Genomic DNA, 72,089 nt, shown 5'->3' with positions numbered 1-72,089 from the left:
AAAATGAAACATAACCTAAGTGCTTACGGCCCATCATGACCCGTTTAGGTAGCTTATGCTACCATAACGCGTCGTTCGCGTAGAATGCGTTTGGAACGCCTAACATCGTGACCACAAGGCATAACCTCGGAAGGTTAGAGCTATGGTCACCTAATGTGTTTGGTCGGATCCTAATGACCGACCAAATGGGTCGGGTTTGAAAGTATAAGCGATGGTTTAGATCGCTTAACTTACGACCCTATATAAGCATTATACTCAAAGTGACGAGCTAAGCATGTTAGAACATGCTTAACTAAGTTTAGAAAACAGGTTTGGCATCAAAACAAACGGATTTGATGCCCACGAGTAGTTTGGTTACAAAATACGCAAGAATGCGCATTTTGGCCGAAACTACGACTCGTCACTGAGCCTAGATAACGTGGTAATCAGTAGGTATAGTCACTACGGACTATAACCATCGTGATCACGCTCACGTTATGAAGTTCCATGAACTTCGTGTTGACCATAGGCTGGTCAATGCAGAAAGTCAACAAAACGTTGACTTTCGGACTCGAAAAGCGAATAAAAGAACGAAAGAACACTTACGGAGGGTCCCCGAATGCTAATCTAGATCAAAATAGCTCAGGTATGAAACAAAGGTTCCAACTTAGAGCTTAGATCAGATTCTTGTGGGTTTTAACCAAAAAGGGGGGGGTATTTATAGGAAAAGCAAAGCCGTTAGGACCGTTTCTTGAAAAACGTGATCGAATCTCGTGCGTACACTTGTCGCAAACTTGTGGTTACTGATAATGCCCCTTAGTGAGCTGAAAGGGCAACTGAAAACATGTGGACGAGGTTTAATCAGCTGAGATTCGCTGACTAATCGATCTTATCTGATCTGCTAGTCTGACGCGCCCCGCGTAAGGATTTGGGCAATCCTTACGCGCCCCGCCTGGCCCTGTCTGATCTGCACCACTTGCAGAATTTACAGTTTTGGTCCCTGTCGCGTATTTAAGCCATTTCCGACACTTCTAAGGCCCGTAAAGCCAACTTTAAGGCCCTAAAATGATGCCTAAACATTGTGGACATGAAACATGCCCAAAAATATGTCGGATGTTGGTTCGTTTGGCCGTACGATCGCGATGTTCGCTTAATTACGACGGAATGTGCATAAGCGCGAAAGATGATCCAAATGACGCGACGAATGGATTTTTCTCATGCCAAATACTAAGGCATAATATTAGGATGCTTACATAAATTTTTGGATGTCCGGATATATTCAGAATGTAAGTTATGCGCGAAAGTGCAAACTTGTGCACTTTTTGACACTTTTAGTCCCTGAATGACCCAAAAGTTTATTTTAGCATACCAAACCCCTCAAAGCCTATTTCTAAGCTATGTAAAGGATGTTTATGGTATGTTTAACTTATGGACATGTTCCGGAATGTTCGTTACAGTTCAAATTGGCATACTTTCGCAGTTTGTCAACTTTAGTCCCTGTAAGCGATTTAACTTGATTTTGCCATACCAAAGCCTTCAAAACTTATTTCTAAGTTATGTAAAGGTTATTTAAGGTATGTTGAGTATATGTTGATGTTCCGGAGTATTTGTCGCATTCAACTGAGTACGTTTACGCACCAGTTTGCGTATAATTCCAAAGTTGATATGTGCAAACGATACACATATTTATACAAGTCCAAAGTATGAAATACAATATTTCATTGGTTTGGCATTTGTTTGACGGTTGAAGTGACACAGGTGTCACAGTCTCCCCTACTTTAGGAAATTTCGTCCCGAAATTTAGTTTTAGAGGAAACTTGTGAAGACAGTTGTGACGGTTTCGCTTTCAGACAAATCCATTGAACCCTTAGGTAAAACTCTGGGCCATGTTAGGATTCTTAGCGAATTTGTTAACCCTCAAAGTGAATTCCCTGTAATAGTAAAACATGGAATTTTGAACTACAGACAGAAGAACGTTTCTTATGAAGACTTATCATAGGAAACTTGGTGTGTGATTGAGATCAGAATTGGGGGAGCGTGAGAATAAATGACATTGGTCGAGGTCCGAGACTTCTCCCGTATCATTATTCTTGTCACTAGGTCTTAACACATGATGAAGCTTCCTGTGGCTCCTGTGCACTAAATTCCATAATTATGTAGGCCTCCATAATTATGTAATTCCTTGCACAGTCCGCACAGTCCATTTCATAATGCGTAGGAAAAATTACTTGAATAAACATGAAGCAATTCGACTAGACCACAAAAGAATCCTATTAATTAGATCAAGGAACGATTTTTTTAACTAGATCAACACATGATCTTCTTAACTAGACCGTCGTACGATCTCTTTAAATAGACCCCTTAAGGGATCATTTTTTTTTTGTTATATCATCACATGATATTTTTAATCAGATTTTCAAAATCAATTTGTTTAACCAGACCAATTCAAGAGGTCCAATTATAGAATAATACTTTATAACCCGGGGGACTTAACTACAATGTTGAAGTCCGTTAAGGGTTTAAGATAGTATCTTTGGATATCCTATTATGAATCTCTCGTATGAGATATGAAAGATTCTATGAGGATTTGGTTGGATCACATATAACCACAAAACATGTAAGAAAGCACATGAGCACAAATTTAGTTAACTTGATTCTTTATTTTGTTATCTTTAGGTATGGATATTTAAAGCACACTAGGAATCCAATCCATGGATTTCAATTGGTACTTTAATGATTTTTAAGGATCTATCTATAAAGATAGAGGGATTCTCAATAAGAATTTGACTTTGTTTCTTAAAATAAATGAGAGTTTAAGGTTCTTGGGGAGATCACAAGTGATCATAATATGACAGAACCATACGAGTAGTTTGTCTTTGGGTTGACATCATAAGGTTTCATCAAGCATTTATACAAACGCATAAATTTTGCAGAAATAAAAACAACAAATCTTTATTTATGTAACAACGGAATTGTTTTGAAGTGTCAAAAGATAACAACCAAGGAAACACAAAACACTAATTGTTCACTGCTGCATCATTGTTCATATTTGCCTCATTGATGTTGAACACTCGTCCACGCGCTGGAGGTATGTTAACAAGCCTTGGGCAATTGTTCCTGTAGTGGGTAAGGTCACCACAGTTATAACATGACCCTGGAGGGAACCGTGCTAGAACAGCAGCAGGGTTTGCAGCAGCTTGATTTGCATAACGACAAACATTGATCAAATGTCCCAACCGCCCACAGTGGGTACATTTGTGACACTGCTCTTGCTCTAGATGATGACGGTTGCATTTGTTGCACAAAGGTGCGGTACCAACATAGTTTTGTCTTTTACGAGGTTGTGCTGGCTGGTTTGGTGCAACTTGTTTGTCTTGAGCGGTTACAGCGTAGCTTTGAGAGGCTTTGCGCTTCTTCTTCTTGGACACCTCAGCATTTTCTTCCTTTGGTTCCACATGAGCAGTCTTGTCAGATGGTCTTAAGTCGCCCTTCCGAAACAGCTTGCGCTTCCTGATATGGGATTCAGTCAGAGTGGCAGCCAATTCGATGGCTTGTCTGACAGTAGCAGGGTTGCTGCCAGTAACGATATCCTGAACTACGTCAGGAAGCCCATCAATGTATTTCTCAATCGCCTTATCAAGAGGCGTAACCATAGTAGGGCATAACAAGCTCAATTCCTCATAGCGGTCAGTATAGGCTCCATGTTCCCCACTGTCTTGCTTTAAATCATCAAATTCCCTTTCTAGAGCCCTAAGCTCATGACGAGGACAGAATTCCTTCATCATAAGAGCCCTAAGCTCGGCCCAAGTATGTGCTAATGCAACCTCAGCACCGCGGTCTCTCATAACCCCGTTCCACCACGTAAGAGCCCTCTTCTGAAACACACTCGAAGAAAACTCGACCTTGCGATTTTCAGGACATTGAACGTGACAGAAAGTATTCTCAATGCTCTCGAACCATTGAAGAAGCCCAGTTGCTCCCTCAGAACCACTAAACTTGAGTGGTTTAGCCGAGTTAAAAATCTTGAAATTGCATGGAGCATTGTTGTTGTTGATGGCTTGAGTTATTTGAGCATAAAGATTTGGGAAGGCAGTAGCCATTTGCTGCGCGATAATTTCCGCCAGTTCGGCATTCGCCATCTGATTGTCGCGTCGAGGAGGCATTCTAAAAGAGGAAACATGAGAGGAAACGAGTGAGAGTATTAGACGAAAAGAATGAGATGAAACAAATCTGATGAAAGCAAGGATAGTGGTCATTTGTTTGTTACTACAAAGCAACAAACGACCTCGGTGATTAGTCAAAGTAAATAGGTCAAAAATAATGTATCGCAAAGACATGCTCGCCTATAAGTGGACACTCACCCCAAGAGTTCCCAGGTAAGAGTGACTGGTCCGATTATGTGGATTTGTACGAACACTCTAGCCTTAGACAGAAAACTCAAGGTACAGGCATCCACTCTTCCAGATTGCACGTGTTCACATTATTTAGACCAACTTTGACGGGATTTTGAAAACTTAAAGGGTTCAAAACCATATAATAAATCATCCTAAAACAGATGATTAGTTTTCAAAGCGGGATAGAAATTTATGTTATTATTGTGGTTGTCACCTAAGAATAAGTGACGGTATTGTTTCAAAACTAGACACAAGAAAACTTGTGTTAGGGTCCTAGGAAGGTTATAGTCTAGGTCAAAGCATTGCTAGTAACCTAATTCCCTATAACCATGAGCTCTGATACCAACTTTTCTGTCACACCCCGACCACGTGGAACAACAAAACGTGGCGGAAACGTCGGGGAGTGTTGTAACAGAATCATTGTTTCATAACACATGGAAATTTAAATATTGTTTTATTGATTAAATGAACTCATTGTTCTATTACAATCACATAAGTACAACTATGATCTTCCAAGTTTTAAAGTTGCTAAGGCACGAGTCCATCCTAAATGTAGCATGTATCAACAATCATCTCAAGACAGCACCTGAAACATGTGTAAAAATAGGTACGTCAGCATAAAAATGCCTGTGAGATACATAGGTTTTGTGAAAATGGGATTCATGACTTGAGTTTAAAGAAAACGTTTAATAACAGTCAGTCATGAACCTTGTAATTTGCTTTGTCTTGTAAATCATTTGAAAAATGGTAAAATCAGATGATATGTAAAGATAAGAGAACACTGTGTGGTTAAATGGATAACCATGTAAAATGAGTTTGTATAAGATAAGTCGTTTGTAAATCATTGTCTTGTGAAAGGTGTGTTATTCGTATAAAATGTTATATGACCTAAATTGAAATGATTCAAATAACGCTACGATATGTAATGCCATACAAACACTTATATATAGGAAGTACCAGCGGCGTATCCACCATGCTTGTATCATATTACACACGCCTCGTTACTTAAGTCACTTACGCAAACCAAACCACCAATATAGAATGTTCATGTTTAAACCAATAGTCCAAGGTTATTGTATAACTCAAGTTAAATGTAAACCATGTAATGTACAAACAAAAGTTATGTATGGTAAGTGAAATGAGATTTCTTAAACCACAAGTAAAAATGTACAAAACAAGGTGTTTGAATAAATCAAAAGTTATGCTTTGTAAAATAATGTAAGGTTAATCGAATAACCTTATAGCAGCATATTAACAGTATACTTTGGATTTGTAAATAACATATTAAAAATATGTTTTGGTTTATTGATAAAATGCTTATGTTGGTTCTGTACAATACCACACATGAGAGTATATCAAACTATACTTTTTGGGAGTATATCAAAATATACTTTAAAGGTGCGATTTAAGAATTCATTCAGACCTAGTGCATCAAACTACACCTTTGAGACTATAAGGATACCACAAAGGAAATCCCTATTTGGATGGAGAAACAAATTGGTTTCAGACATTCCATGACAACAGGAATGGGGTGTCTAGTCCTATAGCGCTATATCATACTACCAATCGGTCTGGTGAACAAAATAAGTACTATTCCAACAATTACTTTTGTGATCTTTGAGAAATCAGTGTTTAAACCATAGACAGTCATTTAGTTTGTCAAAAGATAAATACTAACATGCATAATCAATTATACTTTGAAATCATGAAAATAACAGATAGGTACACATGCTTCACCCCAAAACAGTTGAAAACAGTAAAAGAGGGGAACTATGTACTCACCTGAGATTGCTTAGTAGTCCTTGAGTAACAACCAAACAATGCTAGAGATCACGAATATCAAACGACACCTAATAGGTAGCTATATTAATATACCTGACCAAAATCGGAAGGATCGGATAGTATGCGGGTTCGTAAACCAAACGAGTATGGAGACTCGTGTAATATGGTTTAACAAAGCCTACATACTAAAATGAAACATAACCTAAGTGCTTACGGCCCATCATGACCCGTTTAGGTAGCTTATGCTACCATAACGCGTCGTTCGCGTAGAATGCGTTTGGAACGCCTAACATCGTGACCACAAGGCATAACCTCGGAAGGTTATAGCTATGGTCACCTAATGTGTTTGGTCGGATCCTAATGACCGACCAAATGGGTCGGGTTTGAAAGTATAAGCGATGGTTTAGATCGCTTAACTTACGACCCTATATAAGCACTATACTCAAAGTGACGAGCTAAGCATGTTAGAACATGCTTAACTAAGTTTAGAAAACAGGTTTGGCATCAAAACAAACGGATTTGATGCCCACGAGTAGTTTGGTTACAAAATACGCAAGAATGCGCATTTTGGCCGAAACTACGACTCGTCACTGAGCCTAGATAACGTGGTAATCAGTAGGTATAGTCACTACGGACTATAACCATCGTGATCACGCTCACGTTATGATGTTCCATGAACTTCGTGTTGACCATAGGCTGGTCAATGCAGAAAGTCAACAAAACGTTGACTTTCAGACTCGAAAAGCGAATAAAAGAACGAAAGAACACTTACGGAGGGTCCCCGAATGCTAATCTAGATCAAAATAGCTCAGGTATGAAACAAAGGTTCCAACTTAGAGCTTAGATCAGATTCTTGTGGGTTTTAACCAAAAGGGGGGGGGTATTTATAGGAAAAGCAAAGCCGTTAGGACCGTTTCTTGAAAAACGTGATCGAATCTCGTGCGTACACTTGTCGCAAACTTGTGGTTACTGATAATGCCCCTTAGTGAGCTGAAAGGGCAACTGAAAACATGTGGACGAGGTTTAATCAGCTGAGATTCACTGACTAATCGATCTTATCTGATCTGCTAGTCTGACGCGCCCCGCGTAAGGATTTGGGCAATCCTTACGCGCCCCGCCTGGCCCTGTCTGATCTGCACCACTTGCAGAATTCCCCAGAAAGCGATGTAGAGCTTGAAATCGAACAAGAGTTGATATGTACAAACGATACACATATTTATACAAGTCCAAAGTATGAAATACAATATTTCATTGGTTTGGCATTTGTTTGACGGTTGAAGTGACACAGGTGTCACAGTCTCCCCTACTTTAGGAAATTTCGTCCCGAAATTTAGTTTTAGAGGAAACTTGTGAAGACAACTGTGACGGTTTCGCTTTTAGACAAATCCATTGAACCCTTAGGTAAAACTCTGGGCCATGTTAGGATTCTTAGCGAATTTGTTAACCCTCAAAGTGAATTCCCTGTAATAGTAAAACATGGAATTTTGAACTACGGACAGAAGAACGTTTCTTATGAAAACTTATCATAGGAAACTTGGTGTGTGATTGAGATCAGAATTGGGGGAGCGTGAGAATAAATGACATTGGTCGAGGTCCGAGACTTCTCCCGTATCATTATTCTTGTCACTAGGTCTTAACACATGATGAAGCTTCCTGTGGCTCCTGTGCACTGAATTCCATAATTATGTAGGCCTCCATAATTACGTAATTCCTTGCACAGTCCGCATAGTCCATTTCATAATGCGTAGGAAAAATTACTTGAATAAACATGAAGCGATTCGACTAGACCACAAAAGAATCCTTTTAATTAGATCAACGAACGATTTTTTTAACTAGATCAACACATGAGTATATGTTGATGTTCCGGAGTATTTGTCGCATTAAACTGAGTACGTTTACGCACAAGTTTGCGTATAATTCCGGAGAAAGCGATGTAGAGCTTGAAATCGAACAAGAGTTGATATGTGCAAACGATACACATATTTATACAAGTCCAAAGTATGAAATACAATATTTCATTGGTTTGGCGTTTGTTTGACGGTTGAAGTGACACAGGTGTCACACCACTGATGTACTATCATTTCCTCTTTTATACAACAAAACTCATTTTTTTGAATTTATCATGTTTTTTGCTTTTTCAAATTTTCTAATGTTTTTGGATTTTCTGTGAAAAATTTTTACTCTCCCTAAAATGCAAACACATTTTAGGAAATTTGAAAATAAACTGTACAAACAAATTGACAACTGATATCAAATCACTTCAAATCGCCATCCACTCGGCATAAACAATTAGAACTCCCCCTCACAACAAACTATTTTCCCATTGTGATTTCAAAACACTTAAGTTTGTTTTAAGCAAATGGTTTTTCCGGAAAATTAGTTTTGTTGATTTTCAAACCACTTGTAGGTTAGGGGATAAACTCATCATTTGTTCTCCAAAATACCACTTGTAAGTATGGTCCAATCAAGTTCAACTTAATGGCCTTGATTAACCACTTGTTAATGAAAACCTCTTTCAACCACTTACAGGTTCACTCACCAACCATAATCACTTGTAAATCAAAATATAACAATTTAAAGATATCACCTGTAGATTTACCAAACAAACATTTCAAGAATGATGCCGATTCCTGCTCCACTCTTACCAACCTGGGAGCTCCGGCAAGTCAGGTGTTTAATCAAACATAATGTCCACCCAAGCCTGACCAGCCTTGGGTGATTTTGGAACACATCTATCCCACCAACATTTTGATTTGTAAAATTCTTTGGCACCTTTTACCTTCCTGTCAACCATCTTACCGAAAATATGTTTGACTTTCCCATTGAAAGCCTTCTCAACATCAAATTCTCCCTTATCAGCGAAGAATTGATTTGAGATCTCTACCTTTCCCATTTTCGACATCAGATTTTCCTTTCACAATTGAGGAAAATTCTCATCGTTCACTTCTAGAACGGAATTCACAATCTTTTTCTCAACCAATGACTCCTCTGATTTTATGGAATCAGATTCATTGTCAGAACAGTTATCTGTTTTAACAACCCACTTTTGTTTACTCAAATCACCTCTTCTTTTGTAAAACCTTTTTGAACTTTCTCCTTCCTCAGAAGTAAAATTTTCAAACTTTTTAACATTTTTCACAGGTTGTTCTTTCTTATCAACACATGTAGGATCGTATCGCGACCCGAACGAGTCGTTCAGAGGCTTTCTCCTTGGTTTCAGGTGCGGAATAACAAGAAACTAAGGTAGAAATAGCACGCAGATCACTTTAACTACTTGTTTTATTGATTTAACACTGATTACACTTCAAATTTCGCACCGGCAGCACTTTGGCACGATTTCTCCAACTGTTACAACTGAAATCGCTCATAGGTATTTATAGAATTCTAGAACCGCTTATTGGACAGGCCCAATAAGCGATCCATATACTTGACATATGAGCGGTCCAAGATTATGTCGCTCGAGCGGTTCAGGTCTTGGCCATTCGAGCGGTTCAGCCTAGTTGCTGTTCGAGCGGACCAGCATACTTGCCGTTCGAGCGGTCCAGCATATGACCGTTCGAGCGGTCCAAACCCTAATTGTCCACATGAGCGATCCAACATCCTAAATCTATACAATTTAACTATTTCTCGTATTTCGTGCATTATACAATCAATTCCTATTCTAAGACTCGAACGAAGATGTAGTCGACAGACAACTGCACCAACAGACTCCCCCTTGAATGTTGACGGAATCTTCAGTGAGAGTCTTCAACATGACATTCTCGGATATTGCTCGATCTTCTTAAGGAATTCTGCCTGGATCTTTCTTTGGCTATATCTTTCATCAGACTTCCCCTATCACCCTGCTAGGATTGTCTGGGAGTTGTTACCACCATTGAAATCATTTCCTGGCTTTTCTCTGTTCAGCTCATCATCTGCATACATCTCAAACACTCTATCACAAACAAATAAAGTTGTGATTCAACTTAATGAATCAACTAGATATTTGAGAATTATCACATTTTAAAACTTAACAAAATTTGAAACATTCCAATTTCTAATTCAAATTAATGAATTATCTTAAACATTTTAAACCATTAACCAACCTGTCTGTTCATCATGTTTAGCCTTTGAGATTTTGAATATCAGCTCTCCAACATCAGTTGTCGAAAATATTTTTGAATTTTTCAAAATTTTATGCTAAAACACACTAAATCTTTTTGGATTTTTTCAAAATAAGAAACATAAATGTAAAGACAGAAATTAAATGCAGAAATGAAATATGTACAAACATATTTTTGTGAGTTTGTGCAAGAGGATCATATCAGTTTTTGAGACACATCACAAGCACCGTTAAGCTTCTAATCGTTTTAAGTTCTAAACGATTCACGTAGATTGACGATATAATTGTCCTCTTAAATTTTTATACAATTTTCAATCTATTCAGGATACTATATAGGTGTTTTATGAACTTAGTTCAATTCATGTGTCCCACCTCTTGAATATACTCCCGTATCCAGAATCCCAATATTCAGTCTTACAGGTATGAATACTACAATGATGTCTGTACATAAATTAGGGGAAAGATGCGAGAACTGAGGGATCTCAGGTCCGAACTTCCGTTCAGCAGAGAGATATCAGCTTCGACTTAGCAGTGTGTCCCCTTTAGAGGATCTTTTCAGCTACAACAGATGATTATCAATTTTATTGTCTAATCAGCTGAGGGCTTTATGCTATGTTTCAAGCATTTTGCGGAAAGTATTAGCCAAGGACTAGGTCAGAACTACCGTTCAGCAGAAGTCCCGGAATAATACCCTAGACATCATAGAGTATAAACACCTAGTATATCAGAATACGAGACCTTTCAAACGAGATTTCAGGGCTTACCTATATATCCAAGTAGTGTTCCCCACGAATTTCACAAGTTTGAAATTTTAGGTTTATATCCCGAATAAATCTACTAAATGTACAAAAACCTATCGTCACATCATCAGTGAGACCGTTTATTACATTTGACATTACATTTCTTTAGCGTGCTGTGATAGTCCACTGATTTACAATCATTTCCTCTTTTTCACAAAAAAACTCGTTTTTAAATTTTTCAATGTTTTTGGCTTTTTCAAATTTTCTGATTTTTTTAAAAATTTTTCTCCCCCTAAAATCAAAATATGTTTCAATTTTGATTTTCTGGGAAATTTGATAATACGATTTTAAGAGAGGTTGTTATATTGATAATAATGGAAATCCTCTTGATTTCGTTAAAATGTTCTGTGCAGGTACATTCATAGCAAAGGAAGAAGAAAGCACAAAAGCTGAAGAATCGGTGAAGAATGAAACAGTGTGCTCTAAGTGTGACAACTTTAAGACTGACAATGACAAACTCGTGAGAGACGTGGAAAGATTGACATCAGAAGTCAAGAAGCTGAAAGATGAAAAGCAAATTGATGAAAAACAGATTCTTATGGTTCAGGGTATTTGTGAGAAACTGAAAGTTGAAAATGACAAACTATTAAATGATTTTAACAATTTGACATTGAAAAATAAAGATTTTGAAAAGCAAATGAAAATTCTTGAAGATGGGAGAAATGTATTTAGTAAAAACAACATTGAAAAATAGAAAATGATAAATTCCCATCTTCAGAAAATTGTCAAACTTGAAAAAGAAGGTGAGTATGCTCAAATGAAAATCAAAGAGTTGGAAAAAAAGCTTGAACGCAAACAGAAATCATCAGAAGATGAAGATTTCTGGATCAAGTTGGAAAACAAGAATTTGAAAGCGAATGAATCAAAATTTCAAGAACAGATAAAAGTTCTGGAAAATAAAACATCTGTTCTTGAAAATTTGAAGATTGAGAATGAAAATTCTATCAAGTCTCATCTTGAGAGAATATCTCAGCTTGAGGAAGAAGCTAAGAATTCCAGGATCAAGATAGATGAACTTGAGAAGAAATTGATCAGTTTTGCGATTAAATCTGACAAGTTGAATATTCCTTGTCCAAAACCGATCAATTCAGTTCCAATAAGTGACAATGTCACAAACTTGACAAAGTCAAAGTTAAAAATTGTGGTGAAAAATCTGATGATAAAAAGGAAAAGTTTCAGAAAACTGTTCTGCAATCAACTGAAAAGGGTGAATGCTCGAAGCAAAAACCTTTGAAGAAGAAAGCGGAACAGAAACAAAAAATTAAAAATGAGAAAATTGTTCAAAACGATAATAAAAGCTCAACAGATCGATCATCCAATCAAAATGAAAAATTACAAAAAATAAAAAACGAAAACTCAAAAATTGTTGGTAATAAGTGGTGCAGGTTTGACCACAGTGCTCAAAAGACAAATCCAACAATCAAGAAGAGGAAAGAGTATCACCAAGCCAAACAGTGCTTTGATCTGAGCGTTTGGTATGAAAATGGTGATTGGTACGATAACAGAGTGTGTTACAGATGCGGCTATCAAGGACACATTTCTGTTAACTGCCAGAATTGGAGCTATGAGACAAGAAGATGCTATAATTGCCAAATCAAAGGTCACATTGCAAGAGATTGCCCAAGGAAATCAAGTGAAAGATTGAGGGTTAATTCTCAGAAATTGGCAAAGAAACCAGTCACTGTCAAGCCCAAGGAACTGAAAGTTTCAGAACAGAATGTCAAAGAACAGAAGGTCCAAGAACCTATAGTTCAAGAAACGAAAGTGAAGCTTTCTAAAGGGCAAAAAGACAAACTGCGAAAAAAGAGGAAGAAGGCCAGAGAATATCTGGAGAAGATTTTGTCCTCGGATAAAACTGGAAAAACAGATAAAAGTTCTGATAAATCGGCTTACTTTCCAAAGGATGACAATTCAAGCAAAACGAATTCATCAGATGCAAATCTGAGGACAGAATGGAGTGTGAAGAAAGGAAATGTTCCTGGCGATGAATTTGTTTTTTCGGAAACAAAGGAGCCATGTTCTGGCGATGATTCTGCTTCGTCAAAACCAGAAGAGCCAGTTATTGATGTAAAATCTGAGAATTCAGGTTTAACAATGGATGATACAAACTTTCCACCATTGCTAAACAAGAATTCAAAATCACCCAAGGACAGTCAGGCTTGGGTGAAACTATTCAAATAGAAAAAACCTGACTTGCCGGAGTTCCCAGGTTGGTAAACGTGGAACATGAATCGGCACATTTCTTGAGAATTTCACTCTGGTGATTTTTCGCCTTTCAAAAGATAAATCAGGGACATTAAGTTGTACTTGATTCATCTTTCCTACAAATGTTAATTTGAAAAACAAAGTGATGAAACCCCTAGTTTATGAATTGTCACACAAAACTAATTTTCCGGAAAAACCATTTTGATTAAAACAAACTTAAGTGTTTTGAAATCATAATGGGAAAATAGTTTGTTGTGAGAGGGAGTTCTGATTGTGTATGCCAAGTGGATGGAGAATTGAAGTGATTCTCATCAAGTTGTCAAGTTTGTACAGTTTGTTTCAAATTTTCTCAGAAAATCAAAATTGAAACATATTTTGATTTTAGGGGGAGAAAAATTTTAAAAAAATTAGAAAATTTGAAAATGTCAAAAACATTAAAAATTTAAAAATGAGTTTTGTTGTGAAAAAGAGGAAATGATTGTAAATCAGTGGACTATCACAGCACGCTAAAGAAATGTAATGTCAAATGTAATAAACGGTCTCACTGATGATGTGACGGTGTTTTTGTACATTTAGTAGATTTATTCGGGATATAAACCTAAAATTTCAAACTTGTGAAATTTGTGGGGAACACTACTTGGATATATAGGTAACCCGTGAAATCTCGTTTGAAAGGTCTCGTATTCTGATATACTAGGTGTTTATACTCTATGATGTCTGGGGTATTATTCCGGGACTTCTGCTGAACGGTAGTTCTGACCTAGTCCTTGGCTAATACTTTCCGCAAAATGCTTGAAACGTAGCATAAAGCCTTCAGCTGATTAGACAATAAAATTGATAATCATCTGTTGTAGCTGAAAAGATCCTCTAAAGGGGACACACTGCTAAGTCGAAGCTGATATCTCTCTGCTGAACGGAAGTTCTGACCTGAGATCCCTCAGTTCTCGCATTTAACCCCTAATTTATGTACAGATATCATTGTAGTATTCTTGCCTGTAAGACTGAATATTGGGATTCTGGATACGGGAGTATATTCAAGAGGTGGGACACATGAATCGAACTAAGTTCATAAAACACTTAAATAGTATCCTGAATAGATTGAAAGTTGTATGAAAATTTAAGAGGACAACTATATCGTCAATCAACGTGAATCGTTTAGAACTTAAAATGTCTAAAAGCTTAACGGTGCGTGTGATGTGTCTCAAAAACTGATATGATCCTCTTACACAAACTCACAAAAATATGTTTGTACATATTTCATTTCTGCATTTAATTTCTGTCTTTGCATTTATGTTTCTTATTTTCAAAAATTCAAAAAGATTTTCGACAACTGATGTTGGAGAGCTGATTTTCAAAATCTCAAAGGCTAAACATGATGAACAGACAGGTTGGTTAATGGTTTGAAATGTTTAAGATGATTCATTAATTTGAATCAGAAATTGGAATGTGTAAAATTTGTGATAAGTTTTAAAATGTGATAATTCTCAAATGTTTAGTTGATTCATTAAGTTGAATCACAACTTTATTGGTTTGTAATAGAGAGATTGAGATGTGCAGGTTTCGAATTTTTGTTGTTACGAAAAGCCAGACTACGATCCCGACAGCTGAGACTAAGGGGGGGTCTGAAGACGAGCTTAACGCAAAAGGAGCTTGTATTCGGAAAGCAAGCTGTCGATCCCGAAAGCACGGAAGCTTGACGAAAGGGGGAGCCTGAAGAGTCTGAAGAAAGAGAGCAACGGAAGCTGAAGACAGATCCACCGGGATTCTGTTCAAGCAAGAGGAACTCAAGAGAGAGAGAAAGACAAGTCGCTACGAGTTTCACTACGAGATTGACTACGGAAATATCCAAGGGGGAGATTGTTGATGCATTTATTGTCTTTCGCCTCCGTCAATCCGAGTCGTAGTGAAAAGCCGGGAGGAATCAAGCGCATAATGTCATATTTAGTTAGAAATGGCAAGGTGGCAAACTTGTAATTAATGTGAACTTTCATTAAATAGCCTTGACCATATAAATAGGGGATTATGTCACTAGTTTAGTTAGTTCTTGAAAGAGTTTAGGAGAAGACTTGGAGAGAAGACTTTCTAGAGAGAGAAAGTAGAGAGAGAAAGTATTGTATTTGTGATTCTTGTACCGTACACGTCAAATTTAGCAATGGAATCACATTAGTAGTACGTTATCGTGTGTTCGGTCACGTTCGTTCACGGATTCCGCACGTGAAACGTTCGTTACGCAATCGAACGGCGTAAAAACCGGTCCTACAACACAAGTCTTTCTCAAAACAGAGTTAGAAGAAACTCCCTGTTTTTGATAGTTGGTCTTGGGGAAATTCCAAGCTATGTGTCTAACTTCCTGGCATTTGAAACAGGTTCTTCTGTCAACTCTTTGAGCAAACTTCCTCACATTCTTCTTCACTTCAGCAAGAAACTCCTGGTTTGACTGCTTCCAAAACGGTTTCTTCTGTTCATCCTCTGAACTTCCTCCTGAAACAAATTTTGTTTTTGGTTTATAAGTTTTCTGATTTTTATAATTTTCTGATGAAATGGAACCAAGACCTTTCCTTTTGAGATTACCATTATGGTTTGATTTCTTTTGGAAATTATAACCACAACCGTAACCCATTTTCTTGTTTACTCTTTGTTTAATCCTTGAAGTGTAAGGTTTAGGTTTTGCAAAAAGATTTAAATCTTTTATTTCAGAAATATTAATTTCTGTTAATTTGAAAACCTTTTTGGTCATTTCAGTTTTAACACTTCTTATTGGGAATTCATTATCAGAATATAGTTTGTCTGAATCATTCAAAATATAACCCAAATTGATTGATTCATCATTCAAATTAGATTTTGATAATAAAAATTCCTTGTTGTAAACCCTCTTAACCAGTGAACTCGGACTCTTCTCAGGCGAACTCGAACTATCTGACTTAGACTATGACTTTGACTCTTCATCCATATCCAACACCTGATCGACAACTCTCTTAACTAACTCAGACTCATGATCAGTGTCAGACGCTGTGAATGTAACATCAATATTGTCTGGTAATTCATCAATGATTTCAGACTTTAACTTGATGTTTAGAGCCTTGTCTACTCGTTCCTCATTTGGTTTCCTAGGAGAATAACTCTCAAAGATAGGAGGCGGACATTTATTATACTTGACACTTGGTTTCTTACCAGTATCAGTATCTTCAGTCTTTACCTTCTTAAAAGCCTCAAGACCTGCAACAGTAGGATAAACACGATCAATCAGATAATCACAAGTAGTATAACTCAACAGTAATCGTTTAATCCTTTCACTCTCAATCTTCTCAAGTTCCAACTCTTTCTTCAGCTTAGCACAGTCTTCAATATACTCATTGATAACACTCTGCTTTGTCATTAATGTTGCACTCATTTTGTCATTTGCCTTTTCAATATCTGAATTCGTCTTTTTCAGACTATCAACTGTCCTGTTCAGCACATCGTACGACTCCTTCACATACTTCACATCAGACAGTAAATCTTCTTTAATCTTTTCTAATTCAGCAATTTTCTTGTCTTTTTCCTTACAAGCTTTGCAAGATTCTGAACATTTCAAAGATGGTTTTTCAACTTCAACCATTTTTTCAACTATCTTCTCAACTTCGATGGCTTTCTCAACTTCAACTATTTTCTCCACCACTTTTTCCACTTCAACAATCTTTTCTATTGCATTCTTAATTACTGCTTCAACTTTTGTTTCATCAAATTTTGTCTTTGCTTTTTCATTTGCGAGTAACTTTGCTGCTTCCAGCTCTCTCTTCAATCTGTCAATCTTCTTTTGATTCAGCATCTCAACCTTATCTGCATAGAAAAAATTAAAGCTGTCAGGATCAATGCTTTTTCTACATTTGCTAAGATATCTTCCTCATCATCAGTATCAACATCGCTTCCTAAATCTGGAAATATTGGAATTCTCTTATGACTAGCTTCATCTTCCAGTACTCAGGCAACTAAAGCTGAATCAGGTATGTATTTGTCCCAACTAAAACCCTCTACAACCTTTTCATCGTCTTGATGAATGATTAAAGCTTTCTTCTTTCCATTGTCATTGACATGAGATGACGATGGTTGTTGTTCAATCTGATGAAAAATTGATTTCTGATAATAATTGTTCTTTTCTTGACTCCCAGTTGATTCTTGGTTTTTGCACTCCCGTTTAAAGTGACCCTTTCCTTTACATCGGAAACAGGTTACTTTAGATTTGTCAAAGCCCAATGGAGAGGTAGCCATTCCTCGAAACTCATCTCTGCCAGTAATCTGTTGAAACTTTTCTGCTCTCCTCACAGCACTTGCTAAACACCACTTCACATCCATCAACTCAAGTTCTTCTGCATCGATTTGGTCGTAATCTTCTTTTGTGAGCATCGGATTACCAATTCTTCCTGCAACTAAGCTTTCGTATTGTTGGGATTGAACCCTGCCAAAGGAACAGATAATGAAAGCCAAAACTGGATCAGAGCAGTAGATCCAGAATAAGCAGATGTTTGCATGCAAATCTCTCCCCTTGAAAGTGGTTTCAACATCTGCTGACCTCCTATCTGCTGATCATGCAAACTGCTGACATACAACTGCTAATCAAGTCAAAGACTGTGAAGAACTAAAGCTCTGCTGCTCAATCTACTGCCTTGTTTCAGGCACTGCTGATCATGACAAGTACTGCTGGGTTCACAGTAGTGGAAGGATGCAGCAGCTGTTTATGTTTACTATATGTAATAAACTGTAACATCAGTAGTTAGTATAGCAGTGTTTGTATAGGTCAGTTGTTAAGAGTTTGTTAGGAGGTTAGATGTCACTTTCATGGTGACGTTAGCTTAGATGCTCAGTAGTTTGCTAGTGCCTATAAATAGAACAGTGCTCTGTATTGTTCTGTTTAGCTCTTTCACCATCTTCTTCCTACACGAACAAATACTGACCTCAGGCTGAGGGGGAGTTTGCGAATCATACATGCATTGTAATCAAAGTTTGAAATAAATTTAATCATTTGATTCTGTGTTGAAAATGTATGATTGAAAGCATTTCTTCTGTTTGATTGTGAAAAGTTTGCTTCCATTTAATTTCCGCTGCACTACTCTTTCATTGTTCATCTAAATTCAAACACAAATCACAATCAATCCAAACTCAGATCCTAACAATTGGTATCAGAGCTTGGACAGTCAAATTTGATTTAACAATCATTTTGACATAAATAGTTCAGCTCACAAACGTTGATACTGATAGTTTGTTCGTTTTGTTGAAAAACAGAGCAAGGTTTAATCATCATTAAAGTTGATTAATCAGTGCCTGTAAAACAACCAGGATAACGTCACAATCACAAGATGATAAGAATAACATTGGCTCTCTTTTTAAACCACCTATGCTCAAACGTAATGAGTACAACATCTGGGAGAGAAGGATGAGTCACATCCTTGCTCAACAGAACACTGGATGTTGGAGGTCTGTTGTTTTTGGTCCTCATGTTCCCATGGTACCAAGTGCTGAGGATACAAAGAATTTCGTTCCTAAACCAACTGAAAATTATACTGAATCTGATTTCCAAAAGTTCGAACTCGATGCCAAAGCATTTAGCATCATAGCTTCTACATTACCCAATGAAATCTATGCTGGGTTGTTACACTATAACAGTGCCAAAGAATTGTGGGATGCATTGAAGGAACAATTTGTGGGAACGGAAGAGGTTATTGAAAACAACAGGGAAATTCTGAATCAGCAGTATGAAACATTTTGTCACATCAAAGGGGAATCACTAACCCAACAATTTGAGCGTTTCAGCTGTCTCATCAGTGAACTGAGGCTTGTTAAAGTTACATTTCCAAATGCAACTCAAAATAGCAGGTTCCTTAGATCATTGCCCGAAAAATGGGACACAATTGCTTTTGACACCAGGAATTCAGCTGAGTTCAAAGACCTGACCCTGACCCAACTCCATGGTAGACTCCTGACCTATGAAAGGGAGTTAAACAAGAAAAGGAAGTTGCAAGAGTCTGGCAAAGTTACTGATGACTATTCATTTGGCAGCACAGCTCTGTTTGGTCAGGAAGAATCTGGTAGCAGCAGCAAGGATCAGAGTTATGATCATTTTATTGACATAACTACTGGTGGTAATTTTAACAACTCTGATTCTCACTCTGCAAATTATGCTTTAACTGCAAATAATGAAAACCAGATGTCAGATAACTTGTGCTTTGAACTCAATGATTTACAACACTTTGATCCCACTGACTTAGAAGAGATGGACATATTGCATCAATTGGCTTTGCTTAGTGTTAGAACAAGCAAATTCTACAAAAGATCAGGGAGAAAATTCCTAGGGCTTCATGGGAATTTAAGGGTGGGGTTGGATAAGTCGAAAATCAAGTGTTACAAGTGTAATAGGCTAGGTCATTTTGCTAGGGAATGTAGGAGTCAAACCACTGGTCCAATAATTACTCATCCTAGTTCAAACCCTAGACCACAACAGCAAAACACTGTGCACTATACCCAATATGCCCCTGCAGCACATGTTAACACTACTCATTATGCTGCAACCCCTGTGCCTGTGCATTATGTTCAAAACACTATTCCACAAATTCAGTATGTTCAAGCCCCTGTTCCTCAGGCACAAGTGCAACCTGTTGCACCTCAACAAGCTGCTCCAACAATGACACAACCAGATCAGCAAAGCTTTTTCACACAAGGCTTTGTTGATTGGAGCAACATGCCTGATGAACTTGGTGATGAAAATTTTGCTCTCTATGCTACTAATGATACTTTTGATGATGAATTTTGTTTGATTGCATTCGAGTCAATAACAGAAGGGTTTGAAACTGAAGGTTAACAGCTAAATGCTGAAACAGTGGATGAAGTTGCTGAAGCAGTGGTTACTGCAGTTGCTGATGAACTACTGCTGGGAGAAAATTCAGAAACCCTGATTGAACCACTGTCCGACCCTTGGTCCAAAGATGACAAAGGGAAAGAAGAATTGAAGAAAGTTGGTGAAGGAGAAGGGAGAGCTGATGAAGATGATGATCTTCAATGCAATTGTGCCATGATGGCTGCTACCAAGGGAACTTCTACATGCTTAGATAGCCTTTGGTATGTAGACAGTGGAGGCTCCAGGCACATGAGAGGATGTAAAGCCCTACTCAAAGATTTCAAAATCCATGGAGGGGGTGATATATCCTTTGGGAATAATAGTAAAGGGAAAGTTCTGGGGTCTGGTACAGTTCAGTCTGGAAATATAAAATTTGAAAATGTCAGTCTAATAGACAATCTGAAATTCAACCTCCTGAGTGTCTCACAAATGAGTGACAAGGGGTATGGGACATTCTTCACAAAGGAGTGTTGTAGGATTGTTGGACCAGAAATGGTTGAAAAGATTGAAGCAATAATAAAATCAGGAAAAACAAAACTTGTTGCTCAAAGAAGTGGCAATGTTTATGTTGTTGATATGTCAAAAGAGTGTCCTAGAACTGATGCCTGTCTATTCTCAGCTGCCTCTAACAAAGAGACAGAGTTATGGCACAAAAGACTGGGGCACACAAATCTCAAGACAATCAATGAAATTTCAAAAATTGGCTTAGTGAGAGGCTTACCACAAAAAATGTTTTCATGTCCTGAGCATTGTGTTTCCTGTTTAAAAGGAAAACAACATAAAAGCTCTTTGAAGCCCATTGAAGAGTCCAAAATAACCCAGCGTTTGCAAATGCTGCACATGGACTTGTTTGGCCCAGTACAAGTCATGAGTCTCAAAAAGAAGAAATATTGTTTGGTTATTGTTGATGACTTCTCTAGGTTTACATGGACCTTCTTTTTACACTCAAAAGATGAGACTGCAGGCATTTTGCAAGACTTTGTGACAATTTACATGGACCTTCTTGACAATTTACTCAAGGATCTGACAAACTGTTGACGAAATGAAATCTCATTGGGCCTCACAATGATTGATGACAATCACATGGGCCTGACAAGACTTTATCGAATCTCAATGACATTTAACACAACTCCTTCTCAAATCTCATGTAAATGGCCGACAATCTATCAATATAGACTTAATTCTATTGGGCCGCAAATGTGAAGTCACATGGGCTGCTTATTCAATAACATCTGATTGGGCCGCACTTGAGATTATTGTAATATACTCACATGCACGACTTTACAAACCCAAGATAAAATGACCCGATCAATTAGATGTACCCTGACACAACTTTCACGTGACACGGTTTCATTGTGAACTGATATTACTTCTTTACATGCACTATATGGATTGATGGCTGACAAAGTTTAATACCAAACTTAATTTCATTGGGCCGATAGATCCACTAAACCGACAAAACATGAAAGAGCCATGACAATTTACAAACAAACTGTGATTGGGTCGATAAACCCACTTTTGACTTTTGACTCTAATATATGATTGGGCCAACACTGTTGATTACTATTATTTGATTGGACCGAGAATGTGTGTTCACGCAAAATCAACTATCTTTCAAACTAACACTTGTTCAAGCAAAATCAACAAATCAACTAACAGTACTAATTCAAGCGGAATCAGTCTACACAATTTCAAGCGAAATCCTGTTTGAGGCGGAATCAACAACTGTTTTACAAGCGGAATACCAAATGAAACAATTTGGAGCGGAATCAGCAGACTTTTCGAGCGGAATCACGGTGTAAACTCAAGCGGAATCATGATGACATCAGCATTTCGAACGAGATTTCAAGCGAAATTACGAAAAAGTCAAGTTTTATATCGATTTTAATGTTGAAATTTTCTAGGATTTGTTAAAACATGATTATGAGTATAATGTGAAAGTTTGAGCCGATTTTAACCGTGAAAAAATTTTAATTTTAAAAAAGAAGGTGTAGAAAACAGAATTTGTGATGAAAACAGGCTGTTTTGGTATGAACTCCTCGTCCTGAGCTCTGATACCACCTGTAGGATCGAATCGCGACCTGAATGAGTCGTTCGAAAGAGTTCTTAGACTATACGAAAGGCGGAAACAGACGCATAGACTCGAAACAGCTTGATTATTACTTTAACCTTCTTGTATATTGAATTAACAGCGATTACAGTCACAAGAAATACCAGCAGCACTTCGGTATCGATTCTGAAAAATGTTACAAATGACAAGACCACTAGCCTATTTATAGTACATGCTATTTCGCTTGAAAGACACCTTTGACAATTCAAGTGAAATCAATTAAAAAAACAATTCAAGCGAAATCACAAAATCCAAGTTAAAACGAAATCAAATTTGATTTTTTTTGTCTTTTGTGAACATTCAATTTCTTGTGTATGTTGCACATGATGATGTCATCTTTATGATGTCATCATTGGATATGATGACATCATGCTTGATCAGATCTGCAACGCAACCCAGACTCGATATAAGACGAAGTCGACAGATGTATGCACCAACGGAAATATATCAAAATGCCAAATATGAAAACCAATTCACTAAATGCAAAATCGTTAGTCGGGTTGAGCTCGTTTGTCACGTTAGATAAAAATTATAAAGATAACATAACGAAATCACGACTTTAACTATTACCCAAAATTCTCGTGTCGTTTGCTGAAAGGGTTGACTGGGTTGACCGAGTCAACTGAGTTGACTCGGTTTGACCGAGTCGATCCGACCCAGAATCTTGAACCGATGATCTGACCGTAAGAACCCGAAACCGAGCCGCTCCAAAATAACTCGAACCGCATCCGCCCCGAATAGGACCCGAACGGAACCGATCTGCTGAGTAGTACCCGAGCTGTTGACAGGCTGTCTTCGTCGAGTTCCGGCGGTCGGAGCTGGTTCCCACCGTCAACATCCATCATCATCACAGCAGCAATACTAAATTCTCAAATAAACAAGAAAACAATATAAACAGAGGGTAGGGTTTTACCGTGAAACCCGTCGACACCCACCCTCAACGCCGCCATGCTTCTTCACTGCCGCCGCCGTGAGCGGCGGCGCCGCTCTTCTCCGCCGTCATCTGTCTCTCTCTTCTCAGCTTCTCTCTCTCAGTCACGTCTCTCTCTCTGCCTGCTGCAGCCGCCGCACCACCACCGGACAGTGGTGGTGGTGCTCCAATTGTTAATCGAAGAAGAAAAAGGGGATGGGGGCGTCGTATTCGGGAGAAACCGCCGAAGAAACCGTCATCGTCGGACCACCCTGAATGGTGGTCGGCCTTCATCTGCTTGCCGGTGCTCCACCGGCTGCCGGATTTCATCGATCAGCGAGATGAGAGGAGACAGAGGGTGAAAGTCTGGGGGGGGGGGCGAGCAGGAGGTATGTGTGTTTGGTTGTTTGCTTTTGTTTGAGAAATGGTGTAATATGTGTTGCAGTATATAGATCGAGAGGGAGGTGAGAGGGATTCGAGAGGTGTTTGATTTGGGTTTAGATCCTGTGAAGTTGAATGATCTTCTGAGTTTGTGTCTTTGGGTGTGAGTTGTCTGTGTATTAATAGAATGAAAGAAGAGGGAAGGTTTTATTGCCTTTAATGTATATAATTTACATTCAGGTCACATGTTATATCCATTGAAACAAGATCTCTTGAAGAGATTTGTGTAGATATTGTAGTGATTTTATAGTGATTTTATAAGATTTTGGCAAGATCTTGTACAGATTATGTATGGATCTTGAATAGATCTTCAAGTGAGAGATCTAATATATTATATGTAGCTTTAGGCTTGTGGGTTTCGGGCTTGAGCCCGGGGCCCACAAGCCCATCTCGTGTGTAAATGGCCCGAGACACGTTTTTAAAACCGAAATCACCGTAGTCTAGTAAAATAATATTTTAGTGTTAAAAACATGTAAAAATAATGTCGGTATATGTCGTAATCACGTTCGCGCGTTGATAACGGTAATAATCGCGAAAAATTACATCGTTGCCATCTTTATTCTGTTTTACGAGCTGGTTTCAATTACGATTGCTAAAATTTAATTACGAAGCTAGAATATATCGTAAAAATTTAATATTTGTCGGAGTTGTCAGTATCTTGTACGGTATCAGTTCGTTGTCTTGTAATATTCAGCAGGTTTCTCTGTAAACCACCGTTCGCGCACTGTAAAGTCGTATAGGAGTTCCTAGGCACTCCAAACGCCTAATTAAGTTAATTTGTGCTGTAAGCACCATTTATTATCGCGTTAATCTCCTGTTGATTACGTAATTAAGAGCTGTAAATCACCGGTTGTCACATCCTATATATAAGTGCTTGTATTGTATTACATGTCGTAGCATTATTTAAATCATTCAATTTGGACTTATACATTTTTACACAAATAACATATTTTACACAAGACTTTGACTTACAAAACAGCTTAATTTATACAACTTATTTTACTTGGTTATTTAATTAACCATACATTATTCTTTTACTTATACATATCATCTGATTTTATCGCTTTTCAAATGATTTACAAAACAAAACAATTTACAAGGTTCATGGCTGAATTTTATTAAACATTTTCTCAAACTTAAGTCATGAATCCTATTTTCACAAAACTTATGTATCTCACAGGCATTTTTATGCTGACGTACCTATTTTCACATGTGTTTCAGGAGCAAATGCATAGGTTGTTCGTGACACGCTAGGGTGGACTTGGGCCTTAGTGACATAAAACGAAGCTAGACTAGTCAAAACATGTTATGTACTCTTTGTTTCATTTTGTTTTAAGACAATGTAACTCTTTGGTTTGATGAATAAAATATAACTTTGTATGCCATGGTTGTGAAACAATAATTCTGTTACAACACTCCCCGACGTTTCCGCCACGATTTGTTGTTTTACGTGGTCGGGGTGTGACAGAAGAGTTGGTATCAGAGCCAATGGTTATAGAGAATTAGGTTATTAGTAAGGCTTTGACCTAGACTATAACCTTTCTAGGACCCCAACACAAGTTGTCTTGTGTTTAGATCTTAAAACATGCACTTCACCTATCCTTAGGTGATCACCAAAACAAGAACCCAATTTTCTGAAACGATTTTTGAAAAACAATCTTCTGTTTTCAAATGGTTTATTATATGGTTTTGAACACTTTTTGATTTTTCAAATTGATTTTGAAAATTTATCATTTTTTTTTGAATGATTCTTTTGGGCCTTATGCCTTCCAAGTTTTCAAAATCTCGTCAAAGTTTTGGGTTCTAAATAGTGTGAACACGTGCAAACTGGAAGGGTGAATGCATGTACCCTGGGTTTTCTGTCTAAGGCTAGAGTGTTCGTACAAATCCACATAATTGGACCAGTCACTCTTACTTGGGAACTCTTGGGGTGAGTGTTCACTTATAGGCGAGCATGTCTTCGCTAAGCATTATTTATGGACCCATTTACTTTGATTAGTCACTGTGTGTCATTTGTTTGCTTTGTGATACGGACGAATGACCACCATCCTTGCTTTTGTTGATTTTGTTTCATCTCGTTCTTTTCATCTAATCATCTCACTCGTTTCCTCTCATGTTTCCTCTTATTAGCATGCCTCCTCGACGTGAAAACCCGTTAACAAATGCCGAAATGGCAGATATTCTGGCATAGCACATGGCTGCCGCACTCCCAAACATCATCGTTCAGGTGAACCAAGCCAATAACAATCAGAATGCTCCTTGTAACTTCAAGAGCTTCAATTCGGCTAAACCACTCAAGTTCAGTGGTACCGAAGGGGCAACTAGGCTCCTTCAATGGTTCGAGAGCATTGAGAGTACATTCCGTCACGTTCTGTGTCCTGAGAACCGGAAGGTCGAGTTTGCTTCTAGCGTATTTCAGAAGAGGGCTTTGACATGGTGGAACGGGGTTATGAGAGATCGTGGTGCTGAAGTTGCTTTAGCACAAACATGGGTTGAACTGAGAACTCTTATGATGAGGGAGTTTTGTCCCCGTCGTGTACTGCGAGCTTTGAAGAGGGAGTTTGATGATCTGAAGCAAGAAAGTAGTGAGCACTGGGCGTATACTGATAGGTATGAGGAGTTAAGCTTACTTTGCCCAACAATGGTTACCCCACTCGAAAAGGCTATTGAGAGGTACATCGATGGTCTACCTGACTCCGTGCAAGACATTGTTACTGGTTTGATGAATAAAATATAACTTTGTATGCCATGGTTGTGAAACAATAATTCTGTTACAACACTCCCCGACGTTTCCGCCACGATTTCCTGTTTTACGTGGTCGGGGTGTGATAGTTCCCAATTAAACCATCTTTCCCAATCATCGTACCCCAACCACCAATCTCTCCGGTCTTCTCCTCCTCCACCGCCCTCCGTCGGAGTTTCGTTCACTGAAATTTGGCTCGTTCAATAACAACTGATTGACTAGTCCATCGCAAACACTAAACCCATTACCAACGTTGGTATTTGTCGCAACCCCCGTCCCCTAACAGTCCCGGGAACGGGCGGCCGCGGCCAGTTTCGGTGGTATCTGGTATTTTGTCTAATTTGGCAGCGGAATTTACATCAGGACCGTAGTTAGGAAATATTTTATCAGAGTAAAATACCACACTTTCATAATATTAAACACATGGGATAAAACCCAAGTTTTCCGTACACACATTTTCATATGAATAAATCCTATTTTTATTTAGTAAAAACATATATTTCTTTTAGGTAACTCTATTGCCACTTTTTCAAGCCTTCAGTGCTGTCCAGCTGGCTTCTATTTGGCTTTCACATTTTGTTACCTGAAACGCGTTTAAAAACATTTTGTCAGTGGGAAATACTGGTGAGTGAATCCCAGTTCAATCAAGTTTTAATAAAAACCATTGTACAGTATTGAGGGCGGTCTCGCAATTACATTTGTTTCCAAGTCATATCAATTACCACCCACGGTACTGTCAACCCAACTTGTGGTCATGTTACTCCTCGCAAGGCAGTAACAAATTTTGTATACAAAACCCCAACATACCGACGATAATTGTATCCTTACAAATACTCAATAACCGTTTAATATATAATTAATTAAGTGAGGTTTTGTAAAACAGTTTGCAAAAAGGAGATTATTCACAAAAAGATTTACACCAAAAAAAGATGATTACTCACATTGCTGTCTTAGGTATTCAGTAAGAATTTCCTGGGAATAATCTATACATTACACAAATGCACACGTGTTAGTATAATAACCCATTTTAACATTAGTAATACCCTCCCCGAGACGGCATTCCAACGACTACGTCGGGCAGAACCACGACAGCCATTACGGAACCCTAGATCAATCGGGCAGAGTATCTAATACGTATCCAGGGGTTATGATACTTACAACGGAGCAGAACCTCGCTATTTAGGGGGTATTAGACCCGAGTATTAGCTTCTACTACTTCAGAATTCGATTAGAAAGAAAAGAAATGAGCGAGTAGATTGAAGATCCGATGCCTCCTTTATATAGGGCCTGATTTGGGCCTTCTCGCGGCCCGCGTAAGAGTAGCCAAGGGGCTACGCGGCCCGCCTAGTAGGTGGACTAGGCCATAGGTGATCCGGGTCATGACTAGGGTCAACACGTTGCGTGACACATGTCAACACTGGGGTTTGCTGGACCTTTAATTATCGCGGCCCGCGTAAGGGTTCGGGGATGGCTTACGCGGCCCGCCTGAACCCAAAAATTCATTTTTAATTAATTTTAAATATATAAAAGGTATTCAGGGCCCGTTTTTACGTATGGGGGGTATTTTAAGACATATTAGGATATTTTAAATATTTTGAGAGTTGTTATAGTATTCACGCTTCACAGGCGGGCCGATTGATCTAGGTCTACTGGAATAGTCTCTTGTGCTTGAGGTTCTTGACTTTCTTGTCTTCAATCTGTAGAGGCTTCTCTACAAACTTAAGTTGTTCATTTACCTCTATATCCTTAAGAGGTACTACGAGTGATTCATCAGCTAGGCATTTCTTGAGATTAGATACATAAAATACATCATGTATTCCTGCCATTTCCTCTGGCAGTTGTAGCTGATAAGCTACAGGTCCTATTCTTCTAATAATCTCAAAAGGTCCAATATACCTGGGACTTAGCTTTCCCCTCTTGATGAATCTGACTACTCCTTTCCAAGGAGAAACTTTTAACAATACTTTATCTCCTACCTGAAATTCCAATGGCTTATGTCTGTTATCAGCGTAGCTCTTTTGTCGATCATGTGCTGCTTTTAGTCGTTCCTTGACTTGAATGATCTTGTAAGTTGTTTCTTGCACTATCTAAAGTCCAGATAGTTGCTTTTCCCCAATTTCTACCCAACAGACTGGGGTTCTGCACTTTCGTCCATAAAGTGCTTCGAATGGTGCAGCATTGATACTTGTGTGATAACTGTTATTATAAGAGAATTCTATTAACGGTAAGTGATCTTCCCAGTTATCCCCGAAATGAATTACACAAGCTCTAAGCATGTCCTCCATTGTTAGAATTGTCCTTTCGCTTTGTCCATCCGTTTGAAGATGATAGGTTGTGCTTAGGTTCAACTTGGTTCCCATTGCTTTTTGGAAACTTGCCCAAAAATGAGAGGTAAAACGGCTATCCCTATCAGAAACAATTGATAAATGAATTCCATGTAATGAAACGATTTCATTTACATACAGTTTGGCTAATTGTTCCATACTGAAAGTTTCTTTCATTGGTAGGAAATAGGCTGATTTATTTAGCCTATCTACAATCACCCAGATTGTATCATTACCTTTTCTTGTTTTGGGTAATTTGGTAACAAAATCCATTGTTATCAACTCCCATTTCCAAACTGGCATCTCTAGTTGTTGCAGCAATCCTGAGGGTTTCTGGTGTTCAACTTTGACTTGTGAACAGGTTAAACATTTAGAAACATAAGCTGCTATATCCTTCTTCATTCCTACCCACCAGAAATTTTTCCTTAAATCCTGGTACATCTTATCACTTCCTGGATGTATCGTATACTTGGACTTATGGGCTTCTTCTAATATATGATGACGTAGGTTTCCTAATTTAGGTATCCACATTCTCTTTTTATTAAATCTCCAAATTCCATCTGTTCCTTGTTCTAATTCCTTAATTATTCCTTTTAATTTTTCAGTGTCATCCTTGATTACTGATTCTTGTGCTTTTCTAATTTGATCATTTAAAGCTACTTGTAGACTTAATTTAAGAGAACGTACCCTTTTTGGCTTCTCATGATGCTTTCGACTTAAAGCATCAACCACTACATTGGCTTTTCCTGCATGATATTGAATATTACAATCATAATCACTAAGAATTTCCATCCAGCGTCTTTGTCTCATATTCAGCTCTTTTTGCCCGAAAACATACCTTAAACTCTTATGATCTGTGAATATGGTAAACTTACTACCATAAAGGTAATGTCTCCAAATCTTAAGGGCAAAAATTATGGCTCCTAATTCCAAATCATGGGTTGAATAATTTTCTTCCTGATTCTTAAGTTGTCTAGAGGCGTAAGCTATAACCTTTTGACGTTGCATTAACACACATCCATAACCTAACTTAGAAGCGTCACAATAGACTACAAAGTCCTCAGTTCCTTCTGGTAACGCTAGTATGGGTGTGTTGGTTAATCCTTGCTTAAGAGTTCTAAAGGCTTCTTCTTGTTTTGGTCCCCATTCAAACTTAATGGATTTACAGGTTAGCTTGGTTAAGGGAATGGCTATTCTAGAAAAATCTCGAATAAATCTTCTATAATAACCGGCCAATCCTAAGAAACTTCTAACTTCAGTTGGTGATTCAGGGGGTTTCCATTTGGTAATCGCCTCGATCTTTGTTGGATCCACATGAATTCCTTCATGGTTAACTAAGTGTCCAAGAAACTGTACCTGCTCTAACCAAAACTCGCATTTTGAAAATTTAGCGTAAAGTCTTTCCTTTCTTAATAGACTTAAAAGTGCGTGCAAATGCTTTGCATGTCCCTCTTTACTCTTAGAGTAAATGAGAATATCATTAATAAAAACAATTATGAATTTATCCAAATATGGCTTACATATTCGGTTCATCATGTCCATAAATGCAGCTGGGGCATTGGTTAAACCAAATGGCATGAAAGTAAATTCATAATGGCCATACCTTGTTCTAAATGCGGTTTTAGGAATGTCCTCTTCCTGTACCTTTAGTTGATGATATCCTGATCATAGATCGATTTTAGAGAAAAATCGAGCTCCTTGCAGTTGATCGAACAGATCATCGATCCTTGGTAATGGGTACCGATTCTTAATCGTGACCTTGTTCAATTCACGGTAGTCAATGCACATACGCATTGATCCGTCCTTCTTTTTGACGAATAAAATCGGTGCTCCCCACGGCGATGAGCTTGGCTGTATGAATCCTTTCTCCAACAATTCGACTAACTGTTTCTTCAGTTCCTGCATTTCTGCAGGCGCCAAACGATAAGGTGCTTTGGCAATCGGTGCCGTTCCTGGTAGCAGATAGATTCTGAATTCGACTTCCCTATCTGGCGGTAGCCCTGGCAATTCTTCTGGAAATATATCTGAAAACTGAGACACTACTGGAATGTCTTTTAGTTCTTTTCCTATAGTGTTAGTCATTATGGAAATCAAATACACTATAGATCCTTTTCTTATATAACTTGCAGTTTTCATCACAGAGATGAATTTTGTGGATCTAGATGGTTTATCACCTTTAATTGTGATCTTTTCACCTCTTGGTGAATTTACTTGAATTGACTTTTGATCACATGAAATATTAGCTTTATTGGTTGTTAACCAATCCATTCCTAATACAATGTCAAATCCTACCAGATTCATTGGGTAAAGGTTTGCAATAAACTTTTGATTTAAAATTTCTATTCTTGCCCCCTGCAAGATTTCAGAAATCCTAACGGTTTCTCCATTTGCTGTCTCTACTAGACATTCTTGTGGTAGTTTAGTTAATGATTGATTTAGAAGTTTGCAAAACGAAGTATTGATAAAACTTTGGTTTGCACCAGAGTCAAATAATACTTTAGCAAAAATATCATTAACTAAAAACGTATCGGTTATCACGTCCGGAATCATTTTGGCTTCATCTGCAGTCAGAACAAATGCGCTGGCATCTTTAGTGTTCTTGTTGTTCGCAGGTGGAGCTAATTTCAGACAATTTGGCTTGATGTGACCTTTTTCTCCACAGTTGAAGCACAGTCCATTAGTAGGTTTCCTTCTGCAGTCTTCTTCCTTGTGTCCTGGTACTTTGCAGAAATTGCAGTACGTGGAGCATCTTCCTGCATGCTTCTTTTTGCAGGCCTTACAGTATGGTGCAGAGGTAGAACCTACATTCCTAAGGTTGGAATTCCCAGAACGGAATTCTTGAGTAAGCCTTTGGGTTAGGTTTATCCTCTGGTCTTCTTCTCTAGTACGGATTAATTCATCTGTCAAGGTATTTGCTAGTTCTACAGCTTCTTCTATAGTTTGGGGTCTAGCTGCCTTGACTATATGTCTAATCTCTCCAATTAATCCCCAGATGTATGGGGAGATTAATACCGGTTCAGGTGATGCAAGGGTTGGCACTATTCTAGCATATTCAAAAAATGTGGTAGTATAACCCTTACTATCTACCCTGGTCATTCTAAGGTTCAGAAATTTATTTGCTATCTGTTCCTTTTCATTGGGAGGGCAGAATTTCTTTTCTACCATATTTTTAAATTCCTCTCATTCCATGTTGTAAACCGTATCACTTCCTTTTGACTGGAGGATAGTGTTCCACCATTCTAAGGCTGAGTTCTTAAACAGATTAGAAACAAACATTATCTTGTCTTCTTCAGTACATTTGCTTATTTTTAAAACAGCCTCGGTCTTTTCTATCCAGCGTAGAGCTGCAATGGGTCATTCATTGCCCGAGAATTCTATTGGTTTGCATGACCAGAATTCTTTATAAGAACAACCATACGACATGATTCTTCTTCTTTTGGGAATGGGCACTTGAAGTACAGGTCCATTGTTTACGCTGTGTTCAGGTTCAGTTGGTCGCTTACTACTATGCTTACTTTTATTATCAGCTTCTCTAATAGTTTGGATAATAAATGGCATTGCATCTATGATTCCTTGTGCCACTATGTGTTGAATGGCACTATTATCCACTTGGTTTCCATTGTTGTTGTTCAGATTCTCATTATTTAGATTATCGTTATTCGGGTGATCACTCTGGTTTTCCTGGTTCACTTCGTTGTCCATCTGAATTTTAAACATTTACCACACATTAATATCACAAAATAATATTTAATATAGCCAATCACATGACATGCATTTGGGTCAAAAGCGTAGATCATTGCGACTTTACTCTATTCATATAGTATGCATTTATTACACACCAGTACTGGAATTAAAATTACAATACCGACTGAAATTTAAAGTTACACTACTAGTAATAGGCATCCGTAGTTTTTTTTTCCATACAAATACACACATATTTTATTAATACATTATATTATTATTATTATTATATAACCTTCTCCCTCCTCACTTCTACGGATATGGATTCATCCAGAAATCCATATTGCGCTCGTCGTACTTCCAAAAGAGTCGCTCTCCCACCTGTCTCATTCTTTCACTATTCTAGAATTTCCTCACCAAACGTCCTAAGTTCTTGTACGTTTTCTTCACTCATTGGGGGTACAGGTTCTAGGACTGGGTTCGGAATCTAGGGTGTGGGTTCCTGGTATGGGGCCTGGTATGGGTAAGGATTTTCCAGAATCTCTCTAATGAATACATCATTATCGTAATAGGGATCTAGAGGATCTAACCCTGGGTAGGCTCCTAGGTTCGGCATGGGCATATCTTCGTGTATCGGGTAACATTGCACATAGTCCCTATTGTCGTCCCATCATGGGTCGTAATTTGGGTCTAGGGGATTTGGTGCAGGTACCCTAGGTATTTCTTCCGGATTGAAATCATGCATTTCTATTTGATTTTCAGGATTTTCTATCTCCATCGGTTGGTCAGGAATTGGTGGTTGTGGTTGGGGTGCTAACATTTGCTCCAGGTTTGGGTCAGCTGCAGTGGTTGCTAAGATATGGATGTTGGCTATACCCCTATTAAGCATATCCTGGGCATAAGCATTGGTTTCTCTTTTGGCTGCGGCTAGTGCTCTCTGGTCTTGTAACTTTTTCATACGCTTTCTACGCTCATGTGCTCCCCTACTGAACCATCCCCTCTTTTTCTGAGGAAATGGCTCTTCAGATTGAGCCTTAAATACGAATATTCCTTCTTCCGTATCAGCAGAGTACCCCGAGAGGGTAGGCTGAGAAGAGGCACCTTCGCTTCTAGGCGAACCAGACAATTGACGGTACACATCAGATGGTCCTTGGTCGCTCATACTGAAAACTAACAAATAGTCAAATAACACATAACAAAATACAATTATGCACGTATTTCCGTAATTTATTTCCTAACACTTTGAATTTTGGTATCAACAGAACACTTATGTGGCTGAATCAGTGGCTTAGCTCTGATACCAGCTTCTATCGCAACCCCCGTCCCCTAACAGTCCCGGGAACGGGCGGCCGCGACCAGTTTTGGTAGTATCTGGTATTTTGTCTAATTTGGTAGCGGAATTTACATCAGGACCGTAGTTAGAAAATATTTTATCAGAGTAAAATACCACACTTTCATAATATTAAACACAAGGGATAAAACCCAAGTTTTCCGTACACACATTTTCAGAGGAATAAATCCTATTTTTATTTAGTAAAAACATTTATTTCTTTTAGGTAACTTTATTGCCACTTTTTCAAGCCTTCAGTGCTGTCCAGTTGGTTTCTATTTGGCTTTCACATTTTCTTACCTGAAACGCGTTTAAAAACATTTTGTCAGTGGGAAATACTGGTGAGTGAATCCCAGTTCAATAAAGTTTTAATAAAAACCATTGTACAATATTGAGGGCGGTCTCGCAATTACATTTGTTTCCAAGTCATATCAATTACCACCCACGGTACTGTCAACCCGACTTGTGGTCATGTTACTCCTCGCAAGGCAGTAATAAATTTTGTATACAAAACCCCAACATACCGACGATAATTGTATCCTTACAAATACTCAATAACTGTTTAATATATAATTAATTAAGTGAGTTAATGTAAAAACAGTTTGCAAAATGGAGATTATTCACAAAAAGGTTTACACAAAAAAGAGGATTACTCACATTGTTGTCTTAGGTTTTCAGTAAGGATTTCCTGGGATTAATCTATACATTACACAAATGCAAACGTGTTAGTGTAATAACCCATTTTAACATTAGTAATACCCTCCCCGAGACGGCATTCCAACGACTACGTCGGGCAGAACCACGACAACCATTATGGAACGCTAGATCAATCGGGCAGAGTTCTAACGTATCCAGGGGTTATGATACTTACAATGGAGCAGAACCTCAGTATTTAGGGGGTGTTAGATCCGAGTATAGCTTCTACTACTTCAGAAATCGATTAGAAAGAAAAGAAATGAGCGAGTAGACTGAAGATCCGATGCCTCCTTTATATAGGGCCTGATTTGGGCCTTCTCGCGGCCCGCGTATGAGTAGCCAAGGGGCTACGCGGCCCGCCTAGTAGGTGGACTAGGCAATAGGTGATCCGGGTCATGACTATGGTCAACACGTTGCATGACACGTGTCCCCACCAGGGTTTGCTGGACCTTTAAGTTGTCCTGGCCCGTGTAAGGGTTCAGGGATGGCTTACGCGGCCCGCCTAAACCCAAAAATTCCATTTTTAATTAATTATTAATATATAAAAGGTATTCGGGGCCCGTTTTTACGTATGGGGGGTATTTTAAGACATATTAGGATATTTTAAATATTTTTAGAGTGTCGGAAAATATTACGAGGGTGTCGGTTTAGGGTTGTTATAGTATTCACGCTTTACAGGCTCCAAGATCGAGCAGTAGAAAAGTTTTGCTTTCTCTTCTTCATGCCCAGTATCGACTATTGTTTGATTTCAATATGCGATTCAAATTTTGGAATAAGGTTTAACTTTTGTTTGAACTATACTTGGATTTTCATTATAGATTAAAATTATGTGTAGATTCTAGTGATTACATTAGTCACTATCTCCACTTTTTGAATTATGTATGTACTTTAGTTGTGACTCTTTTAACGCACTGTAGGTGTTTGATAAAAATCCTCAAAGAGTGCTTCTAATCTCATTGTGAACATATGCACTTCAGTGCTTCACCAACCGAGTACATACACTTTCTTCATGACCTAATCATTGTGTTATATTTGTATTGAGCCCAAAGTGCATACCCTATCTATACCCTATGGGTAGGGTCAATTCCGGTTTCTGGTATAGAATAACCTGGTATTAAAAAATCTGGTTTGGGGTTCTTTTATTGAATTGTTTCAATTTTGTCTGTTGTTTGAACCAATTTAAATTGTGATTAACGTGTACCCTGTCTTCGGCGGCAGCGAAGGTCTCGCCGCCAGTGGCGGAGCTTGACCAAAAGTTTCCAGGGGGCGCAAAGTGATGGGACCCAACTTTTTTTTCCTATCGTTATGCTTCGGGTCGGGTCGGGTTGGGTATCGATTCGGGTCAAGTCAAATAATAATAGTTCCAAATAAAACTAAAACAAATCATTCATTCAAAGGACCCGTTCTTAAACATATAAATTTGTGATTAAGTTTATTGTGCGGTGGGTAACCTAGGGTTAAACAAATAAGAGTTAAAATATATTTACAAAGCTACCATCACTTATATATAAAGTGGTAACAAACTTTACTTTACAAAGCTACCCATCACTTATATATAAAGTGCTAAGAAACTTTACTTTAATTTATATATTGTATAAACATTTAGGAAAAATAATTGGGGGGAGGCGACCCTATATAATTTTTCCTAAATATTTATACAATATACAAATTAAAGTAAAGTTTGTTACTTAGGGGAGGCGATCCTATATAATTTTTAAAATTTTCGGATGAAAAATCGAAACCTATACACTTCTAACCGAAATATTGGGGTGGGCGGGTGCACCCCCGAGCACCAACAAACCTTCGCCCTTGCTCGCCGCATCTCATACCGCAACTCCTCTGCCTCGACATTCAGCCTCTGTCACCGCTAGTGACAGGCTTTTGTTTATTCGGTAATGATTTGTGTTACTTGATGGTCATTTGTGTATGTTTGGTTACTGATTCAGATATGTTGTCACATTGGTCATATTTTCTAATATATTGTTTTGATTGTTTAGTACATGTACGCTTAGTATGCTTTTGGTGGTGGTAGATTGGTAGTGTAGATGGAATAGTAATAAAATGAGCGAAGAAGTTGCTATTTGTTTTCTTGTTATTGATTAGGTGTTTGAGGTATTGCATTGTTGCTGGTAAAAAAGTGCTTGAATATCTTGATTATTTGTCTGTATTATCAGATCTGAAAATGATTAGTAGTATCAGATTAGATGTTTCAGGTATTGCATTGTTGCTGGTAAAAAAGTGCTTGAAGATCTTGATTATTTGTCTGTATTATCAGATCTGAAAAGGCACATATATTTCAATTCCTCAAATAATAATCTTTGGTTATTATCTATTTCGTTTCTAAAATAATTTTATAATTTGCAGACAATTAACTTATTAGAAGGGAAGGATGTTATGGTGCTAATGGATTTATGATTAAAGGGTTGCCTCTTTGATAATTTTGTTTAAAACATGAACCTTGAGAGAGGCTCGATGCCAAATTTGTTGTAGTTGCCCTTACTTCTCTACATAAATACACAGATGTAAGCGCACTTATTACTCCTCCAGCACACCAAAAAATATTAATAGGTTATTAGAATCTTGTTTCTTGTTTTCATTTAGTGGTATTTTAGCCATTGAGGCTTTCGACTTGTGGTAGAAGGAAAACCCTCTAGGTGTTTAAACTGCATGCTAGTGTGGTTAATATGCTTTTGAATCTAATTTAATGTTTGTTTATTTTGTAATGTTAACTAAGTTCCGTCTGTTTACCTATTGTTAATATTAGTGTTTGCTTGTCAATTAACATTGTTATTAGTTTTCGTTGAGGGTCTGAATGGTTCTTATTATATGTAAATGAGACTAGTATGAAATGGAAAGGAAATGTGAACTTGTATTGATTAAGTGTATATACAAATGAAAAGACCCCTCTATTTACAGGGGAATGAAGGCCCAAGAAGTAAATACTAATTACATGTAGGGACACCTATAATTACATGCAACGACATCTATAATTGCATGTATGGACCTGTAGTTAACAACCCTTCAACTATTTACAACTAACATTATACATGGTATCAATGTTACTATATTAATGTTCAATCATGTTAATGAAATTTGTTATAAAGTTCTTTACTTGAGTTATTTTTAATTGTGTTGTGTCCATGTCAGTCAGGAGGAAGTATTAAATGCGGCTACTATGTGATGAATTTCATGATGGAGATAGCTTACGAAAGAGTTGAAATACTGGTCAATGACAATGTGAGTTTAGGCAAATTTTAGCCTACATATTAGAGAAATATGACCTTTATGTCCCAACAAATGCTTAAATTCATAGATTAAGATTTAAATTCTGATTTTTAAGACTTCTCTTAATTAATTGTTGTCTTAGGTTGGGGAAAGAGAAAGAGTAGAGGAATACTTGGCTATGGATATGGATGACATTCGCGAAGAATGGTCGAGTTATGCGGCTACCTTTATTTTTAAGTGACAAAACTTATCTTAGGTGTTGACGAATGTACTACAAACAATATTTTTGTTAAACTTAAAATATTTGTAATATACTTCACAAATGATTATGCAATGTGTTGTTTTGCAATACATATGCATGTATTTTATTATTAAATGGAGTTGCCTTTGACTACAATCAAGGTTGCATTTGTTTTACTCTATTTATAATAATGGTTGCATTTGAGTGTAACAAAGGTTGCATTTTGGTGTAGAAAAGGTTGCGTTTGAGGTGTCAAAAGTTGCATTTGATATAGCAAAAGGTTACGTTTGAGTGCTAGAAAAGTTGCACTAAAAGTAAAAAAGGTTGCATTAGGATATAAAAAAGGTTGCATCATGAAGATGTTGCATTTTAATAGTAAATGCAACTTTTTAAAAAAAGGTTGCATTATTTAACAAAAAGGTTGCATTAGGTCTAATGCAACTTCACCTAATGCAGCCCTTGATAAAAGGTTACATTAGGCCTAGTGCAACCTTCTTACCCCTAATGCAACATTTTATCAGGGTTGCATTAGCTTCATTTTCTTGTATTGAATTTTTTTTCTCTTTTTTTTTTAAACTATAATAACATATATTAAATATTTACAGTTTTCTATTTTCAAGTGGATATAAAAGACTTTATTACCCCTACAATTTCAAATCAGTTCAAAAAATAAAACACATTTTACAATTTGGTCCCTGTTGATCTCAACCATTAGATCAAAGATCTAATGGCTGAGATTCTTTCTTACCCTTCTTACATTTTTGGTCTTTTTTACAACAACCTCAATCTATATATATATATATATATATATATATATATATATATATATATATATATATATATATATATATATATATATAGGGTAGGGTTCTAGAGTGAACACTAATGTATTTGCGAACTGAGTAAACAAATCTTGGTCATTGATTTACACACGTGGATGGCTAGGATTTAATCATCAAATCGTAAAATACACTTGTGTATTTCATCATCAAATCCTGGTCATTGATCTACATACATGTATGGCCAGGATTAGTTCGCTCACTTCCCAAACTACACTAGTGTTCACTCTTGAACATAATCCTATATGTGTATATATATATATATATATATATATATATATATATATATATATATATATATATATATATATATATTTAAGGATTTGATCATAAGAAAACTTATTTAAATGAGAAAACTAAAAAACTACTAAAAAGCATATAATCTTGCTTGAAAATGTAAAAATGATGTTTTCTTACTCCATATTAAAATGCGCCATTCAGGCATTCAATATATTGTTTTTGAAAGGTGTGAATTATTCGCAAATGTCGAGAGGTCTAGCATACGTTGTCTTATCCGGGTCCGCGCTAGAGAGCCCCCTCGCACAAAAGATCCCAATTTAAACCCTCAATAAGAAACCACTATCACTCAAACTCGAACTTGAAACCTGAAGGGGAAAACTCATCCGGACCCACCATAGGTGGAACTCAAATATCCGTGGCCACCACTAGAGCACTAGTGATGGTCAGGCATTCAATATATAAGAACTAGCTAGTAATTGACATAATACTAAAAACCACATTCTGATAAATAAGGACGGGTAAGGTACAAGATATCTGTAACTAATACCTTTTATTAATGATCGTACACATTCTGTTAAAACAGATGGCCGGTAACATACAATGTGCCAGCTGACAACAAATGTTAAATCTTCCTTCAGTAAATTTAAACCCGCGAACGTTTATCATTAGTCTGCGATATCGACATGGTTCCACCTGTTTGTTATGCGGTCAATATAAGCACCAGCCCTTTTATCGATACCAGGTTCGGCCACCCAACGAACTCCATCTTGATCACTTGGAAAAACTTTGTACGCCTTCAAAGAATCATCCCATGTATCCTCGTGATCGCTTCGGGTCTTTTTGGTTTTGAAGATGTTAAGAATGGCAAATGAAGTCTTCTTTGGCCAATTGTTTCTTCCCATAGCAAAAGCGCACTCGGTTGTGTATTTGTGTTCTTTCAAATGTTACAAGGTTCTTTCAAGTTCGTACTTGTAAGGAGAGTTTAAAACTTACAAGGTTGTGTGGTATGACAATCAATGTCAAGGTCATATTTATAGAAGTTAGAAGTGTTAGGCAAAAAACATGGAATCAAAGGTGTACAGCCTTGAGTTCACTATGGCTGTAATGTTGGTTGCCTAACTTTATTATATAAAAGAAGCTGTGGAGAAAGTTTAAAGAAACAAAAGTAAAGCTTAAGGAAAGGATTGGAAAGGAAAGGAAAGGGAAAACGACAAAAAATGGGTTTTTAGAAATAACACTCTCTTATTTTATTACTTTGTGATGATGCTTTACGAAAACATATATAACGTATTTAGTATACAGTGGCGGATCCAGAATTTTTTTTACTGGGTTCACTTTTTAGGTGTTTAAGTTTCGGTCAACTCAAACGGTCGAATTTTCGGGTCGGATCGGGCATTATCACTAAAGTCAATATTTTTTCCTATCCCACTATTTATCTCCGTCTCTAAAAACACATGAAGCATAAAAAGATGAATAAATAAGCACTATTTGATGCCGGTTCAACTACAAAAGCATCAAACTGAACAACCGGTTCAACTACCAAAGCTCTAACCGAACCATTTCTTTTGATTATTAGCTAAGAGATTCTCTTAAACGTTTCTGTTCGACTAAGCTTAATTAAATTAATTACCATCTAATTGCTATGTTTAACAATATAGACCTGAAATTGGATTAAACATTCTTGAATTTAAATTCAGAGTTCAAAAATAAACACTTCAAATATGAATATGAAACATTAAAAGGACACACCTTGCTGTTTGAAATGCCCAACACAAGTCACTTTTAATACTAAAAGTCAAAGAACATGAACCCATGATGAGAACCACATAAGATGATAAGAGATTGAAGTTATGGGCTTTTCTTCAAGATTCAACAGAACACACTACTCGGGCTGATGATACACAGATATGCTTTATACATGTATGATTGAAGCAAAATGGTGTAAATTTCAGGCGTTTTTTTTTTCACAGATTCAAAACGAAAAACAAAAAATTGAAAAGGGTTTATTGCAAATTTGTAAACTTTTTTGTCAAATCACACCACAAATACCCCCTTCAAACAAGACTCAGCAAGCAACAGGGGCACACAGATATGTTCATATAAATGTACCAAAATCAATGGGTTTTAAATTAAAGAAAAAAATAAAAGAAGAAATAAAAAAACGGAACAAAAAGAGTATTAATCGTGCCTCAAACAGGATTCAAACCCAGGTTTTTTGGGAAGAATAATGCGGGACATAACCAGTGGAGAACCAAGGTTTTTTTATTTATGGGTTCCTTTTATATTTTACTTATGGGTTCCTTTTCAGTTTGTTATATATATATATATATATATATTTACACTAAAAATTAAAAACCGAATGGGTTCCTGGGAACCTGTTCTTTGTTAATAGGTCCGCCCCTATACATGGTGACGGACTTAGAAATTTTCATAAGGGTCTGGTTTTTTTAGCTCGTTGTATACATTAGAAAATTAAGCTGCTTCACGTTACATTATCAGACATAATTTAAACCCTAATCAAATAAATGGTTTTTTAGCTCGTTGTATACATTAAAAATTAAGTTGCTTCAGGTCAGATTATCAAACATAATTTAAACCCTAAGACCATCCGTAGTGGGGCGATATTTTTAAAAAAAATTGAAAAAAAAAAACGCCAAAACACGCCCTCTCCCCCATTACACCGGGCGTTTTCCGGCGTTATATTTGAGAAAATTGCCTACCGGCGTTTTTAAAAAAAAACGCTGAAGTTGTTAAATTGAATTTGCATGTGGCCAATGGGAGTGGTCCAAGTGTAAAGGGGCTTTTTTTTCTTTTCTCTATAAAAAATAATTCTTTATTGATTGCATGGGCGTTATTGGAATAATGCCCTACTACGCCACTTTTGCAATAATGCCCCATGCTGACTGGACTGCCACGTGTCGAATAATACCCTATGGTGGGGGCATTATTTTGTTTAACCACTACACGTGGTCTAATCAAATAAATTAAAACAAATCAAATATTCAAAGGCAAATAATAAAAGTAATCAACAAAAAGCAATCCCATTAAGAACTTCTAACTTGATTAGAGATTCCATAATAACAAATGAGTAGAAAAGGGTCGTTGACGAGGACAGAGAAGGGCCTGGTTTAGCCTGTAGGCGGGGGCAGGAGGAAGGCATTACCCAATTGCTTTTTTTTTTTTTCTTAAATTTAGATCTAAACTTTAAACAACATATAACAATTTAATAATTTAAATGGCCATAAAGCCTTCTACAATTAAACTTCTGGACAATTAGCATAAACCATTTAATTATTACATCACAACTTATGTGCTTCAATATTCACACTGGATGTTTATATAAATAATTTGTTAAATAAACTAGGGAGAAAGCCCGTGCGATGCACGGCATGCATAATAGCTATTGTTTGTTCGTGGTAAAATGTCTGACACGGCCGGTGCAACTAAACATTTTTAGAAACAAACCTTCCTCTCGAGAAGACAACGGGGTTTTCGCACCCATCACACCACATATCGTTGTCTTCACGCCCCACACCTTTCATGCAATTCCCACCGCCACATGTCAGCCTGAACCACTCTTGGCTATTGTGTATGCGTTTGACTTCAACACGACAGGTGAATTCAGCACATTGCATATATTACCAGCATAACTATAAACTTTAACCATTTGATTCAAAAATGATAACCAATATTGTGCTTATCCAAAATGACATATCCTAAGTGTATATTACATTCTAATGCAAACCTGATTTGACCTTAACCAAAATGACCAACATTTACATATTCTTGGTTCGCCACGAATTACGTACACAATTTATCTACCCAATATTTAAATTACATTTTGTGTTTTCAATAAATATTTATAAACGTGAATTCGGTATTAAAAAAACAGTACTTTTTTTCGGTATTAAAAATGTGAATTCGGTATTAAAAAATATTTATAAATATTTATAACTGTTAAAAAATATTTATAAATATCTATAAATGTGAATTCTATATTAAAAAATAGATTTCAGTATTAAAAAAAAAAAAAAAACATTATTTTTTTTTCAACCGCAATATAGTCCTCCTATGTGATGTGGATACAACCAACAACCGTGTGGGGTCAGCTTGGTCGTCACAAACTATACGAATTTGGATTTGGTTATTGCCTGTCAAACTCGTAAACTGACTGTTAGGTTTTAACATACGAATGTAAGTCCAAATAGCTATTTGATTTAATGTATTAAAAAATAAGCTTGTGCCTTCATATAACAATCAACTCATACATGCATATGAAAAATGTGTGATCATATGTAATAACAATCAACCTGTCAGGAAGTCATTTCTTGATTTATAATAATACCATAAAAGGATGAATGTATATATATATTGAACATATGGTTCTTTTTGAGTCTTAACTAATCAAAAACATCCATATTTATTTAGTGGTAATCTTGCTGTCTAACCCAAAATGTATGATAGAAAATCTAGCACCAAGATCCCACTAAACGCGTTTTTGGTTATTGGGTTACCTTTGTAAATAATCCTTCAAGTATCCTTTTAACACAATTAAATTAATTAACTTAAGATAAAAATAAAAAATATATAAACTCCTTTGGGTAATCATATTATAATTATCCATAATTAAATATTTAGCATATATAGTTAAGTTAATATTAAATTTAAAAGTATATATTTCTTTAACATTATAATTTTATAAAAGAGACGGTCGAGATAACAAATTACGGAGGTTGGAATCGTGTCATGTGTCCTCCCTAATATTATGTGTAGAGATAGAGATATATTGTCCTTTACTCTTCGATTTCGATAAAGATACATAATCTAAAATGAATATTCTATATATACAATCTAGTTTGTAGGGCATACCATGTGATGCTTGTTTCTTCTACCGTGGGTCAAGATGGCTTCTAGTGTGGTCCATTTTTCTGAATACCCAGCAACAAAATCGTTCATTGCCATGGCCACACGTGTAGACAGAGCGGTTATAGGTTGTTGGAGAGAAGACGGGTATGGGCTGCAATATGGACAAAGATTTATAAAGCCATTTAGATGGTCTTTTGGAATGGACAACATTAACTAACACAAAATTAAATGATGATTGTTATGGGAAAATGATAAGTCACTTACTTTTATTAGAGTGAAACCGAGAAGTTAGGGGTTTGCATACAAAGGGACATAACAATTATAGCCACATTAATATAATAAAGTAGAATTAAAAACATCATTAAAGCTGTATTTATGAAGGTACATATGTAGTTAGGGTCTGGAATCAATGTCCTTTAATTGATGTGTGGTTAGAATATAATTTAATGTCATGTTAAATTAGAAACCATACATACTGTAAGGAACATGTATAACAATATATCACTAAGTAACATTAACTATTGAGTATTTTTAAAATATGGTTAAGAACACATAGTAAATTAGGTGACATATACAATTATTATGATTGTCTCTTATGTTATAATTATTAACAGTATTATTATTGTTATTATTGTTATTAGATATCATGGATAAGTCAAAAGGCATAATGTAAACCTATGTGCTATTTGAGTAAATGTTTATCAATGATTCATATGATAGTAAGATGGTGTAACCTAAGCGAAGCCCCTCTATCATGATACTTAAGATGCTTAGATGGTTATGAATAATTCACAAGACGATATATATGATAATATAACCTTTATGTAGACGCATTCTCTCATGTTATTCCTTTTTACTTAAAAATTTTGCAACTATTAAACATTATGATGCATTTTTTAAATAAAAAATATTAGAGTATTATAAAGGTTATGTTCGTACAAAAATCAGGGGGGGGGTTGCTTCTAGTCATACAATAACAAAAAATGATTTTTGACCATTTTGCCCTTACTACTTTCTCATGTTGTAAGACCCAAACGTGCAAAAAACTAATAGAACTGGGACACAAAGCAACTCCACTTTTGGTCAACTCCAACTTGGCCCATCTATAAGTTATTTATTTGGATATACTCAATTTGAGATAAAATATAAATTAAAATCAACCTATGATAATTAAAAGAAAATAAATTCACCTGCGAAGTGTATATGTGGCTCTTATATCTTAGACCGTGGGGTATAGTGGGGCGGGGGTTTGGGGCATGGGTTGACACGTGGACTTCGAGCCCCCTCGTTGGTGAGTGACGTGTTAGGTCGGTATGGCGGGGCATGGCTACCCCGCGTGGGTTGGCCAGCTTTAATAAAATTTAAAAATAAACCCTAAAAACGGTTATTTTTTAAATTTTGACAAAGATTTATAAAGCCATTTAGATGGTCTTTTGGAATGGACAACATTAATTAACACAAAACTAAATGATAATTGTTATGGGAAAATGATAAGTCCCTTACTTTTATTAGAGTGAAACCGAGAAGTTAGGGGTTACATTTTAGGGTGAGAGAAACAGGAAAGGGAGAATTAGAAACGGGTCAAATTTTGTTTATTTCTGGCCCTTGTTAATAGGCAATTACAACTTGAAAGACACAAATGTATTTAAGAGACTCATAATGAAGGTTGTAAAAAAGTTGATATAACTAAATTTTTAAGTATAAGTATATATAGATATTGGCCATGGCTTTTTTGGTTCATGAACTCTGTACGGACTTTTATAGTGGCACCAGAACATGTGTGCCCCTGTTTTCACCCAAGAAGTTAAAAAAATCCAATCTTTAAAAGTGGGTAGCCTTTAGTTTCTTAAAAAATAAATAAATAAATTTTTGAATCTTACCGGGTCTGACTTGAACATAACCCCAACGCTCTGATCCATCTTGGGTGCATGTAGCCATGGCTAATCTTCCATGAAAATGTGGAAGAACAATGCATGTTATGGTAGTAATGAATAAAATTGCAAAACTGAAATTTCTCATTTTGCAAGAAAGATGAAAAGTTTAGATTAATATGAGAAGACAATTGAAGGTATTTATATGCATGGGAAAGGGAATTATTGATCAAGGATGGGCAATTACAACTTGAAAGACACAAATATATTTAAAAGGCTCATAATGAAGGTTGTAAAAAAGTTGATATAACTAAATTTTTAAATATATATAGATTTACAATGTAAATGTATAAATTTCTAATTTTGATTTTCTTAGGGGTCATCAAAATATTATGGGGGTTTGATGTCAAAATTCCATACGGCCAATCAAGAATTTATCACATATATAGTATTAAGAACGTGGGGTATGGTGGGGCTTGGGTTGAGCTTGGGTTGGGGCATTTGTTGACACGTGGAATGGGAGCCCCCCCACCGCCTAGTGACGTGTCCGCGGGGTATGGCGGGGCGTGGGTTGGGTTTGGGTTGGGTGCACCGCGTGGCAGATTGTTAAAAAAATACAAAAAATTTATAAAATTCACACAACATTTATAAAAAAACCTACAACTTTATTAAAATTTTAAAAATTACATAATCCTAAAAATTACATAATTTCTAAAAATTACAAACCTAGAAGTTAGATAAATTTCAAAAAGGGCGACCTTGTCGAACGCCTTTCGCTCTTTGCCTCGAAACTCTATGTTTACCACCGCCACCCGGTCCTCGTGGCTTAACTCGCCGCTCGGAACGGCTTCGTAGTAAGCCTTGAAACGATCGAGCTTGGGTCATAGCTCGCGCCATTTGTGTTGGCACGCGTTGAGGTTGTGGCGGTCGTTACCGACGTTATGTCGGTAGGTGGCGAATGCTTCCTCGTGAGTCCAAGATGCCATGTTCTTCGTGGGATGGAGGGGACTAGTGGGTTAGCGGGTTTGAGAGAAGTGGGTAGCCGGTGGGGTTGGGTTCGTGGGATGGGGGGACCAGTGGGTTGGGGGTTACATTTTATAGGGGTTGTTGGGAGGCCCGGGTGGCGGTTTGGTTTTCCCCCAAACCGTTTGAATTTAAAATTCAAAATTTGAAAAGTTCGCTATGACATGGCGGGGTGAGCGAATGGGAGGCAGCCAGCTAGCATGTCCATACCGCCCTACGCCTGGCTTGAAACCCAAGCCCTAAGGGCCACGCCCCAACCCAAGCCCACCCGAGGTGGTGGCTTAGGCGTTTTACCCCAACCCACGCCCCAACTCAAACCCCATACCCCATAGTCTAAGAAAAACTTCATAGGGGTGGGTGACCCACTTGAGCACGAAGAAAAAAACAAATTCAAACCAATTATTTTAAAACAAATCTTATTGTAGTTAAAATAAAACATCATAAAAAGAATTTACAAAATCAAATAATTTATTTTTTCTTTTAAAATCACTCCTATTAAATTTTTACATATGTGTAAATATAATAAATTTATACATGTATAAATGGCAAACTTGCACATGTCTAAATTTTCTTTATTTATGAATTTATGGAAATTTGTCTTTCAAAAAAAAAAAAAACGAATTCACGGAAATTTAAACGTGTAAATTAAATTTCTAACATTGTATTTGAATAATAATGATAAGTGTAAAAATGGAATTTGGATTGTTTTTCACCAAGTTCTCGCGGTTTTATCATTCGTTCTCACGTTTCTCACAATATTTAGCTTTCTCATTTAAAATTTTCCTATATATATAGGGGATAGTTATCTTGAGAACGCTAAATATTGCCAGAACTGTGAAAACGAATGAAAAAACCAATAAAAACAATTTTTTTAAACAAACCTCATTGTAATTAAGATTACAACATTAAAAAAAATTTACAACATCAAATAACTTATTTCTTCTCTCAAAATTACTCTTATTAGATTTTTTACAAATTTGTAAATATAACAAATTTACACATGTGTAAATGAAAAACTTACACATGTATAAGTTTTCTTTATTTACGAATTCATATAAATTTAAAACGTGCAAATTAAATTTCTTACATTGTATTCGAATAATAATGATAACTGTAAAAAAAAAAATTGAATTTGAATTCTTTTTGACCAAGTTCTCATGTTTTTTCATTCGTTCTCACGGTTCTCACAATATTTAGCGTTCTGATTTAAACCTTCCCCTATATATAGGATGAGGATCCGTTAGAACCACCCTTTATTACGAGAACCAGTTTGAACACAACCAAAAACACCTAAAAGAAAAAGAGAAAAGTGCCCGGATAGTCCCTATGGTTTGCCCTTTTTTCACCTTTAGTCCCTAACTTTCTAAAATTATAGCTATAGTCCCCAACTTTTGCAATTTTGTTCTCGGATAGTCCGTAGCGTTGATGGGGTTAATTTACTTAGTTAAGTGGGTATGAAATTACTAAAATGCCCTGAATAATAAATAAATAACCTAAGCCTTTTACCCACCTACCCACCCCTCTCCTCTTTTCTTCTATCTTTCTAATTGTGCTTTACACAACCAAACCACCATCACCACCTTCACACCACCACCCCCAAATCCCAACCGCGAAGGCAAGACAATTCTATACTCCTCATAATTTGAGTTTTATACAATCATCAATTACATCACCTCCTCTTTCACTTGTTTTTCCCCCATTCAACCCCAACCCAAAATGGAAACACAAAACTACACCACCATCAAAATCACTCAACAAAACCCAAACACCCCAGTCTTCACCCTCTCCCTCAACCGCCCACACCACAGCAACACACTCTCCCTCCAATTCTTCACCGAATTCCCCAACGCCATATCATCCCTCGACCAAAACCCTAACGTCGCCGTCATCCTTTTATCCGACACCGGCAACCACTTCTGTTCCTGCATCGACTGATGTGCGTTAGGTGTAATATAATTTAGGTATGTATTTTAAGCCCTTTTTACACTTTTTAGCCAAGTTTAAAATTTATAAAACACGATATTTACTAACACTAAACACACATATGGGCAAGTGCACCCATCGTGGACGTAGTATAGTGTTGGTAAGATACCGAGGTCGTCCAAGGACACAAGAGTTTTTAGTACCGGTTTATCCTCAACGTCTAATCAAATCAAAATGTTAGAAAAAGGTTTTTAAACTAAGAAAATAAAACTAACTAAAATGCTGAAAAATAAAATAAAATAAAAATAAAAACAGATAGACAAGATGAATCACTTGGATCCGTCTCGTGTGTAGTGTAACCTTTGATTATTTTCGTACTTTGCACTTGTTTAAGAGATTATCTTAGTTATTGTAGTAGGCCCCTCTTTTGAAGGCGACGTTACCCTCAACCCAGTAGTTTGAGTCAGCAAGGATACAATGCTAAAGGGTCGAATTATTGAAAGATAATTAATTAAGTTATTAATGCATAATGTGGTAGGCCCCTCTTTTGAAGGCGACGTTACCCTCAGCTAAGTAGTCTGAGTCAGCAGGGATACAGTCCTAAGTAGCTGGGTTAAAGTTTTAATAGTAGCTTAACTTATGAGGGGATCAAAGAGTTTGGACCTCCGCCATCCAATACCTTGTGAGCATTGAAGGAGGTCCTACTAAATTTGACCCAGGTCCTTTGCAGGATCTATACACTGAACAATGGCAAGACTCTTACCAAACTGTTCCCTTAACCCCCGACCAGGTAGCCAACATACCTCCATATAGACCGTGGAGATATGAATGGTGAAAATCTTTTATTTTATATAGACAGTAAAATAATGCCAAGACACCATGGACAAACGATAAGGAAGAATCACCTTCAACATAAGAAACTAGTAATTAAAGTCATTAGTACAAAACCAATTAAAAAGTGCAAAAGATTAAAAATAAAAAGTATTACACTAAACACTTGTCTTCACCAAGTGATGTAAGAGACTTAGGCAAACATGGCCTTTGATTGTCAAGAACTCTTACGATCAATCTTGGATCCCGAGACGACTCACACACTCTATGATGGAGAATGGATGATGGTGGTGGATGATGGTGTTGTGATGGTGGTGGGTGGTGGGTGGTGGGTGAAGTGTGAGAGAGGTGGTGTACCAAGGGATGAGTTGCAAGAGCTCCAAACACTCCTATTTATAGGCTGAACAGAAGCTCGGGCACGGCCCCGTGCCCGCTGGGCACGGCCCCCGTGTCCATCTGACTCTCTCTTCATTAATTGTAATTCGCAATTACAATAAATGCGCCTGCAGGAAGTTGACCACGCCCCCGTGTCCGCTGGGCACGGCCCCGTGGTGGGCAGTAGAAGCTTCTATGGGTTTGTCTTTTCTGCTGGCACTTGGGCACGGCTCCGTGCTCACTGAGCACGGGGCGTGTTCAGTCTTCTTTCTTCTTTGTTTTGCTTGGGAAGATGCTGTCGGGGGTCGGGCATATCACTTTTGTTCCTTTTCTTGTATTTATGTTAGATTTTGCTGTCTTTTTGCTTCTTTTGTTATTTTGAGCTCATTTAATCCTGAAAATACAAAAGGAAGACAAAAGCATACTTTTTCCAACATTAGTACTAAAAAAGGGTTAGTTTTAAGCCACAATTGATGTAATTTATATGTTGCATTTTGTGCACATCAAATACCCCCACACTTGAATCTTTGCTTGTCCTCAAGCAAAACTCTTTATAATGTGGCTTTATTCACTCCCAAATGGAATGGGTAGAAGAGAAGGTTTTTGGGCTTGTCATAGAGTGTCGGGATTTCCAAGATTATTTAGGTGTTATTTTTATTTATTTACAATCCTATTCGTCATGATTTATTAAAAACGTTTCATAAGATAAATTATTTATTAGGGCATAACATACCTTTTTAAAATTCCATTTATATACAAGTTCACATACCTCACGGGGAATCACTCAACACTCGGCCGAAGGTGTATTTTTAGTGAATCACTCGAGAGCGGCATGGAACTTACTTCTACCATAAGCTTTCCAAGCAATCAATCCTCCTCCTTTTTAACTATATACCTTTGTAAATATCAAAAGGACTTTTTGGGTGAAGGTATAGGTTTGGGCTAAAGGTGGGTGGTTGGGTTAGTGGTTAGTAAAAGGGCGAAAAGCGCAACAAATGTTGGTTTTTTTAAAGACTTTTTATTTTTCACATTTTTATTTTATTTTGATGAACCAATTTTTCTTCAAACAAAGTTATTTTTGATGAACTTGTTTGTTTGTTTGGTTTCATCAATATATATATATATATATATATATATATATATATATATATATATATATATATATATATATATATATATATTAACATAAGTCATAAGAAAACCGAACGTCGTTACTAAAAAAAAGGGTTAAAAATAAAAAGGTTTAGGTAGGTAAAAAGGGTGATTATTTTGGGTTAAGAAATGAAAAGGTTTAGGCTCAAAGGGGTTAACTAGGGGGAGTTTGGGTAGGCGGTAAAAAAATGAAAAATAATGGTGTAGAATGAAAAATGGATTAGTCCTAATGCCTCCATCATTTACTTACTCGGGTTTAAGTTGTAAGGACCGGGAATGTATTGTTGTGGCAAGTTCTAGAGTCGTACGAACCAAGCGACTATTCACACAAGAAACGAAAAATGAGCATTTAGTGTAAAGATATATATTTGTATGCTCGATAAAGGCTCAAAACTCACTTTTGTGGGAAAGGTTTTTTATGTGATCAAGTATATATAATCAAATTTTAACTAAGTTTGTCCTGCCTTTTCGTAATTTTCTTATGTTGGTTCTTTTTATTACGACGCTATCGGTTGTAAATTTAAAAAATATAACCTTGTTAGAACTTGAATTTCCAACTTAAACTTAGACAAGTAAAAAAATGATTAGCGGTTCCAATAGAGTTTTGTGTAAGGCTTGTTATTAGGACTTGCAAAATTCAAGGTTTTAGCATCCCCCCACACTTAAATTACACATTGTCCTCAATGTGTCCCAAAAATAAGTTTTTAGGTTGATTGAATGTGTAAAATGGTGTTAAAAGCAAAATTTTATGTTACTGGCATCCTAGACAAGGCCTCGTGGGGACCGGGCACGGCCCCATGTTCAGGTGCCAGCGACAAAAATTAAAGAAAAAAAAACAGAAGCCTGGATACGGGGGCGTGTTCAGCGAACACGGCCCGTGTCCAGTTACCTGAACTGGGCAATTCTCTGCAGAGTGTGCAGCACTGGGCCGTGTTGGGCGGACACGGCCCGTGCTGAGCTTACTGTAATGAAGAAACTGTTGTCGGATGGCCCTGTTTTTGTGCATGGGGCTATGTTTCTCGTTTCCCTTGTTATCCTTGACCATCCCGAATGTGTTATATTCCTGCAAATTAAAATTAAACTAAAAGATTAAACTAAACTAAGGATAGTTCCGCGGAATGCCTCCGTGGTGCGCCACATTTATAAGGGTCCTTGGCTAGACCCAAAGTGAGGTTATATGTTTTCCGAGCGGGATGTTTTGCATCCCATGTTGCACCGTCAGAGAGCATCATCCAAACTCGAATCAATAACCTTCATGTAATTGATCGGGTCATCGTCCTCTATTCTCTTCCCAACCCCGAACTTCACTTCCTTATCCCCATATTTTAAAGTGAGTGTTCCCTCATTCATGTCTACCACTGCTTGTGCGGTGGCTAGAAATGGCCTCTCTAGTATGAGGGGGACTTCGGTGTCTTCTTCCATATCTAGTATGACAAAGTCGTGCGGGTAGACGAAATTGTCGACTTTGACCAATAGATTTTCAGCGACACCTTGCGGGTATTTGACGGATCTATCGGCAAGTTGTATACTCATCTTGATAGGGCTCGTTTTTCCTAGGCCGAGTCGTTTGAACATTGATGCGGGCATAAGGTTAATGCTAGCCCCAAGGTCGGCTAGTGCATTACGAATGGGGGATTCCCCGATCGAGCAAGGAATTGTGAAGTTTCCGGGATCAATCTTCTTTTGGGGAAGTTTGTTGAGTACGAGGGCGGAGCATTCTTCGCCTAGGTTAACTAATTGCGATGATTCAATTTTCCTTTTATGAGTGAGGAAGTCCCTCATGAATTTTGAGTATTTAGGCATTTGAGTTAGGACTTCTATGAAAGGAATATTAACATGCAATTGTTTTAGTAGACTTTCGAATTTTGCGAATTGCTCATTGGTTTTTTGACGAATTAACCTACCGGGGTACGGAACCGGAGGAGCCTTGGTGGGCTCTTGAAATAGAGGAGAAGCCTTATCTTGTTGGGGCGATGTTGTGCTTTCCTCAGTTGGTGGCAGCGGAGCTTCCACGGGACCCACGGTACGGTTTCTTAATGTTATGAGATGAACTTGAGCTTTTGGGTTTGTTTCAGTATTACTTGGTAACGCGCCTTGTGGCCTCTCGGAGAAATTTTGAGCTAGTTGACTTATTTGTTTTTCAATGTTTTGTATACTAGCTTGTTGATTTCTAAAATTTGATTCCAATTGTTGAAACCGATCCGAGTTTTTCTTTTCAGTGTCGGAGATGAGGCGAGATATAGTATCTTCAAGCCTTTCTCGTCCACCTTGTTGTTGAGGGAAATTTTGTGACTCATTTCTTGGTTGTTGAAAGTTTGTTCGTTGATTTAGACTTTGTTAGTTACTACTATTGGCGGGTTCTCTCCAACCAAGGTTAGGGTGGTTACGCCATCCTTGGTTGTAGGTACCCGTTGGGGGACCCGACGGCCTTGGTCTATTATCAATGTAGTTTACCGACTCTGTTTGATCATCTGTTTCTTTCATACAACTCCAATTTTCATGTGGCCCACCACACCCTTCGCAAGCCATTACCGAGACCGTTTTTGTCATTTCTAGCTTTTTAATTTTTGAAGAAAGGGCCTCGATTGGGCTTGTAATGAAGTGCTTTCATCAACCTTATGGGCACCCAGGGCAATAGATTTATTGCCTCGGGGAGTGTGCCACTGAAAATTGGTTTGAGCAATTTCCTCGATTTGATTGTATATTTCATGTGGGCAGCGATTACATAAAAGTCCCCCGGAGATAGAGTCAAGTGTTTGTCTCGTGTGTGGCAACAACCCATTATAGAAAGTGGACACTTGTTGCCATACCGCAAGACCGTGATGGGGACACTTGCACAATAGCTCCTTGAACCTTTCCCAAGATTCATATAAGGATTCCCCATCCTCTTGTGAATATGTATTAATTTCAGTCATTAATTTAGCCGTTTTAGCGGGAGGGAAATACTTATATAGAAATTTTTGGGCTAGTTCATCCCAGGTGTTTACCGAACCAACTGGGAGGGCGTTGAGCCATGCTTTTGCTCGGTCTTTTAATGAAAATGGAAACATTCGGAGGCAGATGGCGTCATTTGATGCTCCATTGATCCGAAAGGTATCACATATTTCTAAGAAATTAGTAATATGTAGATGGGGATCCTCGTCCGCAAGCCCATGAAAGGTTGCGGAGTTTTGAAGCATTTGTATCAAATGTGGCCGAAGTTCGAAGTTGTTGGCTTCGACATTCGGTGCATTGATAGCGGCGCCGAGATTATCTACGGTGGGTCGTAGGTAATCCATGAGGGTACGTTGGTCCGCCATTGGAAGTGGGTCCCCCGAAACCTTCTCTTGGTTTTTAGCTTTAAGTCTTTTTCTGAGAAAGCGTTCGGGTTCTTCTAGAGGTTCTTTTACGTCTTTATTGGAACTGGAGCTCATACACTACATACAGGGCGACATCTGGTTCCAAATCCTGCAATAAAAACAGAAAAGAATGTTGGTCAGAAAATTCACCACGGCCCTGTGCTCACTGAACACGGCCCGTGGTCGGAGATACAACAATTGTTTTCCGGATCCCTGTTACTGGAAAGTTGGACACGGCCCCGTGTTGCACCGACACGGCCCCGTGCTCAGCCCTCTGTAACTCGGAAAAAAAAACTGCCAGTGATACTGCTGGGCTCGGTCCGTGTCCGACCAGGCACGGCCCGTGCTTAGCTCTGCAGAAGCTGAAAAATTAAGAAAATCCTAAAAAAAAGAGAATAGAAAAAATGATTAGGCCGTTGATTCCTAACTTTCTTAAAATTCTTGTGTCCCTGGCAACGGCGCCAAAAACTTGATGTGCGTTAGGTGTAATATAATTTAGGTATGTATTTTAAGCCCTTTTTACACTTTTTTGCCAAGTTTTAAATTTATAAAACACGATATTTACTAACACTAAACACACATATGGGCAAGTGCACCCATCGTGGACGTAGTATAGTGTTGGTAAGATACCATGGTCGTCCAAGGACACAAGAGCTTTTAGTACCAGTTTATCCTCAACGTCTAACCAAATCAAAATGTTAGAAAAAAGGTTTTTAAACTAAGAAAATAAAAGTAACTAAAATACTGAAAAATAAAATAAAAATAAAAACAGATAGACAAGATGAATCACTTGGATCCGACTCGTGTGTAATGTAACCTTTGATTATTTTCGCACTTTTGCACTTGTTTAAGAGATTATCTTAGTTATTGTAGTAGGCCCCTCTTTTGAAGGCGACGTTACCCTCAACCCAGTAGTTTGAGTCAGCAAGGATACAATCCTAAAGGGTCGGATTATTGAAAGATAATTAATTAAGTTATTAATGCATAATGTGGTAGGCCACTCTTTTGAAGGCGACGTTACCCTCAGCTAAGTAGTCTGAGTCAGCAGGGATACAGTCCTAAGTAGCTGGGTTAAAGTTTTAATAGTGGTTTAACTTATAAGGGGATCAAAGAGTTTGGACCCCCGCCATCCAATACCTTGTGAGCACTGAAGGAGGTCCTACTAAATTTGACCCAGGTCCTTTGCAGGATCTATACACTGAACAATGGCAAGACTCTTACCAAACCGTTCCCTTAACCCCCGACTAGGTAGCCAACATACCTCCATATAGACCGTGGAGATATGAATGGTGAAAATCTTTTATTTTATATAGACAGTAAAATAATGCCAAGACACCACGGACAAACGATAAGGAAGAATCACCTTCAACATAAGAAACTAGTAATTAAAGTCATTAATACCAAACCAATTAAAAAGTGCAAAAGATTAAAAATAAAAAGTATTACACTAAACACTTGTCTTCACCAAGTGATGTAAGAGACTTAGGCAAACATGGCCTTTGATTGTCAAGAACTCTTACGATTAATCTTGGATCCCGAGACGACTCACACACTCTATGATGGACAATGGATGATGGTGGTGGATGATGGTGCTGTGATGGTGGTGGGTGGTGGGTGAAGTGTGAGAGAGGTGGTGTGCCAAGGGATGAGTTGCAAGAGCTCCAAACACTCCTATTTATAGGCTGAACAGAAGCTCGGGCATGGCCCCGTGCCCGCTGGGCACGACCCCGTGTCCATCTGACTCTCTCTTCATTAATTGTAATTCGCAATTACAATAAATGCGCCTGCAGGAAGTTGACCACGCCCCCGTGTCCGCTGGGCATGGCCCCGTGGTGGGCAGTAGAAGCTTCTATGGGTTTGTCTTTTCTGCTGGCACTTGGGCACGGCCCCGTGCTCACTGAGCACGGGGCATGTTCAGTCTTCTGTCTTCTTTGTTTTGCTTGGGAAGATGTTGTCGGGGGGTCGGGCATATCACTTTTGTTCCTTTTCTTGTATTTATATTAGCTTTTGCTGTCTTTTTGCTTCTTTTGTTATTTTGAGCTCATTTAATCCTGAAAATACAAAAGGAAGACAAAAGCATACTTTTTCCAACATTAGTACTAAAAAAGGGTTAGTTTTAAGCCACAATTGATGTAATTTATATGTTGCATTTTGTGCACATCATCGACCTCACCTTATCCTCCCTCACCGCCGACGTCCAATCCTCCTCCGACCGCGACCGCTCAAGCACATGTAGGATGCCATTACGAGTATTGAAAAGTGCCGGAAACCGGTGATCGCGTGTGTACACGGTGCGAGTATTGGTGGAGGAGTTGATATTGTAAGCGCGTGTGATATGAGGTATTGTACTACGTATGCGTTTTTTCTGTTAAGGAAGTGGATTTAGCGATTACGGCGAATCTTGGATCGTTGCAAAGGTTGCCCGGGATTGTGGGGTTTGCGAATGCTATGGAGCTGGCTTTGACTGCTAGGCGGTTTTCGGGTTTTGAAGCAAAGGAGTTGGGGCTCGTTTCGAAGGTCTTTGGGTTGGGGGTGATAGTCGGTTGGTTCTGGTGGCGATGGTCGGATTGCCGAAAAAAAACGTGAAGGAAGGTTGAGAGAGAAAGGAAAGAGTGGTTGTTGCAGAGATAGTGGTTGTGGGTGGTCGGATTATGGTTTTGGTGGTGGTGGCCGGTTGGTGGTTGTGGTAGAGAAGATGGGATGATGGAGTTGTAGGGAGAGAAGATGCGATGATGGGATGATAAATCTATTTAGTATGGGTATTTTTGTCATTTCACAACCTCTTAACTGAGAAAAGTAACTGATGTTAGCCCTAGGGACTATCCGGGAACAAAATTGCAAAAGTTGGGGACTATAGCTATACTTTTAGAAAGTTAGGGACTACAGGTGAAAAAAGGGCAAACCACAGGGACTATCCGAGCATTTTTATATAAAAAATAGAAAATACACACAAAAAAAAAAGTTATCGACGAAATTTAGCAAATTTTAATAAAAAACATTTTAAGAATTTAGTTGTGGGGTTTACATTTATGATTTAGTTTTCAGAATTGAACTTGAGTGGGGTAGGTGTGGGGTTTAGGGTTTTGGGTGTGGGGGTGAGGGTTAGGTTTTAAAAGAAGGCGGATCGGTTGAAAGCGACTATAAGTTTAAACTTCATGCATATAAACACAAACACACACACACACACACACACATATATATATATATATATATATATATATATATATATATATATATATATATATATATATATATATATATATATATATATATATAGGGTGGGGTTCTAGAGTGAACACTAGTGTATTTGCGAACTGAGTGAACAAATCCTGGCCATTGATCTACACACGTGTATGGCTAGGATCTCATTATCAAATCGTAAAATACACTAGTGTATTTCAACATCAAATCTTGGCCACTGATCTACACACGTATATGGCCAGGATTAGTTCACTCAGTTCGCAAGCTACACTAGTGTTCACTCTTGAACCTAATCCTATATATATATATATAGGCTAATTATAAGGAGAAACCCCACTCCAGTTGAGTAAACCCTGGAAACCCACATGTGTGGCTAGAATTCAGCCACGTCACATATGCACAAAGATGAACTAAAGGGTATATACGTCATTTTACCTATTGTCAGAAAATGTAAGCAGATTTGTAATGACAACTTTGTACCTTTTCTCTCTCTATAATTTATACAAAAAAAAAAAAAAAACTCACCAAATCTCACTATATCTCTCCTCATTCATCTATCCTCTCCACCATGCTTTTCCCTATCTCTCTCTTGTTCTAATAGATATAAAACAAGATCACAAATGAAATCAAGAAACTGATGAGCATCATATCCATGTAAACGCCATCTAGATCTAGATCTGGACCGTCATGTAGATCTGGATCCACCATGTTTCTCTACCTCATTCCATGTAAACACTTCTCTACCCTCACACTTCTCTACCTCATTCCAGATCTAAGATCTGAAACAAAAAAAATTCTTTTTCTTATCAAAATCCTTCATAATCAACCACCAAAACTCCAGATGCTCCGAACAAAAAGATGCTCCGAATAAAAAAAGATGCTCCAGATGTTCCGGTTGAAGATGCTCCAGATGCTCCGGTTGAAGATGCTCCGGGAAGATGCTACCAGATCCGAAAGATGCTCCAGATCCGGTTGAAGATGTTCGATGTTGAAGATGATGTTTCAGATGACGGTTTGATTTTGAAGATGATCCAAAAGATGTTTGATGTTGAACATGATGTTCCAGATCCATAAGTATGTTTGTGTTTTTGTAGATCTTCATTTTTTGTGTTTTGTTAATCTTCACTTTTTTTGTAATTTTCAGATTTTGCAATCTTTTTTGTGTTCCAGATCTAAAAGGTCATCCAGATTTGCAATTTTCAGATTTGCAATTTTTTGTGTTTTGTAGATCTTTATTTTTTTGTGTTTTGAAGATTTGAAACTTTTTTGTTATTTTCTTGTTTAAGAAGATTAATGTTATTAAGTTCTTGTTTTCTGAATATGTTGTTTTTTTATTACTGATTTTATGGTTGAATCTAAAAAATTATTATTGTTGGATGTAACAATTCTTTGCATCTTAGTTACGAAAGTGCATTATTAAACTTTTTTAGATTTTTGTAAAAATAAAGTGTGTTGTTATATTTTTTTTTTTCCAGATTGTTGTTCTTTGGTTATGTTACACTTTTTTTGTGTAACATGTTTATGTAACCCAACATAGATGGGTTTTAGTAATGTAAAAATTCTAATATGTTTTGTTAGTTATATATTTAAAAATTCTAAAAAAAACATAAATAGATGATATATGTAACACCTTTTTTTGCTTTTTATTATTGATTTTATCAATTTTTTTGTGTAAAATTTGTTTCAGATTTGGGTCATAATAATGTAGTAGAAAATAAATTGTTCTTTGGTTATGTTACACTTTTTTTACGTAACATCTTTATGTAACCCAACATAACTGGGTTTTAGTAATGTAACAGTTCTAATGTGTTTTTGATTGTTAGATGAAACAAATGTGCTAGTTGACAAAAGTCATGGGGATTCGTGTGAGTGTAAAAACTGGGTGATAATAATGTAACAAAAAAGAATTTGTTCTTTGGTTATGTTACACTTTTTTTGTGTAACATCTCTACGTAACAACATAGCTGGGTTTTAATGATTCTTGTGAGTGTAACAATTGGGTGATAATAATGTAACAAAAAATAAATTGTTCTTTGGTTATGTTACACTTTTTTGTGTAACACCTCTATGTAACAACATATCTGGGTTTTAGTAATGTAACAATTCTAATATGTTTTGTCAGTTACAAATTTAAAAATTCTAAAAAAACATAAATAGATGATATTTGTAACATATTTTTTTTTGTAGTGTACGTATACAAAAGTAAACAAAAAAGAACAAAATTATAGAGAGAGAGAGGAGAGAGAAAAGTACACAGATTTACACTTTTGTCAGGAGAGAGAGGAAAGTTGACAGATGTTACACTTTCTGCCAGGAGAGAGAAATTGTAAAATTTACAAATATACCCTTCTTGTACCTCTCATTAATATTATATTAAAAGGTAAAAAGGGGGTAAGACCAAAATGATCTTATCCATCAATCGGATTAATCAATGGCTATTATTGGGTTTCTAGGGTTTATTCAACTCAAAGGGGTTTTCAATTTATCCTTCCCCTATATATATATAAGGTCAGGTTAACGTACAAATGCCCTTATCGTACATTACGTACACTACAATCTCAGCCGTCCGATCATCTTCCCGCATTGAATTCGCATGTTGTTTTCTTGTAACAATTTCGCATGTTGGTTTTTTAATATGCGATTTCATCAAAATTACCACATGCGAAATTGTTATAAAAAAACAACATGCTATTTCATCAAAATTATCACATGCGAAATTGGTACAAAAAAACAACATGCGAATTCATAAAAAATTATCACATGCGAAATTGTTATAAAAAAACAACATACGATTTTAAAATGCGGGAAGATGATCTGACGGCTGAGATTCAAGCGTACGTAATGTACGATAAGCAATATTGTACAGTACTCTTTACCTATATATATATATATATATATATATATATATATATATATATATATATATAGTGGAGGGTTTAAATGAGAAGAATTTTTTTATAAGAATAAAAAAAAGAAATTTCAACCAATAAGAATTCTTCATTTTACTTCATTTACATTTTGTATTTAATATATTAGTATAAGGGTATATTAGTAAACTTAGATAAATCATTTATTGGTACTCTTCCTTTTTAATAGCTAACTACATTAAATTTATAACTTATTTTCGATAAATATATTATTTCAAAGAAGAAAAAAATTAATTTAAAGTGTATGATAGATTACTAGGCATGTAAGATGAATTATGAGTTACGTAGGATAAATTTCAATATGTGTAGGACAAATTTCAAAACGTGTAGGATAATTTTTTGTGTGTGTAGGCAAAAAATTTAGTGTGGAGGATAATAGTCTTTATGGCTAATTAATTACTCAAAGATAATAATAAATGAGATGAGAGAAAAACTATTTAATGTTATACAACTATATCCTTTATTCTTTTTCTTCTCAATTTAATTTTATTCTCATATGAACCTCCCCTAATATATATATATATATATATATATATATATATATATATATATATATATATTGAGATTGTTATATTATAATTCAAATAATATAAGTTTTTGGTCATATTTGACGCTAGGTTATACCTAATAAATAAGTAACTATTTGCGCTATATCTCACAAGGGGAATTGACCTGTAATTATCCTACCTTGACCTTATTGGCCATTAATAATCCCACATCAGAATATTCCCCCCACTAGTGGCACGTTTCACCTATTTTTCCTACAATGGTCCCCCGTTAAAAAACTTAACGGAGTTAAGCTTTTTTCCTAATTGCAAACAGATTTTTTAGGGCTTTTAATCAGAACGATGATACGAGTCCATTGATGTAAAACTTACTTCGAAATGGTGCTCCAAGTGACTTGATTTTGGTTAATTGGAAATTTAGAAACCCGAATTGAAACACCATTTTCATCGTTTGGAGCACCGTTTCGAGGCAAGTTTTACACCAATGGACTCGTATCGTCGTTCTAATCAAAAGCCCTAAAAAATCTGTTTGTAATTTGGAAAAAAAGCTTAACTCCGTCAAGTTATTTTAACGGGGGACCATTGGAGGAAAAATAGGTGAAAGGTGGGACTGGTGGGGAGATATTTTGAGGTGGGATTATTAATGACCAATAAGATCTAGGTGGGATTATTACATGCCAATTTCCCTATCTCACAATTATGTTAACACAAGATTCTCGTAAAAAATGAAAATTTCCCGCTTATTTTTATATGAGACCAAATTATACCTAATAAAAAGGGGAGTTGATTCCGGTACAAACCATATTTATCCCACAAACCGTAAGACAGATCATAGCACTTAAAAAAAGTTAAATTATCACATACCAAAACAATACATACATAAAAGTATCACTTTTGAATTATATTGGCACACGAAAATTAATCAAGATAATTTATTTTAGCACGTATTTGAATAATATCAGTACTTTTCTTAATCTGCACATTGAAAACAAAAGGAAGATTCAAATAAAAAATTAATTGCTTGTTAGCATATTTATAGCGAATTGAATATAATTGATATTATTAAGGATATCATTTTATTATTTCTTTATAATTGATTGGATGACACGTGACACTTTTTAAATGGTTTTTACAGTTTGTATACAAATGTGGTTTGTATTTGATCCTACTCCAATAAAAAGGTAGCTGGTTAAAATTTTTTCCCACTTATCGTTTTATCAACAATTTATTATTTTATTTGTTAATATTTACTTGATAAATATTTCATTTATTTAAAATTTCATTTAAAAAACCTATTTCCTTTATTCTTTCCATTATTAATAATTATTAAATATTACATTGATCAAACAAGTGTAATACGTGGATTTCTTAACCTTATAACTTCGGATGCAGATGGGTTTTTTGTAATTTTAATAAATTTACGATTTGACAGATAATTACTCAACAACAAAATTGTATTAGGCTGGAGGGTGTGGGGCGCCACCCTTCGCCACCTGGCCGCCTATAGCGCCCCTCTCCAAATTCGACCACACCCCCGGCGTCATAGCCGGGGCGCCATTGATGCTCCGCCACCGCTATGGCGAGCGGCAACGCACAGGGACCGAGACAAATTGAATGTTTTGGACCATTGAAATGGACAAAAATTAAAAAAAAATACTTTTTATTTTATTTATAAAATCACACTATAAATATCAACTTCTACCTCTTTTTAAATCATTCCTTTCACTCTCTACCTCCATTTTTATACAACTCTCTACATTTTTTTAAAAACTTCCAACAATGTTTCCTAACAACCCAAACAACCCATGGGATCCGACCAATCCGTATTGGCAAACTTTGCAAAACAACGAGCAAGAGGACCGCTATCGCCGAGACCCGCGTACGGGGGAGCTTGGATATTATCCAATGCCACCAACTTCTCCTCATCCCACCACTCAACCGATGCCTCCTCCATATTTCGGGTATTATTCTCAACCCCCTTTTTTTCCGCCAAACATGCCACCACCAAACATACCCGCCCAAGACACAAGCGAACCGGAATTTGTTCCCGAAACCCAAGTCGAATCCTCTTCTATCAAAAAAAGAAGCCATAAAAAGAAGGATGAGACCGAAAAACGCGCGACATAGAAGGTAGAATTTTGGTCGCCTAAGGAAGAGTTCGAGTTGGCAAAAGCTTGGCTCGACGTGTCGGAGGACGAGATTGTTGGTAAATAATTTTTTTTTATGCTTGTCTAAATACTATTTTTTATGCTTTTTAAATAATATTTTTTTATGCTTGTATAAATAATATTTTTTTAGGAGACGACCAAGACATAAAGGCATTTTGGGGTCGTATACGCGATAAGTTTTTAGCCGCAATGGGTCGTGGCGTGTATCGAACCCCCGACTCTTTTTCGGGAAAGTGGGGGGCTTTGAGGACGAAGGTTAGCAACTTCAACAGCATATACAATAACCTCGTCAATAACTCTCGAAGGAGAAGTGGTGCGAGCGATGTCGATATCATGACCGAAGCCCACATCGAGTATAGAATGCACCATGGGCATATGTTTAACCTGGTAATCACATGGGAGCTTCTTCGTAAATCTCCAAAGTGGCACCTTGTGCCACCGTTCGACCCAACCAGCCCTAGATCCAAACGGTCTAAATCGACATCCACCACCGAACCTTCTGGGTCAGATGCTCGTACAGTAATTAATCTAAACGAGGATGCAGACGAGTTTGAAGAACCCCAAGAGCTGCCTCGTCCAACTGGTAGGGATAAAAGTAAAGCCAAGGCAAAGGCACGTGGAAAGTCTACTAAATCAGATGGCCCATCAAAAATTACCGAGTTTCAGGCAGATCTGAAGCAAATAATCTCCATTAGAGTAATAAAATTTACTTCCAAACTTTAACATAACTTTATTTGCATGTAAGTAAGCATTCATATATCAACACACTCACACATTGTCGGGGTGTGTTCTAGGATGTTTTGTTACTACTTAACCTTTAGGCCATGTGTAGTCATAACATAAAGCCCTTTGTGGGGCGTTATGCGACAAATGGCTAAACGCGTAATAGAGGGGTTTTTTTGTGACTTTATATCACAAGAGGGTGTAGTGGGGTTGTATATGTATGGGGCTTCGTATATATGTATTTATATATATGTGTGTGACAGGGCCGTTCCTACGTTTTTGGAGACCCTAAGCGAACTATGAAGTAGAGGCCCTAATTTCGCCAACAAACTCTCCTCCAATCCCATCACAATGGATCGATGATTACCCTTACTTTTTTTCGTCTAGTGATAGCCGATAGCCTAGAAATTGAAAGCAGGTTGCGATGGGAAGTGGAAACGATGATTGCGGCTGTATTTTGGGGCTTTATGCCATTAAATATTGATGATTAGGTGGATGGTTGTTATGTTTTAATAGTTGGAAATCAAGACAAAATGGGTTTTGAAACTTGCCATTTGTTTGCTAAACAATATTTATTTTGGGCTCATTCAATGAAAAACCAGTTTAGTTTTGAAATAAACGTATTTATTTGGGCCTAATACATATACTATATATAAAAACTTTCTAAAAACTTAGAGGCCCTTGTTTTTTGGTGGCCCTAGGCCCGTGCTTAGATTGCCAAGCCTATGGAGCCGGCCCTGGTGTGTGAGTGGGGCTTTGAATCTTTCTTCCTTCACGCCGCTATGTATATAACGGGGACTCATAATCTCAAACCCATAGCGCTCCCTGTTTTGGTGTACAGGGGCGCTATCGGGCGCTATGGTTCATTTGTGGGTGATATTCCGCCCCATTACACATACTCTTAAAAACATATTCATGTACTTAGAGATCGAGCAACTTAATATATACCTTGTCGGGGGATGTTCTAGTACGTTTGCTTGATCCTGTAAAGTTTAGATTGAAAATGACATGTCATATTGGAGAATGGTAAATAGTTTCGACCCTTAGATATCGTTACAAAATTTAGTCACTAACTGTACATTGTGCTTTACTCGAATTATCATATCTGTGTACCTGCGCGTTTGTAGATTTTTTTTTGGAACGGCTAATTTCTTTAATCTCCTGTCGTCTGTGGGACTTGAACCCAAGATTTTGCCTTTGCCAATAGATCACCACCGCATTGGTAGCTGCGTTTTTGTAGATAAGGCACATTACTACTACGATGTCCATAATCTACTGAAAGTATCATTGTTAATTCAAAAGTTGATAAAGTACATCTTTGTAGGGATCCATTATTGGTACATATCACAAAAAGAACATTTAAGTATTGATGTTCATCATGTTTCTAGTTTCCGAAGATCACAAATGATATGATTGAATGATTGTTACACACTTTATGGGCATAGTTTAAACATTAATGGATCAAACATATTAAAGCGTGAAGAACAGGGAACTACTTGAAGGGATGGCTTTAGTTGCTATAAAGCAAATGATCTTCCTACTTTACTATGCCTGATAGCTGTCTACCTTTACAAATTCTATCAAAGTCTTCACCAGAGCCAATGATTATAAAAGTTAATTAAAAATTAAAGCTAATTAAAGTAATCTTAAAAAGTTTATTGTGTTTTATTCTCATTCAACTATTTTAACTCAGAACTGGAACATTAATTAGTTGTCATGCATATCTCAAAACAAGAAGTCCGTACAAAAAAGAAAGGCGTCTGCTCAATATTCCAGTAAATCATTGGTCCCAAACATAAAGTGGCATCATACATGATTGTTTCATTGGCTACAAAGTATGTTCATCCTGAACCAGAATCGTTTTATATGAAAATTTTAGACAACCCATAAGGTACGTTAACATTGTCACACCCCAAAACCCAGACACACGACTTCTATTGAATGACACATCACATGCACAACGGAAACGTTAACGACGTAATTCATTACATGGTAAAAAAGTTCAACAAAGAACTTCAACGAAATACTATCCTAGGCAGTTGCGGTTTTCGAACTTTTTTTGACGAGGGGCACAAATTAGGTTGGGTACAACCAATTGATATGTATGTATCCATTTTTTGATAATTTGATAAAAAATCAAGTCGTAGTATAAATTTGTGTTAACCAAATAACAAGTCAAATCATATTATAAATAGGTGATAACTGGATTAAATTAAGTTATAACATAAATCGCTAATAATCAGATGATATAACCATATTTAAGTAAATATTTGAATAAACATTTTGGAAACCGAAAGACATAAACTATGGCTAAACTAGAAACTATTAACTCTGGGTCTGAATAGCAGTTTGTTTTTGGACTCACAAGTGTATGTTGGTTACCTTTTTTAAGAATGAATGTTTACATATAAGGTTGAAGAGGGTGTGCGCCTCATGAGATGGGGGAAAATTTTCACCACCCAATTATGATGTTTCATGTCAATTTCGCTCTTATACACCACTCTTGCCAGAAAACACAAGCGGTGGTTTCACTCAAACCATTTTTTGAAAAAAAAATTAAAAAATAAAAGGCATGATTCGTTTAATACTAGTGGCCTCACCTTTATCCCCTCTCCCACACCTTCACCGCATGCGGCAACAATACCCCGCAAAACTCCTCCCCGCAAAGCAATATTGGTGATGGCGATCGTTCTCCCGTGCGGCAAACAACTTCCCGCATGCTTTGCCGCATCGATCCCGTATACCCTAAGAACGGTTGTTGACTTCTTTAACGTTATTTTAGTTAGTGTTAGCATATGTTATGTAATAATCTGTACTTTATTAAAATATATCTAAAAAATATCTCTACTTAAAGATCAAAAAACTTACAAAAAAATAATTATAATAGACCATAAATAAAATAAAAGAACAAGGTATAAAGTAAAAAACTTTAATAAAACAAAAATGGTTAACTTTCTATTATATCAAATTAAATACTTTAATTGATGAAGGTCACTTTCACTTTGTAGGATCTGAGTATAACTTGTATGTTTTTGATGAATAATAATGAATGAAAATCAAAACATAAATAGTAAATGTGAAATTATATGAGCATACTAGAGCGGAAAATTGTATCAAAACTGCTTTCTATTAATAATCAAAAGATTACAATAATGCAAAATTGATTATACAAACTCCCCGGAGCTTGATCATATACTTTACTATTCGTACAAAAGAAACGTTTGTGATGAAATAGGTCTAACACATGAGATCTATTTATACAACTACGAAAGCTCTGTTTGCAACCAGCTGAGTTACCCTAATAGTGACATCTAACATTCTTAATAGAAAACGTGACACCTGGCCCCCACAGGGTGAACACAAACCCCGTTAACCTCGTTAACTTAGACATTGCGTTCAAGCTCAGGTAAATCGAGTATCTCAGAAATTTCACAAACACTCACGTAACCATATTCTTGAACAAATAAATAATTAATTATTTATGTGATATTCCCTACTATGTGAAATAAGCATAAACTCTGTGAATTTTCATGCTGTATGGATGTATATACGTGCTACGTGACTTTATGTGCTATGTGGCGTACATGGTTCGTTTTGAGAAATTCCGTGAAACGTGTATTTACGTGTAACAATAAGGTCATTAACGAATTTATAACGAAAAACGCATCGTATGACGTAGCTTAAATTTTGATGACGAAATTCCTGTAACACACACCCTCTCTTTTCTCTCCTCTCTCTCTCTTAAAAATACAGCCGACCACCGCCGTGGATGGCGGTGGCGCGACCGTGCAGGGTAACGACATTAGCAGCGACAGTTGTGGGTGCTTGCTTGGGGTTGGTTGGGAACGACAAGAAGGCTGTCCAGTGGTTGCGAGTAGCGGAAAACCACCACAGCTGGTGGCACCGTGATGGACGGTGACGAACGGAAGACATGTTGGCAGCTGTAGTGGTGGTGGTCCTCTTGAGCAGTGGCGGCAGGGTCGACGACAACCTACACCCACTCATTTGCCGTTTATTGGACGTGTTTGACCAACTTAGGACAAACTCTTTATCTACCGAGCAAAGCAAAGGTGAGTTCACACACACTCAAAGCATGCATCCCGAGGGGACAGGGACGAACTACTATCCTTGAAAATGATACTTTTAAACTTTTAAACTACTATTCTTAGGGGGAATACGTTTGGATATTATTTATAAATCATGACTAACAAACTAAACGAACTCTATCATGGAAAGTCCCCACTTACAATACCGATTAATCGCCGGGGCGAACGGGATATTAGTTGTTAGGTTTGACAAACCTCACACCGTGATTGGGGGGATCGGTTGTGAACTAGTAGGCCTAGCACCTTGGTCAATGATGATAGACATTGACAAACGGGGCACAACAACTTGATAAACACCAATTTCGGTATCTACAGTTTAGTGAGCTTACAGATGGGGTAGCTCCCCATAACATGATTATAAATACCTTATCTAAATATGTAACACCCCGAAAATATAAAGCTCTATATCATAATTATAAAGTATTAAATAAACAAGAACAAACTAACTAGGACTAAATAACCCAGTTAGTTACAAGTCTTGTAGTGACTCATAAGTGGGTTAAAACACTCAAAATATGAACTAAGGAAATTAGAGGGACTAAAAGTGTTAAACTTGAAACTTAATTTAATAAAAACAAAATAAAATACACCAAACACACACAAAAGTGTGTGTCTGGTCGATCAAACACAGGGGCGACACAAGGGTTTCCCCCACAAACCCTAGTTCAATCAATTTCTTTCAAATTGAAGGCTATAATCAGCTCTAAATCGAGTTTCAAGCACGGATTAGTGATCACCTTGTTGAAGGGATCATAAGGTATGCAAAATTTTAGTGTTTTGATTCATCTCAAATTCTAGGTAAATTGTGAAAATCGAAATTAAGCTTTGTTATGTGATGTTGAGATGAAACTTGTAATGAAAACAAGTTTAAGACTGAATCCTAGTTGATAATTTGCAACTATCTTGCTTAGAACTATGAAATTTGTGATAACTCATTCATAGGTTAAATGGGTTTTACTAAGTAGATGAACACAAGCATTATGATTGTTAAAATTTGTATTACTTGATTTCTCTATGATAATCTTGATGATTGTATGCATGCTTGACATGAAGAAATCGAAATATGTGATTGAAATTGGTAAAATAACAAGTCATGAACTTGATTCTAGCTATGTAAAAATTAGACCCGCTAGGTGTTCGTTAAAATGCCTAAGTGAGGATTAAAATGTTAGAAATCGGATGGAAACGAATGTTTGATATTTTTAGCGAATTATGCGTTAAAGATTTCGAAAGAGTTCTAAATTGACTGTGAATTGAACTCTTTAGTCAAAGAATCCGGATCGTCGAGTGGACAAGCCGGAGGGGATACGCGATTGAAGGGGGTGCTCTAAAGGTACGTGACTTTATTCCCGTTACATTATGCATAAATGTTTGGTAATAGTGTATTAATGGTGTCATAGTGTAATATACGCGTTTGGTGTGTCATTGAAGTGGCGTAGCTCACTCGACAATCAAACGGGTCAAAATGATGGTTGGAAATGGTTTGGCTTGTTATCAAAGTGATGGTCTTCACTCGACAACCAAACGGGTCAAAATTATGTCTTTAAAACTATCATGTGTGTAGAGAATTGAAAGTCTCATATTGTGCTAGCGTTGTATAGTAATACACCAATGAATTGGTTATGCTAATTAAGCATACGAATCCGAGTTATCGGGTCAAACGAAAGAAATCATTTGTAAGTATTGCATAAAGCGGTATGCTTGAATTTTGAGAAAACAAGCATGAAATTCTATTGCGAGCGTAAAGCCATGTAATGGCGCGGATACGCCAAGATTTACAAGCCCGGGAATTTGGGTAATTATGTCTAGTATGTCTTAGAACTGAATAATGGAATTATACACACATAGCTAATGGGTCGAATAACCGAACAAGGATTTTGTTAACCATTGTTCGTAAACCGGGTTTCGTTATGCGAAATTTTCTTGATTAAATCCGTAATTTTATTACGGACGCATAGGAAAAAGAATCGACCAAAACGGACAAACAGGTAAAAAGTTATGCTAGTTTAACGTTAGGATTTTACCAAAATTCGGAGCTGGGCAAATATGCAGGTCCAGAAACTGGACATGCTGGAAAACATCCTCCCCCGCGCCACGCGACGGGGAGACTTAACACTGGCGCGACACGCGGGGCCGCCCGCGGCACGCGAAGGATCAACATGAGTCTGTCGCGTGGCGTGACAGACCAAAAACCAAGATTTTTATTTTTTTTGTTACGCGTATGCATTTGGGGCTAGTTTATGCTTATTATAATGTTGTCAAAACTAATAATCAATGTGGTTTTGACCTTAGGTAATGCTCATATCATTCGGATGCCGATCAAGCAAGGAATCAAGAACCGAACACAAGTCTTGAAGCTTCCGCGTTAATCTAAACATGTTTAGACAATGATGTTTTGTAAACGTTACTAGATGTTGAATGTTTTAAACAAGATAGCTGGTTATGTTAATACTCTACAACAATATACATCTTAGTTTTTACTAAGTTTTTTTTAATAATTATGCTTTTGATTTTAAAAATTGCGTATTTTATAATAAAATTAATAGACGTATAAGACGAGTGTTACAAGTTGGTAATCAGAGCTCAAGGTTATTAACAAAGTGTGTTCGGTTCAAGCTTGATCAAACATCCGGTAAGAGTTAATTGTTTTAATAGACTTATTAATTGTAGAAGGGAAGTATGAATGGACGTGCACGGGAAGAGCGTGTTAACACAGTCAAACCCGGAAAGTGCACTAAATAAGAACGATTAAAGCAAGTTATGAACTTGGCTAAACCGAAGCAAATAAATCATATGTTATAGATGAAATGTTTAACGGCTGGTATAAACATTTCAGTTTTAAAGATGACGGACGAAGGTAACGATAATGCAGTGCCGATAGTCACCGAGCAAATGAAGGAAGTGATTGCCGAGGAAGCAGGAAAGGAAATCGAAAATAGCTTATCCGATTTTATTGATAAGATCCAAAACACGGTACTCTCGGTAGTTGATGAGAGAATCAAGAAGTTGGAAGATAGTACCAACATAGCTAAAGAAAAATCGGGAGAGCACAAGGGCTGCTCATACAAGGAATTTATGGCATGTAAACCACCACTTTATAATGGAGAGGTAGATCCAATAATATGCCAATGATGGCTAAGCATTATTGAAGGGTTGTTTGAGAGAACCCACTGCGACGCAAACGACTTCGTAGCTTACGGTACGGGTCAGCTGAGTGGTCAAGCAAAGGATTGGGTGGACAACAAGAAAAAGGAAATTGGAAGCGAAGCGGCAAGAGCGATGACATGGGACGAGTTTAAGGTACCATTCCTTAAACACCACAGTCGCAAGGCAGTTATCAATCGAATCAAGGAAGAATTTATTCAGCTTAGGCGGAAAGGTGAATCTATCGATAAGATCACGGGGATCTTTCTCGACAAACTGAGATTTTGTGATGAGTTGGTGATGTCTGAAGAACAGAAAGTGTATTATTACTATAATATGCTAAGTGCAAAATATCGGAAGTTTATGACTCCCTCGAAATACGAGACTCTCACTGAAATCATTAATACTGCTCGAGAAAGGGAGATAGAGCTGAAGAAGCAAATAGAGAGAGGTGAAAGAAGGGCACAAGTTGTTAATCCAAGCCCTACGAAAAAGGCGTGTACAGCTGAGTCATCTAAGAAACATTATGGGAAAGGTGGGTCGCCGAGTTGTAAGGTTTGCGGGAAAGGGCACAAGGGCGAGTGCCGGTTTAAAGATAAGCCGTGTCCTATATGTAGGAAGACAGGGCACACGGCTGCATTATGCCCGGGGAAGGTGTCGGTGTGTTATAAATGCTACCAGCCGGGGCACAAGAAATCTGAATGCCCGGAGCTAGTTGGGAAGAAGGATGGCAAGGATTCACATACAGAAACTCCAAAAGCAAAAGCCAGATCCTTCCAGTTAACCGCAACTGAGGCGAAGGTGGAACCCGATATGGTCTCAGGTATATGCGCCATAAATTCAATCCTCGCACATATATTATTTGATACGGGTGCGAATAAATCCTTTATTTCACATGGATTTATTCGACATCCTTCATTTGTATTGACGAAATTACCTATGCCTTTAGAAGTAGAAATAGGTGATAATAAAAGTTTTATCGTATGTGACGTGTGTCAAGATTGTAAGATGAGCATCGATGATGA

At 37.2% G+C, this 72,089-nt stretch overlaps 1 long non-coding RNA gene and 1 other non-coding gene across 2 annotated transcripts; both read left to right on the top strand.

The window, feature by feature from the left end:
- The first annotated feature begins 35,052 nt into the window (after positions 1–35,052).
- On the top strand, positions 35,053–37,915 carry LOC110875155. The gene is made up of 3 exons (XR_002556560.2): positions 35,053–35,142; positions 37,513–37,602; positions 37,733–37,915. It is a non-coding gene; the product is annotated as an uncharacterized LOC110875155 (long non-coding RNA).
- Positions 37,916–53,765: 15,850 nt separating this feature from the next.
- LOC118484417 lies at positions 53,766–53,872 on the top strand. The gene has a single exon (XR_004873528.1). It is a non-coding gene; the product is annotated as a small nucleolar RNA R71 (small nucleolar RNA).
- Positions 53,873–72,089: the final 18,217 nt, after the last annotated feature.

The sequence above is a fragment of the Helianthus annuus genome, chromosome 11, assembly GCF_002127325.2.
Source record: "Helianthus annuus cultivar XRQ/B chromosome 11, HanXRQr2.0-SUNRISE, whole genome shotgun sequence".
NCBI lineage: Eukaryota > Viridiplantae > Streptophyta > Magnoliopsida > Asterales > Asteraceae > Helianthus > Helianthus annuus.
The sequence above is the reverse complement of the archived record's forward strand: the minus strand, read 5'-3'. Positions and strand labels throughout refer to the sequence as shown.